The sequence below is a fragment of the Callorhinus ursinus genome, unplaced genomic scaffold, assembly GCF_003265705.2.
Source record: "Callorhinus ursinus isolate GAN/ISIS: 27379988/994484 unplaced genomic scaffold, GSC_fseal_2.0 scaffold29, whole genome shotgun sequence".
NCBI lineage: Eukaryota > Metazoa > Chordata > Mammalia > Carnivora > Otariidae > Callorhinus > Callorhinus ursinus.
In genome coordinates, this window is record NW_027397091.1 from 111,889 (window position 1) to 181,994 (window position 70,106).

The following is a 70,106-nucleotide window of genomic DNA, read 5'->3' on the forward strand; positions in this document are numbered from 1 at the left end:
GGAGTTCAGTTGGCTGGACATGCGTGATGGGAGAGATGGGACTGTTAGCAGTCAGGGCCTGAAAATCTGCCATGCTCCGAAGCTTGGGTGAGTCCCGGAGGAGGTCAAAGTACGGCGCAGTGACCTCCCTCAGAGACAGCCCATGGCTCCCAGGATCCCTGCACTAGGACTAGCCTTTTAAGCGGCCGTCCTGGGAAGCCGTGAGAGGAAGGAGATACCCAAGTGGGCATCCTGGGGCATGTGGCTGCCTGGTAACCCCCAGGCTGGGTTACTGAGCCTCCATAGCTGAGGACCTCAGAGAAGCCCCGCCCTGGCTCTCCTCTACCTGTGGGCTGTTACATCAGCTCCCGCCTGGCTGAAAACACATCCTGGGAACACAGGCGCCTTTGTCTCTGAGGGGAACGCAGTCCTAGCGGAAGGTAAGGGTAATATGAGAGCCCAGGCCATTCCGGAGACAAGTCCTTGTCAAGGAAGATTCCAGTTCAATATCCCCAAGAATGTCCTAGCTGAGTGGGCCAGCTTCTCTCCACTGCCCGGCCCAGGGCCAGGGGGTGGACAGGATGAACATTCAAGGTCATTCCTTGGCCATGGTTCTCTACAAAAAAGGCCAAAGAACAGGGAGAAAGAGAAGGTCTGTGTTTGAAGATCCTAAGATCCCAGGAGGATTAGAGTCCCTGAACATGGTTCTAAGAGTCTGGAGTTACATGACGCTGAGATTCGAGAATCCTATAGATCTAAAATTCTAGAATTCTAGAGTCCTGTGACTCTAAGACTCTAGCTTGACTAGAAGGAAAATATCATAGACATCACATGTTCATGATAGAATCCGTGCTTCTGGAGAGAACCCTCCACCCCTAATTCCAAAGCCAAGCGGGAGTGTTTTTCCCTTTCTGCCTTTAAATTGTCTTCTCGCTCCTTGGTGTCTGCTCATCTGCACACCCCCTCCACAGTCCCTCCTCCCAGCCTGGCAGCCACACATTTGCCATCTGCATATAAGCCAGTGATTAGCACAGCCTCCGAGCAGGAGAGGAGGGGTGTGGAGCCCTTGCTGCCTGCCAGTCAGACGGCCTTCAGTCGACCAGGCTGCAGGGGAGTCACTCCTGGCTCCCCAGTAGGGCTGAGTAGGGGAGGGGAGGCATACTCATGCAGACACATACACACACAGAGGCAGACACACAAAGACACAGAGAGACTTGCACATCACACATGGACATCTGCAGACAGCATACACTCACAAACATTCAAACAAATCAAAGCAGACACACGCCCCTCCGGTGACACCCCACCCAACACACATATATACAAAGACCTAGAGAAAGACATGCACAGCACACATGGATATTTGCAGTGCAACACACACACACACGTCCATGGAGACAAAGCCACACGGAGGAACACAATAGCATGCACACAAACGTATAGACAAACACATGCAAACAAACCCATAGACACATATTACATAGACTGAGACCCTCCCAGAGGGACACAGCACTGAGTTGTTAGTGTACCCTCCAAAGGAGAATTGGCAAGAACGTCATCCTTCCCATCCCCCTCTCATCCCTCTGCCACCCCACTCATTCATGGGACATTTTTGAAGGCCTACTGTGCACACAGCCTGGCTTTTGGCTCTCGGGAGGGAGATCCCAGAGCTGTGACACAGAGGAGCAGAACTCAGAAGCAGCTGAAACACATGTAGGCATTGAGTTCAGGAAATCATTCCCAGAGCTGAACAAAATGGATTGCCCAAAAAGGTAATGAGCTCCCTGTTGCTGGAGGCAATCTAGTATAACAGAGAGGTTTATACATCAGATAGGAGAAGGAGTGCTGGGGGGGGGGGACTGAAGGCCTTTAAAATACCTTCCAGCTCTAATATTCTCTGTTTCTATCAATTCCACTGGGTTTCAAAATAGTGATCTCCAACATTTTTACATTCCTTATCTGCAAAAACATTTTATTTTATTTTTCAGTAAAAACATTTTAAACATACACCCCCCATGTATGTTTATTTATAAATGTTTATATCCTTTTTGGATAATACGTTATATACTTCATAGACACACAGACACAAAAATAGAAAAACTTGAAATAATGAGATGAAAACACATAGATCTCTACCTGAAAGGACAGGTAGGGACTGGTGGGAAAGTGATAGAACATTTATTGCATGCCTCCTGTGTGCTAGACTTTTGATATATATTATTTCTTTGAATCTTCAGAATCGCCCTGTAAAGAGACTATCATGTTGTGGGGTTTTTGTTTTTTTTTCCCCCCTTTTTACAGATGAGAAACTGAAGCACAGAGAGGCAAAGTCTCTTACCCAAAGTCACGCCACCTGTAGCTGGCAGGCCTGCAATCTGGACCCAGGCAGGCTGACCCTGAAGCCTCCTGCTTCCCACGGAAGCTTGGGCATCAAGCAGTGGAGGGGCGGGACTTGTGTGGGTTGGGGAAAGATCCACTTGGTTCTTACACAAACGGTGGCAAGTGTGAGGCCCTCAGGCTGGGAGGAAGAGGCTGTAAAATGGGGCAAGGGCCTCACATGGATTTGGGCTTGAACCTGGGCAGCAGGCAGGATTCCCAGACCAGCAGAACACCTGGGCAAAACACATAGCTTTGCTACTCAAAGTGCAGTCCGCGGACCAGCCTCTTGGGCCTCACCCGGGAGTTTGTTAGAAATGGTAGAATCTCGGGCCCCACCCCGGACCTGCTGAGTCAGAATCCGCATTTAACAAGGTTAAAGTTTGAGAAGCCCTGGGTTACATTAAATTCATCTGGTCTGTGATCCCGTCTCACCTCGACGAAGGCAAGCAAGCCCAGCCTTGGTCATTCTGAGGATTTCCTCCTCTCCAGCGTTGGCTCAGTTCTGGAGTCGTAGAGAGTCCCAGAAAATCTGAGGTGGCTTCCAGGAATCTGTCTACGCTGCTTTCCCTGTCGCTCCTGGGCCCCATCTTGCTCTAAATCAAAGCCGAAAGGCTGTTCCTATTGCCCATATTCGGGTGTGATTCTCCTTCTCACTTCCTTCTGGAAACTCTATTCCCAGAGCAGAGCAAAACCCTCCCGGAGCAAGACCCTCCCGGCCACGCTTCTCCTCAGCAGCTATCACTGCCTACAGAGTCCAGGGTGTATTTCAGCCCCGCGTTTACCTTCACGCTCCCGCTCCAACGGGAATGTCCCCGGCCTGCGGTAGGTGCTCAGTCCTGCTCTGTGACTGAAGGATGGCCCAACTGCCGGCCCGCTCCAGGGGCCCCACTGGCCCAGCAGTGCTGTGCGGCCCTGGGGTCTGTGGTGAGGCCTGAGGCCTTGCAATTCAGGTCTGGCTTCCTGGGGCCACCCTGACGCTTGCCCCAAGGCCCTGGCCCTGGCCCCCAGGCCCGCTCAGCAAGGGGCAGCGTTCGCCAGGCTGGGAGCCCCCACTTCTCCACCATGTTCTTCCTCTCCCCCAACCCCGCCCCAGCCGCTCCTGATTCTCTTTGGTAATTTCTTCCGTTTGAGACTGACCAGAACACAGAGGGTCTTAAATATGGGCCACCCTTCTGCCCAAACCCTGGCAGTACCTAGTGGCTAAACCCAGTTGTTGGCTTGAAGCTGGGGAGAGGAAAGCCTAGGGACACCGACTCAGGCTAACATTGCCGAATTCGGCCTGTCTCCCTCTCTCTGCCTCAGTATTCCCTGCTCCAGAGGGATGGCTACTACTTTCTTGGCTGGACAAGGGAAGACACTCAGAGAGAGAGGAAACTCGGGAGGTGGATTTCAGGCACCTGAGAGTGGGACGGGGCAGCGGGGGGGGTGTTGGGGGTAAAGAAGACATGTAAGGGATTTGGTACCAAAGAGTCTGGTTCATGACCTCACCCCGTATCACCCAGGTGGTCTCTGCCCCTCACAGAGCCTCTGTTTGCTCAGCTGTACAAGTGGGGAGGCGTGAAAGGGACCAACTCTGGCCAGGCGAGGCCTGCTTCCAAGTCCAGCCTTCACCCTGCATGGCTGCGAGGCTCCCGTGACGTACCGAGCTCTGGGGGGCCGGGGGGCAGGGCCTCCCATCCCACCTTCATCCTTGCTCCAGAGGCAGTGGCGATGTGGAGGCTGGCATGGCCACCTGCTACCCTGAGACCACAGAAGCTGAGCAGAGAAAGTGGTGTGTGTCCCTTTGGCTTTCCCTGAGAGCCAGGCCAGTTCCTGCCCAGGGACAGATACTTCCTCTCGGGAACAGGAATGAGGCCAACTGGAGTCCTGGCCTCCCTGCCTGGGAAGGAAACCCAAGTTCAGTGAGGACATCTGTTCCTCGAGGAATCCCAGGCCAAGCAGGGCTGTCGGGGTAGAAGAGCCCACACCTCTCGGTCAAACGACCAGTGCCTCGTGGGCAGAGCCGCTGGCTGATCGGTGCCCTCCTTCACTCTGTCTACGTCATTTACTGAGGCCCTGCTCTGTGGGGGCACAGCTCCAGGCACTGGAGAAACAGACACAAAGACCCTGCATGGAGCTCAAATTTGAGATGGGGGAAAGCCAGAGCAACCAAGGAGTATATAATGTTTACATGCTATCAAGAAAAAGAAAGTAGGGCAAGGGCATAAGAAATGAGGGGACACTCGTAGAGTGATTGGGACAGGCTTCTTCGTAGCGGGGACATGGGAGTAGAGACCCAAAGGAAAAGACAGAGCAAGACAGGTAGCTAGCGGGGCAGAGAGGGTTCTGGGCCCAGGGAGCAGCAAGTGCAAAGGCCCTGAGGTGGGCACCTGCTGAGCATGTTCGAGGAATGCGGAGGAGATGAGCATGGCTGGAGTGGAGTGAGCCAGGGCAAGAGAAGGGGTAGTGGGTGAGATCATGCAGGGCCTTGGGGGCCCCACTGAGTCCAGTCCTGGGTTTTACTGCAAGTGACAGGGACAGGGAAGGCTACTGGGATGTTTGGACTGTAGGCGGGACAAGATGGGGAGGCCAGAGAGCAAGCAGGAAACCAGGGAGGAGGCAACTGCTCGAATCCAGGTGAGAGCAGGAGGTGATGGGGCCAGAGGGTGACACAGGTTGACCAGTGGTCAGATTCTGAGTCTATCTCAAAGGTAGAGCCAAAAGGATGCAACAGCAGCAACTGTGAGTGGGGAGGAAGAGAGAGGGCTTGAGGAGGACACCTGAGCAAGCGCATGAGTAGAGCTGAGATGGAGAAGTCGGGACAGAATCTGGCACCAAACACGGGTCTCCGAGGCCATTCCTCCCACTTTCTCTCTCTCTTTCTTTCAGACACACCCCTGACCTTTCTATCTATTAATCCTGCCCTCAGCCTGTTATCAGATAAGGACACTGAGGCTGGGAGGCACCCCAGATCACACAGCTGGTGCCGGCCGGAGCCTAGAGTTGAACGCACACCCCAGCCTGATCTATACTGTCCCATCACCACTGGGAAGAGTGATGCCTCTCTTCATTCATTATTTCATTCATCATTCAGATGCTCGTGTGCCAACAGGCCCGGGGCTAGGCGCCATAGAGGGGCCTGGAAACCACGGAGCCAGCCCTGCAGCGGTGAGGGAGACCCCGAGATAGCAGCACCGTGGGGCCCCAAGGCTCTCAGCAAAGTAGAAGCCAGAACATGCAGAGGTTGGGAGCAGGGCCTGGGGAATGAGAACTCCTGGATTCAGAGTCTAATGCTGTAGCTCACAAGCTTCCCCTTAACCTCCCTATGGCTCAGTTTTCTCATCTGTGAAATGGGGATAAGAATCGTGGTCATGTGAGTCAGAGTGAAGAGCATGAGAGAATCTGCTGAAGTCCTTCAAGCCTGGGGCTCAGTAGGTGCTCCTACACTTTAGCTGTATGAGTATGATTATCGGGCAGAGTCCGCACTTGAACTCAGGTCTCTCGGTGAGCGCCAAAGCAATCAGCTCTCTGTCCTGACGCCAGCCCTTGCATCACCAGCTTGCAGGGCACCCCCACCCAGAGGTGTTGGGGGAGGCTTGGCTCCACACAGCTGGGCTCAGCTCCTGGCACAGCCAGAGCCCCAGAGCCTGAGAACAGTGTTTAGGGCCTGACAGCTTGGTCCCACCCCTAAGGAGCTCAGGCGAGCTGCCTGCCTGCTTGCCTGCCAAGATACTTAGTTGCTGACTTCCCTTGGAAAGCACTAATTACAGCATGGCTCCCCCAGGCCCTGGCTCCGTGATCTGTCACAGCCCCTCAGCTCCAGGGCACTGGCTGCAATCTCTGAGCCATGCTGTTGCCCCCTCTGCTCTCCCCTGGGCAGGGAGGACAGGAAACAGAAAGGTAGGCAGGACCCACCAACGGGAAGCTGGGACTGGGCTCAGTGGTCCCCGGACCGCAGCATCAGCATCGCCTGGGACCTTGTTAGAAATGCAAATTCTCAGGCCTTACCTAAGACCCACTGAATCAGAAACTCTGGGGCTGGAGCCCTGGGATCAACGTATGAACAATCCTTCCAGATGACGACGATGCCTGCTCACCAGGAAAACCACAGTTCTGATTCCTGTGCAGCTATGGTGGAAAAGTGGGGTGCTGCGGAGAGGTGATTATAAGTGGGGCGGTTTGAAGCACAGGTTCAGAGAAACCCCCCAGATCCAGGCTCTGCCGATTTCTTACCCCACCATCTTGGGCAGGTCACTTTTTTTAACTGAATACATATTTACTGACAACCTGCTGTTTACTGTTGAAGGCCCTGGGGTTGCAGAAGGAAGAGAAAACAACAGCAATCAGCAATATCTTCTCCTATATTAACTCATCCCTTGCAAGAGACGTTTTAGGTATGCTTCTATTAATCCCCAGTCGGGGCAAGTGAGGCGCAGATGATCGAAGTAATTTGCCCCATGGCGAGTCTGAGCCACACAGGATGTGCCTCCAGAGCCAGGCACTGAGCCCACCCGGCTGGGCTGACCTGTGGCTCGTCAAGGAGATGGACTAGATGCCATAAAGACCCCCATCCCTGGCAGGTCATGCTGTGTGCCAGGAAGACAAAATAGAGCTAGGAAGGGGGTAGAGTGCTTTGGGGTTTGGAGAGGCGACTCTTTCAACAGGGTGGTCTGGCCAGGTCATCTGTGAGCAGAGACCTCTCTAAGGCAGCTTTTCTTTCTGTAAAAAGAAGGCACCATCCGAACCCCTCCTCGGTGTGGTCTGAATATGTCACAAGAACATGCCTGTAAGGCAGAGTAGCTTCTGGACAAAGGGGACCAGTTACCATCCAGAGCACTGAGTTCGAATCTTAACAGGCCCGGCCACTCACTAGCTGCAAGTCACTCCATTCCTGTGAGCTTGGTTCGGGGGCTATGAAATGGCTGCCGGGGGGGGGGGCGCCTGGGTGGCTCAGTCATCAAGCGTCTGCCTTCGGCTCAGGTCATGATCCCAGGGTCCTGGGATCGAGCCCCGCATCGGGCTACCTGCTCGGCGGGAAGTCTGCTTCTCCCTCTCCCTCTGCCTGCCGCTCCCCCTGCTTGTGTTCTCTCTCTCTCTCTCTGACAAATAAATAAATAAAATCTTTAAAAAATAAAAAAATAAAAGAAAATGGCTGCCGGGAGCCTTGCCCACAGCCCCACACAGGTCATGGAGCAGAGCCGGTGAGGTGAGGACACTCCGACTCCCTGCCCCCACCACGCTTGCTCGCCTGCTCACCCAGGAGCTCCTCTCTCCTGGGCAGTCGGTTCCGGGGGCCAGGTTGCCCCGGAGTCCTCCCTATTTTTATTTTTATTTTCCTGGCTCTCCAGCGGAGGCCTCTCTCTCCAAATGGTTCCTGTTGCTCCGAAAACAAGGTGGTTGGCAGCGCAGTCTCCTGACGGGCCCCATACAAAGGCAGCCTGGCAGGCCTGCCTGCTGATGCCAGCCCAGGGCTCCGGGAAAGAGCTGGGTCCCTGCAGTTTCTGGCATGCCCCGGCCGGTGGAGTGACCCTGTCCCGGTTGCTTTCTGCCTCTGGGGACACAGTGTTATTGCTGGGGCCTCGGTGAGATGACACATGACGCACATGGAGGGACCTGGCGCACACACGCAGGGTGTCCCGGGCACCTGCAGAGGCGAACTCCGGATTCACTCCCACCATGAGACTGTGACCCTTCATGCCAGCGTGGGCCTGGTTATTCCCATTTCACAGATGGAGAGACTGAGGCTCACCAAAAAAAAAAAAAGTTTCCCCGAGTCACACCAGTCAAATTGGCAAAGTCTTGGCTTCGAAGCCCCTGATTCCTCCCCCCCCCCCGCAACCCCACCCCATGCTCCCTGGAGTCTTCTTTCCAGTGGACCATGGACAACAAGGGTAGGATGTCACCTAACTTCCAAAAAGGATCCCTCTGGCTGCTGAGCGGAGAATGGAGGGGAGAAGGGGGGCCGAGGGTGGCAGGAAGGTGCCCAGGTGGAGGCGCTGAGAAGTGGTTTGGTTCTGGATGTGCTGGGAAGGTAGAGCCAGGGATTGCAGACAGGATGCCGGTGGGGAGTGACGGAGAAGAGCAGAGCAGGCACCACTCGCGGGTGCCTGAAATCTGCCTCCCGAGTTTCCAGAGCAGGGAGGCTGCCTCTGGCTTCCCTTCTCAAATCTTACAGTCTTCCCTCAAATATCACGTCCTCAGAGGCCTTCCCTGACCTGTCTCCTCTCATGGGCACTCCTGGGCCCCTTCCCTGCTTATTTTCCCCTGTAGCCTTACCCCCACCTTACTCGCTGAGCTGTTGGTTTGCCCCTGCTAGCAACTGTCAGCTCCTTGCAGACAGGGGTTTTTGTTTGGCTTTTTTTTCTCCCACTGCTGTATCCCCAGGGCCTAGCACAGTGCCTGGCACATGGTAGGTGCTTAATAAATATTGTTGCGTGCATGAATGAAGGGTGGTTCGATTTTAATCCAGGGCAACCCAGGACGTCTCCTCTGGAGGTTGCTGATTCACCTCAATTATCTGCCATAATCTCTCCGTGTGACCTCGGGCAAACTGTCCCCCAACCTCAGCATACCCAGCTGCCTATTGGTCTCAATGACCTCCCAGCCCTGACAGTGAAGGGCGATTTTTCTGTGGTGGCTGGACCAGGAGAACAGGGCCAGACCCCCTCCTGGGGCAGAAGGGAGGATGAAGCCCCCCCACCCCACGCCCACCCCGGGGCAGCCCTGCTGGCTGCCTTTGCCAAAGGTGCACTATATAAATAGCAGGTGGTTCAATTATTATCCTTCCTAATCCGAGGCTTTCTAATCCTGGGCAGGTCTGTGTGTGTATGTGCTGGGGAACGGTGAATGGCAGAGCCTTCTGGAAGCCCAGGCCAGGAGACGGCCTGGTCTCTGACCTTCAGCAGCAGTTCTTGCCCTCTCCTTGCACCCCAGAAGGATTCGAATGATGGATTTTCCCAGGAGCCTCAGCTGGCCACCTTCATGGTCTTGGCCAGATGTGGCCTGCAGAGTCGGAGATTCCCTACCGCCTACCTCAGATATGAGGAGGACCCCAAAACCACCTCCTCGTTGGTGTTCTGATTCCATGCTCCCCTCCCTCAAGCCCACCCTCCAGTCTCCACCAGAGTGGCCTCTTAAAACACATAAAACAGACCATGGCGCTTCCCTGCTTAATACCCTCCCATGATTTCCTAGCTGTAGGATACAGGCAGGCTTTTTACTAAGATCTGCAAGGCCCCGGGGCTGGACCAGCATCTCCCATCTTCGCTTATTCCTCTCTGGCCAGGCCTTCATGCGTGCTGCTCCCTCCTCCTGGAATGGCAAGTCTTCACCTTGTTGCCCCATCTGGCTCTCGGCTCCCAGCGTCTCAGGAAGGCCCCGTGCTTATCTGAATGAGCCCTCATTTCTCCCTGTCTACGCTCAGTCTTCTGTTGTTCACGAATTATTTCTACTTGTCTATTTACCTGTCTCCCCACTAGCATGTAAATTCCTAGCCTAGGTCACTGCTGTACCTCCCACACCCAAAGGAAAGAAAATCCCCCTGCACTTCAAATACTGCTCAGAACCTTGTGGGCTCCCAAGGACCATTGTCAAGCAGTTTACTTACTTATCAAAGTGCCGTGTAGCACTTGGTACATGCTAGGCACTTTTTGAAGTGCCGCACAAATATGAATTCATCTAATCCTCGCACCAGCCTTTTTAGGTTGATCCTCCTGTTAGCCTCATTAATGGCAGGTGAGGAAGCTGGGGCACAGAAATGGTAAGGTATTTTCTCAAGTCTATACAATCAGAAGAGATGGGTGGCAGGATTAGAACCCAGGGAGCCTGGTCCATGCTCTCAACAGGTGTACCCGGCCTGCTTCTCTGTCTTAGCACAATGCCAGGACCCGGCATTGACAGGGAGGCTGGGGTGGGGTCGCTCTGCAAAGGTCTTCAGCCTGGAAATCAGGGATTAAAATCTTTTTTTTACCCCAGGACTTGCTGTGTGGCCTTAGGCAAGTCCACTCCCTCTCTGGGCCTCAACTCCCTCTGTATTTACAGGGCTGGCCCTTCCTCCACCTTGCTTCATTCATATACTCCTATAGGCCTTGTGAAGCAAAATTGGTTATAGCTTATTTCCAAGCCCCAATCCCTCCATTTAGCAGAGGGTCTTGGACTCTTCTGCCGCCTACTGTCTGGTACCTCCCTTTGCCAGGTGACCAGGGCATCCCCACTCCCTAGCACTGATCTGGCTGCTGTTGAGGACACAGCTTTCTTTCAAGGAAAAAGAGTGACAGAGACCGAGAGGCGGGGAGAGTGGTTTCACCAGGAGGCTCTGTCCTCTGTCTCTAAGCCCCTTGCCCCTGCTCTCCTTTCCCCTCATCTTCCCCCCTGCCTGTCATTTTCTGAGAGCCCAGGCCTTCAAGCCCCACCTCTTCCCCGCACCCCTGCCTGGGCCTTCTGCACCCCCTGAATCGCCCCTGCCTGACACAGAGGCACCTGGCCAAGAGCCCACTGCCCCCAGGGGATGCCCGGACCCTTCCCCTCTGGTTTCTCGGCCACAACCCCCCCTTCTCTCTCCCTCTCCTCCCTGCTTCCCTGCGCCTCTTTTCCAGGCAGTACTGAAGTCCTTCCTACACACACGCTATTTTTGTACCATCACTCTCTCCTTCCTCTCCCCCTTCCCCCTACATTCACTTACTTCCTGCTTTTCCTTCACCTCGGCCCAGCTCTGAAAGAACCGGGCCCCTCGGGCGCGCGCGTCCACCCCCCCACCCCCGCCAGAGGGGCCTTCAGCTTTGGGGGCCAGGGGCAGGGCCACTCAGGGAGGGGCAGAAGGCAGACACCCCCGCCCCGTGCCCCCTCTCCCGTGCCGCCTCCAGCCGCTCGCCAGCCGGCGGGAAGCCGGGACTAACCGCGGCCCCGAGTCCGGAGGCGGGGGGGAAGGAGGCCGGCCGCAACTTCCCCAGTCCACCTTAAGAGGACGATGTAGCCGGCTCGCCGCGCTGACCTTAGAAAAACAAGTTTGCGCAAAGTGGAGCGGGGGCCCCGGCCTCTGGGCAGCCCCGGCGGCGCTCCCACTGCCTCCCAGCCCTCGCCGGCGGCGCAGGTCCGAACGCGGCGGGCGAGCGGAGCGGAGCTGGGGCCCGGGGCCCGGGGCCCGGGGAGCGGAGAGGGAGCGGCGCGGGCGCGCGAACTGGCACATTGTTGCAGCCGGCGGCCCGTCCGGTCCCGGGCGCTCGCGGGGCGCGCCGGCGGCGGGGATCGCGGGGCCGCTCCCCGGGCTGCAGCCGCGGGCCTCGGCTGGGGAGCTGGGCCCGCCGCGCGGGCTAGGGGGCGACGCAGCCCTCTGCCTCCCCCCTCCTTCCCCCCCCCCCCCCGGGCGCGCGGCTGGCGGGCTACAGTGGGCTGGCGGGCCCGAGCCCAGCAGCCTCCCCGGGCTGGCTGGAAGGAGGGAGGCGGGGAGGGCAGGCGGGAGGGGGGCCGGGCTACCAGGAGGGCGGGGGCAGCGGCCGGGACTGCGGGCAGGGAGAGAGCCGAGCTGAGCCGCCGGCGCCGCGAGGAGCCCGGGCGGGGCAGGTGGGCAGCGGCGGGGGCGGCGCGGCGGGGCTCGGCGGGCTGCCCCTCGCCCCTGCGCGCGCGGTCCTGCTCTCTCCCGCGCTGGCGGCCGCGATCTGCGCGCTGCCTCGCTCACTCCTCTCCCGCTCGCTCTCTCTCCCTCTTTCTCTCTTTCCCCCTCTTCCCCTCTCCCCCTCTCTCGCCTCTCGGTGTGTCTGGCTCTCCGCCTGGCTCCCTCGGGTCTGTTTCTCTCTCCTGCCGCCTCTCCCTGGCCGTTCCCTGGCTTTATCTCTCGCGCGCTCGGGGTCTCTCCCCCTCTCCGTCTCTCGATCTCTCGGGGTGGGGGGGGGGTCCCTCCGAAAATCGCGGCGGTGACGGCGGCTACTAAGCCGCTCCAGGCGCCTGTTCCGGGGAGGTGGGGGGGTAGGGAAGCCCGGCCGGGAGGGGAGGTTGGGGGGGGAGAGAAGGGGGGAGCCTTAGTCATTTCCCCGCTCCAGCCTGCGCCCGCCCGAGCGCGCACTCACCGCCGCTCTCCCTCCTCGCTCCGCAGCCGCGGCCCATGGAGCCCGCCGGCCCGGCCCCTGGCCGCCTCGGGCCGCTGCTCTGCCTGCTGCTCGCCGCGTCCTGCGCCTGGACAGGTAAGCACCCCTGTTCCCCGCCGCTGCCGTCCCCCAGCTGCGGGCCCAGACCTGTCAGAGCGCCACTGGGAGCCACTGGGCTAATGTCCAGCAGTAGTAAGGGGAGACACGTCTGTAACCGGGGTTACAGATGCAGAAACTGAGGCCCAGAGAGGGCCAGCCACTTGCCCAAGGTCACACAGCCATGGATAGGACCCACTCTCCCTCTCTCCGTTGACTCTGATTGTGTGGGCATTGTGCTGGGCACCTTGCTGGGCACTGGGACATACCCAGATGAGTTGGTCCACCCAGCCCCTGCCCAATCTGATGGGGGAGGCAGGCTGTCAGCAGGTTTCAGAGCTAGGTGCCCCTGGCTTCTCTGGAAGCTCTTTTCCTGGACTTATGCTTTTCGCTTGTCTGACTTCAGGGTTTGAGAGGAGGGGGTCGGGGCAGAGGTCCCCCAGGTACTGCCTGGAAGGGAACAGAAACAGGCTGTTGCAATTAGGGAAGAGTGAGCTCTCCCTCTGGTGCCCAAGCAACACGGTGTTGGTGTGTGTATGGGAGAGAGAGAGAGGAAGGGAGGCCGCAGTAACTCTGGGGTGAGCTGCTGTGATCAACAGATCCTGATGCGAAAGCACGAAAGCATGGGTGGATTGTCCCTGTGCTTGCCAAAGCCTCTGGCTGGATGGTCTGCTCCTTGCTGTTCTCCGGCTCCCCCACTTCCTCCTGCCTGCCTTCCCTGGGCTTCCAGGCAGCTCCCTGCAGTTCAGGTGCTCTGTGGGGCTGTTACCTGTGGCTCTGAGCATGTCTTTTTGTTGGCCTACATCAAACACCTGGCTGTCTCCAGCAGGCAGGCTCTGAAGGCTACCTTGTGTGTTCGCCAAGGGGTGAGGTCACCATTCAGGAGTCCTGCTTCTTAAGGGGTTTTGCAAAACCATGGGTCTCCTGGGAGGGCACAGGCGGCAGGGTAAGGGCTTTAAAGAAGTTGGGATGGGGGAGAAGAATGGGGAATCTTGTTTTTTGTCTCCTTGAAGCTGTGTTGTAGGCCGAGGGGTCTGCGCTATCCTCCTCAAGGAGGAAGGTAAAGATGAGCTCAGTACCCACTCCCCCCCCCCCGCCTTTTGCATTTGCCTAGAGACTGGTAACCATCTGATAGCAGTGAGGAAGGGAGAACTAGCAAAGAGTGGGTGGAGGGAGAAGTGGGGGTGGACAACAGCTTCTCTCTGCCCTGCAGTTTCCCCAGAACCCCAGGAATCTACGTAGGCATCCCCCACCCCACCCCGGGTCTTCCCATTAGGTTTGGGTCCTGGCTGGATGGAAATAAGCACTGATACATTTCATGTCTGCCTGGTGAGTGGCGTCTCCAATCTGATCTGCTCCTTCCTGCCCGAGCCAGCCATTTACACCCCGCAAAAGTCCTAGTTCCTGCCCCACATCCTTCCTGGATCTGGCCTGGAAATGCACAAGTGTCTCTCACAAGTACTTCATTTTCCTGAAACAGGGAACTGGGCCCAAGTTAATTTCGAAATGTCTATTCCAGACCCTTCTCCGACCAGGACCCTGTAGTTCAGTATCTGGCAAATGACCGGTGACGCTGACTAACAAGTATTCGGATGGGCAGCCTGCCTTTCCTGGGGCGCTGGCTGGGAACACCGACACCCTTCTTGTGAGCAAATCTCCCCTTTTTGCCTATAAAAACAATCTATAAAACGGTAAAGATTAGGCCATAAAACTTCCGTTCCAATCCATTCAGCATCAATAGCCTGAAAAAGTGGGAGCAGCAGAGGGGCCAAGATTAACTTTGAAATAAATAAATCTTAGGAGGTGAGAATACATTTCTTGGCTGAGGACGGTGGGGCAGGGGTGGGGTGTCGCCTTCATAGCTGAAGCCTGCCAGCATTCTTCACTCGGTGTCCTCTGGACTCCCGGTCACACTCTGGACCCTGGCATGGGATTCACCTGGTCTGGCTGCAGGATGGGGCTTCGGGGCCCCCCCTCCCTCGGCTGCTCCCAGCATGGAGTTGATGACAAAGCAGAAGAGAGGCAGGACAGAAGGGCAGGAAGGTAGAAGGAGGCAGTTGTCCAATTTTCCAAGAAAATAGATTTGTTCGAGTGAGAAACTCAAATGTCAGGCTTAGGAAGGCGGCGTTAGATTGAATGACTACTAACGTCTTTCTGAGACTGTCAGCCTGGGAGGTGTCACATGATTGCTGGGACTCCACATGATTGCTGTTTGCAGGGGGCTGGTCATGTGAGTTATCTGGGTTGGGGAAGGCAGGAGAAGAAGTTTCTAAAGATTGCCTTTAGCACAAATGCTGCCAAAGGGAAATTCTAAAAAGATGCCAGTGAAGTCACCAACCTGTGTTCTTGGAGCCAACGTGAGGCCTGTTTCCTAAAACAACCTCACGGAGGGAGATTCAGAGGCTGGGAGAGCAGGGCAAGGGGCCCAGGGACACCTGGGCAGCCTGACTGCGGAGTAGCCCGCAGCCCCTGCCATGGAAACTGCAGGCTCCTTGCTTGGCCCCACCGAGGTCATGGACCTCCGGGGCCCCCACTGGGCGGACCTTGGTGAGCTCCCGCTGGCTCCTCAGTCTGGCCTGGAGGAGGCCAGGCCAAGTTGGGGTTCAGGTGTTCGTGGCCAGCTGGGCTCTCTAGGGACCTTCTGACGCTTTGGTAGAGGGGGACATGCTGGTCTGTGTACTTTCCTAAATGGTGAAGTTAATCTCACTTCCTCTTTCTCAAGAAGACAAAGAGGGTGGGGGGCACTTTGGCCCCGATGCGCTCAAGCTGTTTGAAGTTTCTTTTAAAGCCATGGTGTTCTCAGGGTACTTTCTGGCCATGAAGTATTCCTTTACCAATTCCCTGGTGACCCGTGGTGTGATTCATTCCTGTATTTGTAGTCATTTGGCACATTTGAAGTCCTAATGTGAGCCACGTGTGGAGAGAAGGAGAACCCATGTCTTTGAAAGTTAACTGCACCCCAGACTGTGCACTGAGGGCCTCCCTGTGTCATCTCATTAATTAGCAAAGCAAAGCATGAGGTGGCTATTATCCCCATTTCGCAGATGAGGAAAATCGAGTCCCAAACTGGAGAAGTAACTTGTCTAAGGAATAAGTGGAAGAGGGTCGGGATTTTGAATCCAGCCTCTGAGGGAAGAACTTTCCTGACTTAGTCCAGGCTGGAGGGAGTGAGAGGAGCCCCCTCCGGGCTCAGACGGAGGTTTGTCAAGAGTTCCTTCTGGGGCAGAAGCCCTTCCCTGAGTCATGGTCGCTTCTCGGAAGGCACACTGAAGACAGAAACATCAACGGCCCCTCCCAAGTGACGGCTCACGGGAGCGATGTGGCTTCCACCAGAGCCCCCCATCTGGGCTGCCGAGCTTTGGAGGCCCCCAGAGCTGGAATATTCCTCCTTGCATCTTCCCAGTGCCCTTTGCAACAGATGGAGAGGGGGTGTGTGAGAGGAAGGGAGTCTAAAACTGTTGTACGGAGCCCACACACACTCGCTCGCTGCTTCCAATGGCTCCGTGCGACAGGTTATTTTCTTATTTGTAGAGTCTTGGACTGATGGAAGGTTCTCCCCCCCCACTCCCTCTTTATAAATGTGCTCAGATTTCTGGCCTGTCAACACAACGCAGATCATGTCACTCCCCAGCTCCAAACTGTTGAGTGGGTCCAAGTTTTCTCCAAAAACATTTAAAAAGAAAAGAAAAGTGCAGCAGCATGGGCGGGCTTCCTCCCTGACAGGGCTTACTCTCAGCCACATGTTTTCCCAAGAGCTGACCTAAGATGTTGCAAGACGCACGGGCTTCCTCCCTGTAGACCAGAGCTTGCCTAGCCCCTCGGCTGCGTGAGCACCTAAGACCTGAGAAGCCCCGGAGTTGTAGAATCCCACATTGGACCCTGTTTACTCCAGCGTTCCCCAAACATATGAACACGAGGCGTTTGGCTTGTGTAACGCTTGTGAACATGCGGCCTGACCCAGTTTGGTGAACGCTTTTGTACCCATCCGTGCCCTCAGCTCAACTTTTTCATCTCTCTGCCTTTGCTTATGCTGTTCCCGCCAGCAGAGCCGCCCTTCCCTGTACCTCCTTATCTTCATATGCCCAAACCTATTCCTCCTTCAGTTTAATCTGAGGGAGCTCCTCCTTCTCTGAACTGTCCCCACCCCCAGGATTGTCTCCGCCCCTGACTGAGGCTACCTGTTGCTCTCTCCTTGTTTTCTCACCATATGCATACGTGGTTGGCACCTGGTGGGTGTGGTGGTTCTGGATCCCCCGCGCTAAGTCACAGGCAGGCTTAGGGTGGTGGGGCGGGGGGATTGTGAATCCCAGCTCCACTGCGTATGGTGGGGGCGGGGGGGATTGTGAATCCATTGTGAATCTCCTGTCCTTGGTGTGTGTCTCAGCTCCCTCCTCTGTAGGACAGAGATGACGTCAGCAACTGTTTCAAGGATCAAGTCCACTAATACACGTGTGATGCTTGCGGCTGTACCTGGCGTGGAGTGAGCCCTCGGCACGTGCCAGCCAGCCTCGCAGCCACCTTAGCTTTGTTCTCTTTGGATTTCCTCCTCTACCAAAGTGGGGCTGCCTTTTGTAAAGTACCTGGCACAGCCTCTTGCACACAGTGGGCACAAAATAGCAAAAGCTACCAGATGGGAGTGCGTGCTATTCCGTTTGGGGTTTTTCCCTGTAGCTTTGGGGCCCTTGGGGGCTGGACAACTCGAGCAGAACCCCAGGCTAGTGGGATTTAATTCTGTTCCTGGGACTGAGGCTGTGGGCGCAGGCTGCCTCTAGGTGTCTCTGTCCAGATCCACAGGTTTGGAATTGTGCGCTCCCAGACCCAGAAAGCCAGAGAGGAAGCCTGGGAGAGCTGTTGGGGGTCTCACTGAGCGCCTCGCTGTGCCCCACTGTGAGAGAGAGCCTGGCACTCTTGGGCTCACACAGCAGATCCACTGCAAGGCCGGGGTGGGACGCCAAGCACCCTCTCTTCCAGGCCAAGGCTTTTGAAAACTGAGCTCTGCTGGAAGTTTCCATCGTTAAAGCCAGAAATCTGACAGGATCCCGAATTCCATGGAAAAATACTAAAGTAATAATAATGGGAATGATTGTTTCCAGCCACTTACTGGGCTGAGCACTTGGCCTGTAGGACCCCGGTGGTACTCACCGTTAGGTGGTGTGCACAGTGGGACCCCAGTGGTACTCACCGTTGGGTGGTGTGCACAGTTATCCGATCCAGTGGGCCAATGACGAGACTGGGCTCAGAGAGGTGGAGCAACTTACCCAAGGCCGCAATAAGTGGCAGAGTTGGGATGACAGCCCAGATCAGCCTGACTGCGGAGTGCAGGCTGTTAGGTAGACATGGCTTAACCTTGTTTGACAGGTGGGGAAACCGAGGCCCAGGGGAGGGGGGACTGGCATCCTGCTCTCTTGGTGCTCCTCTCATATTTCTGTCAATCAATGTATCCTCCCAGGAGGCAGAGGTGGCCGGTGTTTCCAAGATGGGTTTCCGTCCCATACTGGCGAAGGAAACATCTATTTTCACAGCTGAAACTGCTTTCCTGTTCCTTTGGGCGTTGCTGGGGCAGGTCTTCGGACGGAGCCCTCCGCAAGGTGGATTTTCCCCGCCAGGTGTCTGGCCAGGCCGTCCGTCCAGAGGGATGCAAAACAGCTGAGGTGGAAGTCAGGCCGTGATACAGATGGTCACTTTGTGTCTGTGAGGTTTCCTGGCACATCCATTTGGGGTCGCAGGGGGTGAGATGGCCGCAGATTGGCGCCAGGAGCCCAGGGCATCAGGGGAGCCAGGAGTGAGCACACGGGGAGTCTCCGCCTGGAGAGCCAGCCAGAGGGGTGGGCTCCCAGGCCCGGCTCCATTGCCGACTGACCGTGTCCCCCAGAAATGGAAGCCTCCGTGGAAGGAAAGAGTGTGCTGTGGGCTACGGATGAGCTGAGCCTCGAATCCGTGCTCTCCTTCCTTACCTTTTTATTTTGGAAGATTTCAAACATACACAAAAATGAGCAGGAATGGTGGGGCAACCCCTGGCTTCCACACTGATCTGCCGCTCTTGCTTTGCCTGCCCCCCACTTTACTGGGAGTGGAGGGGTTGGGAGAGTTTTGGAAAACAAATGCTAGACATCAGGTGTCACTTCAGCCATTACTAGTCTGACATGCATCCCTCGATGTGCTCTGCAGTCTGACGCTCACAATGTGCCAACAAGCATGGGCGTCCTCCATCCGCCACAGATAAGGAAACTGAGGCTTCTGAAAGCCAAGTCGGGGTCCTCCCACGGCCATGTAGCCAGTGAGAGGTAAAGCCAGATCCCAGCCTCGGTTTACTCTTAACCACTTTGCTATTCTTGTTATTATCATTTTAATTATAAATATTGGTCCAACAAATACTTTTGAGCATCTACTATGTGCCAGGGTGGTTCTAGTTGCTGGGGATACGACCATGGATAGATAAAAACACCTGTTCTCATGGAGCTGACGTTCTAGTGAGGAAGACAAACAGACCCAAGTAAATATTGCATCAGGTGGAGACAGGTGCTATAAAGAAACTAAAGCAGGATGAGGGAATAGAAGGTCGAGTGGGAATAGAGGGAGGGCCTCCGTGAGGAGTGGAGGCCTGAATAACACCGAAGGAGCAGCCATGGGAATATCAGGAGAGCGAGCCACATAGAAGGAATAGCAAGTGCAAAGGCCCTGAGGCTGGAATGAGTTTTCTTTGCTCCAGGAATAGCAAGGAGGCCAGTGAGCCTGGAGTGAAGGGAGATGGGTAGTGTGACAACAGGGAGAGGTCAGGGCCAGACAAAATACGATCTGGCTCACTGAGCACCTTGACATTGAACATGTTGGACCTTGTGATAGAATCATTACTCTGTGCATCGCCTCATTAAATTCTCACCACCGTTCTGTGATATGGGAACTAGTGGTATACCTATTGGATGGATGAAGAAATTGAGATTCGGAGAGGTGCAGTGACTTGCCCAAGGTCACACAGCTTGTAAGTGCAGAGCTAGGATTTGAGCCCAGGCCCTAAGGGCTGCAGCATCCTCGTCACTGCTTTCCAGCACCTCCTCCCATCTCGTCATCCAGAGCAGCCCGCTGAATCAAATCCTCTTTGTTCCTGCTCCAAACTTCTTAGTGGTTCCCACTGCCCTTAGAATAAAATCAAACTTCTTACTGTGATCCACGGGGCATGGCATTTTCTGGACCACGTCTCTCTGTCTGACCTCATCTCATACCACCCTCTCCTTCCTCTGTGGGCTTTGGCCACAACAGCCTTCTTTCTGGCCCTCTTATGCACTAGCCTCTTTCCTGCCTCAGGGCCTTTGCACGTGCTCTTCTCTCCTGCTGGAACACCTTCCCTGGCTCTTGCTTCCTTCAGGTTTCATCTCGCCTCATCAGCAGGGCCTTTCCCAGCCACACCATTCTGAAAGCAGGTCCCCCTTGTTATTCTCAATCATGACAACACATTTGCTTCTGAGCACTCCTAGCCATTTCTTATATTTGTGTCATTCTTTCGGTCTTGTGTCTACAGCCTACATGAGGGTAGGGACTGTGTCTGTCTTACTCACTGCTGGGCCTCCTGGGGCCTGAGCACAAGGGCTGGCGGCCGTAGGCGGGCTGAATGAAGGAACAGCTGGTGGGTAGTAAGAGCTCCATTTTCAGGAGAAGGCTCAGAGCCCTCAGGTCCCATGGGCAGTAACCCTGGCCTGAAGCACAGTCCTGCCCTCGCTACTACACAGCCCCACTTCTGTGGCTGGGGCCATGGCCACGGCACAAATCCCCGCCCATCTTGCTGTCATAGTGATCCCTAAAACGTCAAGAAGTACACAGATATCAGGGCCAGCCCGGGTGGAGGGAGGTAGCCAAGAGACCCCAGAATTGGTACTGAAAATTCTGGCTATCCGAAGCGGCTTGCCCCAGTGTAGACACCGTGATGAACGAGCTGGCAAACCATGAAACGTGATGCAATTAATGCTCCAGTCTCTCAGCGGGGTTTGGTTTGGAGGGCCCAGCCCGAGGTCAGCCGCTCCCGAAGATTCATTCATTGTGCGAAGCCGCCCGGCGCAGCGGCTGACAGTGCAGGTGGAGTCCGGTTGCTCCGCGGCCCCATGACCCTGAGCTTCGGTCTTGTCCTCTGGGAAACGGGAGCCCCGTCTTGCTGGGTCCCTGTGGCAGTTCAGCGAGGCCCGCAGTACTCCTGGTACTGGCGGGGCGTGATGCCGTCCAGCCGAGGTTACTATTACTCTTATGGTTGCATGGTCATCGTGTCCTGGTTTGAGGCTGGAAATAGCAGGTGGGACCCCCATTCCAGCCTTCACCGGCAGGAAACCCAGCCTCAACTGCTCTTTCTGTGAAGCGGAGGCTCACCTTGGTTGCCGTCCCGCCGGCCCCTACCAGCTCCGATGCTCCAACCCAGATGCCCTCCCCACCCTTTGTCTTGCTGACACCCCAGGCCCCCTTCTCCAGCAGGGGTGGCAGTGGAATGGGTGCCCGCTCTGGGGCCCATTCCTGAGTTCGAATCCAGCATGTGCCTCTTAGTCCAGAAGCATGTGCTCCGGAGCAAGTGCCTTTCCCTGTTCTCGGCCTCACTTTCTCCATCTGCAAAATGGAACCTCTGCCCGTTTCCTCTTGCGCAGGGACTGTTGAGGGTTAAAGGGAATGAGGAGCTGTGGAAAGTGTTTTGTGAGCTGCAAGGAGCGCTATAAAAGGCATCAGTGAATGGTGTCAGCTTGGGGGAAAATCTCATCCAGAGACTGTCTGCTGTCGGCAGCAGAGTGTGCTGGAGCCTTGGCAAATGCCGTTAAATAAATGCGGGTCGCTTTTAAGGGGGCCTTTATCTCGGCTGGGAAAATGTGTGCACGTCCTTGGCAGCCTGAGAATCCAGAAGCCTGAGCTGGAGGGGACCCCATCGTCACAGGGAGAAGTGATCACGCACCAGCTCCCGGAACAGATGTCTGTTTGAGCCCTGCCTCTGCCCCACTCTGCCTCTCAGCGTTACAGCTTCCTCACCTGGAGGAGGGGGACGGCGACAACAGCGCTCCCCCCTCTGGGCTGTCATCATGACAGTTAAGTGACGGCTCCCCGTTGTGTGACCTCATGCACACGTGGGACCCATGGGAGCACCCAGGCCTGTCCCTAGAGGAACAATGGGGCCTGCAGTCGAAGAACGCCCCTGGGTTCTCAGCTTGTCCAGCCCCCACCTTTGGGCCTCAGTTTCTCCGTCTGCAAAATGGGAAGGTGAGAAGAAGGTCCTTAGGTCGTCGAGGCACCAACTACAGTGGATGGTGGGGTGGTGTCCCCTATCTGCTCTCCCGACCTCAGCGGGGCCTCCTAGGCCTGCTAGACACAGAGCGTGTTTACAGTACACGTACTGATAGTTCCTTCCCTGCTGCTTTGCAAACAGGGCCACATTGCAGGCATGGCTTCATCACCTCCAGGTCCCTCCTACACCCCGCAAACGCTCACTAGGGCCTTTAAGCCGCCCCACCTCCGGGCCTCCTAGCAAGCAGTCGGCTCAGCCTGCTCACAGGTGCCGCAGTGAGTGGTCTCGTGCATATGTCGGGCAGAGCTGGTTCTGCTTCGGAGAGAATCCTTAGCTTCTCAGTCCTAAAACTGGGATCATCCGTCACCCCCTCCATCCTTAAATGTCTGCTGCACGGTCACGGCTGTCCAGCTTTACGTGCTTCCTCTCTGCCAGGCACCGGACTGAGCTCTTCACGCTCGTTAACCTGTTTCATTCTAAATAGTCCTAGTGTTATTATCATCCTCCCCATTCTACAGATGGGAAACCACAAGTCTGGAGGTGTTAAGACATTTCCTGGAGTCTCATAAGTGGCAGAGTTAAGAGCTAAACCTGAACATACACTCAGTGAATACCAGGCACCGACATAAAGCTGGAGGATCCTGCAGGGAACAGAACTAAGTGTCTGCTCTCAAAGGGCTTGGAGGTAAATCTAGGGTAGGCAGATGGCGCTAATGAAACTGACAAATACCTGTGTGATATGTCGCTTGGTGGGTGATATGTAGGAAAATAAAACAGCAAGGGCCATGAAGGGGGTAGTGTTTTATACAGAGTGGCCAGGGAAGGCCTTTCAGATAGGCCTGAAGGAGGTGAAGGAGCCAGAGGGTAGATATCTAGGGGATGAGACTACGAGGCAGAGGCAGTGGCAAGTGCAAAGGGCCTGAGGTGCTTAAAGACTCTGGCATGATTTCGAGCAAGCTGTGGTGCTCTGGCAGCCACCAGAAGGATTCTGGGTCTCACTCAGAGTGCAGTGAAGGCTACAGGAGGTTTTGAGCAAAGGAAGATGTTATCTGGCTTAGGTTTTAGAGGCACCTCTGGCTGCAAGGAGAGCATGTATTGTAGAGAAACGAGGCGGAGGCAAGGAGGCCAGCTTGGAAGCCGAGGTGAAGATGCAGGTCAGGGACTGTGGTGCGGTCAGGTGGCTAGAAGAGATCAGAGTCTGGCCAGATCCTGGCAGTAGGGCTGGCAAGATCTGCTCGTCGATGGGCTGTGGGACAGGGCGGGGAGGAGGACAGTCCTCAGTCCAGTTCTTCTGACCACTCACATCTGACCTTGGGGAGAGAGATAGTTGGACCCCCTTGTTTACAGGTTCGAGAAAGTGGAGGCTCAGAAAAGAGTGACTTTGCCAAGTCTCCCCGCTGGGGGTGAGACATAGGGGTCTTCTGGCCCAAGAGCCAAAGCTCTGGACTGTTGACCCCTCAGGAGTTTCCCTGCTGCGTGGAGGGGGCTGCCGGGGTCTGCCCGCTCCCTGCAAGGATATGGCACAGTGCCCAGTTCCCAGAGTTGCCTGGAGTGGGGGTGGAGGAGAGAGTACCCCTGTTTTATTTACAAGGCCATGTGCATCCCCATTTGCGCCGGTTCCGATACAGCTGGTAGTTTCTACTGCAGCACGATGGGTCTGTCCGGCAGCACCAGTGCCAGCCTCCTGTGCAGATGGTCCCCGAAGCCCAGTCCCAGGCTAGCCCCATCCCAGCTTGCTCGTGGCCCACAAGCATGTCCCAAGGACTCCGCCCTGGTGCCTGGATTGTGCAGAGCCCTTTCCTCCTCTGCACCTTTGCTCCTGTGGTCCCCCTTTCCTGGGATGCCTTCCCATCTCCCCAGCCTCTGTCAGCCTTCATGACCCAGCTCAGGGGCCACCACCGCCAGTAGGTCTTCCCACATCCCACCCCTCTCCCAGGGCCCGGTCCCCAAGCCCCTCTTCACTCACTGATCTCCCTCCAGGTGGTCAGTGCCTTGTGTCAGGGACTCGGCCCCACAAGAGCTGGGACCCGTCGTACTCAGCTTCATGTCCTGTAGCTTCGAGGACATGGGCCTGGCATTGGCGTGGGGCTCGAGAGGGCACGAATGCACCAGACCCCCCTGCAGAGAAAGTCAGTGCCTCGCTGTGGTTGTCAGAGCCACCACACACTTGCGTCGAGCCCTGAGCCCCCCTCTTGGGAACCGTAGGATCCACAAGCCCTCCACCCAGGCAGCCCCCCATGGATCGGCCCCAGGGGCTGTGTGCTCCCTGCCTTGGGGTGTGGGGTCCAGAGTTTGGAGCTGGCCTCTTGAACCCTAAGCACGTAGGAAGCAGGTGCCCTGGGCCTCGCCCACCAGCAGCTGATGGCAGAGGCAGTGTCCTGCCCCTTCTCTCACCACCCTTGTGTGTAGAAACCCGTGCGTGCCCGACACCGTCACAGCTGGGCGCGTGGACACACAGGTGTTATGCCGACAGTGGTCCCCACACACACTCGCAGTCCTCTGCCAGTGCACACACTCACATTCACACTCGCGTGTACACCATCACCCCCGCACACTATACACATGCACGCACACGCCCGTGCACAGCCCACTCCTGAGCTCGCCTGCACATGTGTGCACACTGCTGTGTCTGCTCCTTCGCTCCTGTGTGCACACTTATCCACACTCCTGCATTGCACGCTGTCAAACACAACCCTTAAATCATAACCCAGAAGACGCCAAAGGCAGCCCCTGACAAGGTGTGGGGGGGGGGTCATAAACCAGCAACCCCCCTCAAGGAGGGCCAGGAGCGACAGTGGTCTGGGAAGGGGCCACTGAGCGCCCCTGCTGCGGGGCCCGGGTGTGGGCTGCGCCTTCACGTGGTCCTGAGGCCCCGGCACGGCCAGAGCTCTGGCCATGGCCTCCCAGGCCCCTGGGCTCCTTGAGTTTGTGGAAATCTGAGGGTGGCCTCCAGGCTGTCTCACAACAGATCCAGGGGGCCGTCACCACCCACTGCGCTGACTGCTTCTGTTAGGGAACTTACTCGCAGGTTTTATTTCACGACTTTAATTTTGTTCCAAAAGGAGTAAATGTTCACTGAAGACATAAGATTTTAATATATTGTTTACTCTAGAGTGAAAAAGAAAATGGGCCAACCCCTGGCCTCATTTCCCGGACATGGCGCTCCTCAGCATCATGGTGTTTGTCATGCTAGATCGTTTTCTCGAGACATTCCAGTGATCAGTCAGTATCTGCAGACAGTTTCTCGAGCGTCGAGTCCGTGCCGAGCACCGTGTCAGGAGCTGGGGGAAAGCAGCAGTGAACAAAACAGACAAGGTTCCTGGAGGGGAGGCCTATTTAAACAGTAAACATAATATATAACATAGGTATTAGATGTAGAGATTTTTCTTATTATGAAATAGAATACTATAAATATTCAATACTCATCCAGTTTAGGAAATCTGAAAAATACCCAAAATAGAAGGAAAAACCCCTCAGTTTTAGTTAGATTCATGATCCAGAGACAGTTGGCGTTTTATAGCCTTGTATATGTAGTACCTTGCTGTTGTTTATTTAAATATAGTTTTATTTTATTTTACAAAGTCATAATCATACCGAAAGCACAGTTTTTCTTATTTTTTTATTGTACAAGTCATGCAAACGGAAAACCTAAAAACAAAATCCCTTGCAAATCTATTACAGAATTAACCACTGCTAATCTTTAATATGCACTTTTTTTTTTAATTTAGCAGTCTGAGATCACACTGAATGTGCCACTCGGTAACTGATCTCATAATACATTTTTGCGTTGATAATTGTCATTCTACACCATCATTTTTAATGGCTGTAGACTCAGTCCTCGTGTGGCGTCACCATCACGGAATCAATCAGTCTCCTTCTCTTGGACATTAGGACATTTCCAACTTGTTATTTTTTAAGAACACCTGAGTGAACAAAGCAAAATGTTTGCTCATATTCTTAGTTATCTGAGTATGATTTTACATTGTTTTTACTCACTCATATTTTAACGACATCAAAATGTGGATTGCAGTTACCTTTGATGGTAATCTAGGAGATTATTGTTGTGTTTTTATACTTCTTCATTTTCTCTAAATGCTTTGCAATGAACAGGTTTTATTTGCACAATCACAATATCATTTATAATTATGCCCTGCAAAAAATGTCCAGATTACCAGTTTTCATGGTGGTGCCTCTTTAGGCCTCCGTGTAAGTCCACGTAGGGGATAGGCCGTAATTCACTTAGCCATCGCCTCTCACGGGCCGCCCGGGTTTTTTCCCCAGCTTTTTCAAGATCATCATGTGGGAACCCCATGCCCAGTTTAGGGTTATGTCCTTGCGGAACAGCCCTGCAAAGGCTGGTGAACAGCTTTCACACCTTTGGTACATCCTGCCAAACTGCCTTCCCAAGAGGATGTTCCAATTTCCACTCCCACCAGCAGCATGCAAGAATGCCTGCCCAGCCGCCCTACTCTCCCGGAGATGGTTCAAGCTCCTGGACCGCGGCTCTCCCTTGCCAGGGAGGGCAGGGAGAGAGCAGGAAATGGTTTTGTCCACAATGCCAGCATGATGACCCCAGGCCCAGAACCGCAGCAGTGGTTTTTAACAAGCCCGGTTCCCAGAACAGAACCTGCCGAGAAAAAGAGAAGCAAAGCAAGCAAGGGAAAAAAAAAACCTCTCTGCTGGAAAAAACACACATATACACAGATTAAAATAATATTTGGCACTTACGTCGCACTTTTAAAATTCTTCAAACGCTTTATAAACACTAGCTAATTAATTAAGCCACCTAAATCTGGCTGCAGTGGTGGAGAGAGCTCAAGAGGAGCTAAAAAAAGGGGGGGGGCAGCCCTCCCCAACTCCAGATTTTATTGTCGCCTGCCTGGGGTGTGATTACAGGCCTCCGGCTGCACCCCAAGAATAGCCCTGCTCCAACACGTTGCACGCCTGGTTCTGCAACCATCTCCTGCTCACGCCGCTCCCCTCACCAGCTGCTGACTCACGGCCCTGCACCACGTTATTGATAAGGATAATAATAACTGGCATCTATTCCGTATGCCTGGGGGGGCTGTGCCAGGCGCAGTCCCGGGCTCCCAGCTCATACCATCTCCTGGATATGCCTGTGGCAGCTCCATTCGACAGATGAGCAAAGACTCAGAGAGGGGCTTTGCCCGGGAGCAAATGCAGTCCCTCCTTCATTCATGAGTGCGTTCATTGAGCACGTAGTTATTGAGGGCCCGGAGTGTGCCAGACACAGTTCCAGGCAGGGGGTTGGAAACAGTTCCTTGTGGATGCTACATCCTGGTTGGGGGGAAACATGACAATCAAGTATATAAATGTATCTGTGATAATAACGGGAACAGAAACTAAAATTTACCCAGCCCCTACAAGGCAAGCGCTTATGTCCCACTGTGTCCTAGTGCTCAGGACAGTCCTGGGGGGTAGACACCGGTACCCCCACTTTGCGGATGATGGGATGGAGGCCCAGGGAGGGCGGGTGTTGAGCGTGTGCGAGTGATGTTCTTGGCCCAAGTGATGGCCGGCTAAGAGGGGAACCAGCGCCTGTGCTCTCCCCAAGCAGCATTTCCAGTTCCTCCAGTGGCCGGTGCTGGAAAGCAGACCCGTTGGGGGTGTTCTTGGCTGCATGCTGCTGGTAGCGACTTGTGGTGTCTTGGGGTGGCCGGCTGCCTCTGGGGGCCTCCTCCGTGTGCTTGTCACACACCTGGCCACCAGCTCCACCCTGAGCCCCTGCCCTCTCTGGGCTCTGGATTCCTCCCTGCACAGGGAGGGTCAGGCCGCCGTCTGGCTGAAGCTCTGCCTCTCGGGCACTTGCCAGGAGAACCGGGTGACCCCCAGCCCGGGAGTCAGGCCTGGGACAATGGGCACAGGGGTAGAGAGGCCTGTTCTGAGGCCCTGGGCTTGCCAGCAGCGAGGGCAGACTGCAGTCTGTGGGCTTCCCAGCCTTTGGGCGCCCTGCCCCTGCCAGCAGGTGGTGCCAGGCCACGGGCCGGTGGCAGATTCCCAGCTCTCTCCTGCCCAGCTGGAGCCAGAGGGCATCGGCGGCCCCCTGTCTGGTGTACAAGGCAAAGGTGGCCTAGGACAAGGTGTCAGGGTAGGACAAGGTCACACTGCGGGTCAGTGAGTGACCAGGAGGAGACAGATTGACCGTCAGTACCTGCACCGGTTGCCACGACCCCAGGTCTGTCTCTTATTCTCTCTTCCCATACTCCGTCCCCCTGCCTGTCCGCCTCTCCCTCAACCTGTGTCTGTAGTCCCCTCTCTCTGTCTCCCGGCCTCTGTGTTTCTCCAAGGGCTTTATGATCTCTCCTCTCTCCCCCACCCCGACCTGGGTCAGAATCGGGCCCTGGGTGCACTGTGACCTGAGTATCTCGGCGGCTTCTCTCGGCAGCTTCCCACTGCCTGGTCACCTTCCTGGCTGTGTCCCTCTGATCCCCCACCACCACGTCCTCTGTCCGGAGTCCCTGCTCACATGCCCCACTGCTCTCCACTTTGGGGCTCAGGCCCCTCCCTTTCACCATGCCTAGGAAGCCTTCCAGCTACCCAGCCCAGAGCCCTTGAGGCCTGACATGCGTCCAGCCCCTGTGTGTCCCCAGCATCCAGGATGGCCTGGCCTGCAGGTGCATTAGCAAGGGTGGGAGGGAAGTTCGCACAACAGAGCCCCCCCCCATTTTTTTGTTGTGTGATGACAGTAGCTTCCCTGTGCCCCCACGTGGTGCTAAGCAACTTCTATGTGTCATTGCATTTTCTTCTCAGAACAAAGCAGAGGGCTAGGGGATGCTCTACCCATCTTGTAGATAAGGAAACCGAGTCTTAAAACCAAGGGATAAACTCGGGTCATGTGTGAATAAAAGGCGAGCCAGATTTCAGTCCGGCTCAGATGGCTCCAAAGACCAGATGCTTCTTTTTGACGCTGTCCCTGGCCAGGGTTGTTGTTTGGTCCCGCCAGAGATCCATCGAGATGGGGTCACAGTAACTGGCTGACAGATGAGGAAACTGAGGCTCGAGAGCCATGGAGGGACCTGCTCGGACTAAGGGTAGCACTCCCATCCACATCTACATCCTGTTGGATGTTCTTGGCCAAGTGATGGCCATAGTCATGGAGCAATAAGGCCTGAGCCAGGACTCAAATCCAAGTCCTCCTGCCTCATGACTCCACAGCCTGGACAAGTCCCAGTTGCTGGGTGTGGCTTCCCTGCTCAGGGCCTGCTTCCTGGGCCAGGCCCAAAGGAACCTAAGCTCCCCATAGAGCCCCACGCACACCGTGCTGCCCCCCACCTCTGAGCCCCTGCCCTGCTGTGCCCTCTGTCAGGAACACTGTGCCCCTTACATCCTGGGAAGTTCAGAGCTCAGCTCAGACATGACTCTTCCGGAGAGGACTCAGGACCTCCAGCCTGCTCCCTGGCACGTCATGAACCTCAGTTTCCTCAGTTGTGATGGGGTCTCACGTTACAGGCTCGTGGTGAGGGCTGCGTGCCACGTACATGCAACGTGCCGAGCTCAAGGCCCGCTCACAGTGCGCAGTCAGTGAGCAGTGGATACACACGTGAGGAGACATCCAGGATCACGTCTGGATGATCTTGTTTTCCCTCCAGGTGTGGCAGGTGAGCCGGAGCTGCAGGTGATCCAGCCTGAGAAGTCAGTGTCTGTCGCAGCCGGACAGACAGCCACTCTGCGCTGCACCCTGACCTCCCTGCTCCCCAGTGGGCCGGTTGAGTGGTTCAGGGGAACAGGGCCAGCCCGGGAGTTAATCTTCAGTTTCAGAGGAGGCTCCTACCCCCGAGTGACAAATGTTGCAGACACCACAAAGAGAAACACCACGGACTTTTCCATCCGCATCAGTAACATCACCCCAGCAGACACCGGAACCTACTACTGTGTGAAGTTCCAGAAAGGGACCCCTGATGTGGAGTTTAAGTCTGGACCAGGCACCCAACTCATAGTGAGCGGTGAGTATGGCCTGGGCCTCTTTGTCTCCTGGTTGTGACAAGTGAATAGGAATGCCCTCCATTGTCTGAGTAACAGCTAAGAATCAGGTGTTGTGGTGGGTGCTCCTGACTTCAGCCCCTTCCACAGATCAGGGAAGTTGAGGCCTGGAGAGGTCATGCTATTTGCTCGAGGCCCCACAGCTGATAAATGGTGAGAAAATCTAGAACCCCAGTCTGAGGGCTCCACAACTCTCACCTTTTCCGGTCCTGACCAGCCCTCTGGTTCCAGGGATGAGGGACTAATAGTCTGAGTGACTTGCCCAGTCAGAGGGTCCCACCTCCCTCTTACCTCCAGAGAGCACCCCCTCCATGTGGGTGACTCTTCTCTTTACTCAGCACTTACTGAGCACCTGCTGTGTGCAGGCTCTGTGCTGAGTGCTAGGGAAGCAGCAGGGAACAAAACAGGCAAGGGCTCCTCTCTCATGAAGCTTACGTTCCCTTCTGTTCCAACGAGGACAGACCCATCCAGGGCAGAGAGAAGGAAGAACGCGTTTCTTTATTTCATCTTCAGAAACATCACACAGAAAAGACATGCCTGAGAGGTACAGACGCACTGTTTACTCTGACAGCCCAGGTTGGAAGAGATGCCAGAGATTGGGCCTTTGCTGTGGGTCTGTCCAGAAACAATGGAGCCTGGTTCAGGGACCGACTCACACAGTCGCTGCAGGCTCCGAGCAGACCTGGGGCATCCAGAATGTCCTCACCCAGGGAAGATGGGCCTGTGTGGGTGAATAGGGTTGTCCCGTTGGCGCAAAGATGATCATTTAGGGTTTTCTGCCAGGGGCCCACGATCTGGAACCCTGGGCTGTCAGCACGCAAAGACCCCATCCAGCCCAGCCCCCGTGTACACATTCAGGGCCTGTCACGAGATGACAGGGTCTTGCTCATGTTCATGTATCCAGTGAGTGAGGAGATTGTTCCAGAACCCATCTGATTCCTGGCAGGTTTCTTCCTGCCCCAGCTTTGGATACTGTTTCCATGGAAGAGCCTGGTACATAGTAGGTGCTGAATAAAACTAAGTTACACTGACCCTTTGAACAGGGAGCCAGTATTTCTCCTTTTCATCATTTTTCCAGAGGTTCAGAATGGTATAGCCCTCTCCTTTAAAATACTGTATTCTGTTCTTCAACAATACGCGTTAAAAAGAAGAGTCCTTGGGGGAGGTGGGTTAGCTTTGCACCCCCAGATCAGACAGATATGCAAACATCTGATGAAGTGTTGAGCCTGTTCCTGGAGGCCATGGTTCCACATACATAAGAACATCAGGAGTCTTTCCCCGTTGTGTGATGTTGCTCCTTCACTGAACAGCCTGGGGCAGTGGCCTGGCTAGAGCAGAGGGGCCCCCGCAATCCCAGCAACACCAGGCACCCCATTTCTGGCTCTGCACACTGAGGATGATGGGGAGGCACTTCCCGGTGAGTGTCTGGAGCCCTGTGAGCAAGGGTTCATATTCTAGACTCAGCTGTTGGGACCCCACATCTTCCCTCAGTTGCTACAGGGTCAGCAGCTCTGGGCACCCAGAGGGACCCCTCCCCATAAGTGCTTGCAGTGGAGAATGTCAGAGGGACAAGGAAGGTGGTGGTCACTGTTGGGCTAAGGAAGGTGCTCTGTTGTGAATGTGAAGGCTAGGGGCCACAGGAAATCCCCCCCGGGGTTACAGTGGGGAGTGAGGAGGAGCCCCTTGGTTTCCCTCAGCCTCAGCCTCCTCACCTGTAAAATGGTGATATCATGGACTCCTTTTCGGAGATCTGGAAGGATCTGAGGCACTCTGCATCACCGGCACAGAGGAGGTGGCCCCAAATGTAGGTGTGCCTTCAGGGTTGTGACCCGGCTCCCCTTGCTGGGCTCTGTTGCCTCACCTGTAGAAAGTGGGTCATCACGCCAGCCTCGGTAGGACGTTAGGAGACCACAGAGAGCCGGGTGAGGGGACAGACCCTCAGTGAGCTCTGGGTGCTCCTCCCAGAACTGTACGATCCTGGGCTAGTCTCCGCTTCCCTAGGGGCCTCCGTGTCCCATCCGTGGCCTGGGAATAATCAGGCTGCTGGTCAGGGGGCTGACGATTGGAGAGGAGATCCAGGAGGCCCCGGATGTGGGGGTTAGGCGATTCTTGGGCGTCCGTACACAGCGGCCGAGAGCATGGCCAAGCCCCACTGCCCGGGCTCCCACCCAGCTCTGCCTCCCCTGCTCTGTGACCTCTGACAAGTCAGCCACACGTTGGGCCCGGTGTCCTTGTCTGTCTGCGACCACCTGACCCCACAGAGCTGCTGCAGGGACTGAATGAGTGAATGCCTTAAAGCACAGACAGCAGGGCCTGGCACGTGGTCAGTGTCCCAGGAGTGTAGCTAGAATATGCCCGAGCCACAGGACCTTGGCCGGGTCACTCTTGCTCCCAGACCTTGAATGTAAGCGGGGTTTGGGGGGTGACGTTGGGTGCCTTGCAATCTGGGCTGCTCATTTAGAATCACCTGGGAAAAAAAGATCCCCAGCCCCTGGCTCCCCCCTAGATATTCTGACTTATTTTGTCAGACATGAGCCCGGGCAGGTGAATTTTTTAACCACTCTGCCCGGGCTGAAGAGCCCTAAGCTGGATGTTCCCCGAGGTCACAGAGGAAACCCTGAATTGTTTTCCTCCTTGTGCTCCTGGGGCTGGGAGAGGAGATTTGTGGTGGGTGGATGTTTCAGGAGAGCCCGTGCCTGCGACAGCTGTTTGGGAAATGAGCCCGAATGGAGTGGCCAGGACACCCTCCCAAGGAGCATGCCTGGAGCCGAGCTGCTCCCTGCCCTCCGGCCCAGGGAGGGGCAGCCGACACCCTGCTCAGATCCGAGCTTCACAGCTAGGGGACCTTCCCATCTTTCAGCATGCGTGCATCTGAACACGGGCCCAAGTCCCCGCAAAGACTTGCTGCTCAGCCCCAGAGCCCTCCCTGCCTCAACACACCCCAAATGTCACCGCCAAAATCTGTCCTCCCTCTTTCGAAATGCTCCCAGCTTTCTGTAAATAGCTAATCTGCAGGAATACGCCTGTGATCTCCTTCGTGTTTTGAAAGCCAGTTCGCCAAACTTATTTCCTGAGGGGATTATTAAAAGAAGAGGGAGAGAATCATACTTTGCTGGTTTCTGCTGCTTTTCTCATTCGGGGTTTTGCATGGCAGGCCTTGGGACTCTTCTTGTGTTCCCGCTAAGCTTTGGTTTTTGCCTTCTTACGGCCTAAAGGACAAATAGGTAGTATCAGAAGTAGTCACGAACAGATCTTAAGATAATGATCATCGGTGTTGTTTATTAAGCACCTACTGTATGCCAGGTTCTGCGTTTTATTTTTTTTTATTTTTTTTTAAGATTTTATGTATTTATTTGACAGAGAGAGACACAGTGAGAGAAGGAACACAAGCAGGGGGAGTGGGAGAGGGAGAAGCAGGCTTCCCACTGAGCAGGGAGCCCGGTGCGGGGCTCGATCCCAGGACCCTGGGATCATGACCTGAGCCGAAGGCAGACGCTTAACAACTGAGCCATCCAGGTGCCCCGCCAGGTTCTGCGTTTTATTACATACATCCTCACATGTCACCGAGGTGGTGTTTTGACCCGCTTTGTACCAAAACAGACACGGAGGTGCAGGAAGGAAAAACAGAGCAGCTAAAATGAATCAGACTTGTGTGGGGTGGGGGGAGCTCTGCCCTTTATTCACTGCATACCCTTGGCCAGGGCTGGCTGAAGGATGAAGGAACTGAGGGGCGAGGAGTAATCAGCCCAGTGTCAGGTCCCCAAGACACTGCCCATGAGTGGTAACTGAGCCCAGCACCTTGTCCCTCTAGGGGCATCCAGGCTGCTGGTGATTTTATGACTTCACTTATTGACGTGACCTCAATATGTTTGATGTGTTTTAGGAAGCAAGTTAAATATTTACAAATGTGAATATTTGTAATATTTTCTATGTTTGTTGTGGAAGGTTTTGGGTAATAATTAACAATTTGGAGACACCCCATTCTATTGGTGAAGGGCATCCCTCCCTTTTTGATTCACTGATGTGTGTGCTTTCAGGACGCAGGACGGCTTCTCCCTGCTTGTAGTCCCGTGTCTCTGTCCTTGAAAGTAATTCACGATTAAGAAATTAACCAACTTGGGCTTTCTCAGCACTCAGCGATCTTGGTTTTCAACCCAAAACGGACCCAAGAGAAGAACGCAGTTTCAGAGAAACATCCCGTCATTCCCTCCCTCTTGGATTCAGGGATGGCACAGATTAGACCCTATGGAATATTTGTGGAGAGAGTGAAAACTAAAGTAAATTCATAAATACCTGAGCGGAGGGCTCTGGGTGTGAATTAGGTTTGGGATAAAGATAGATCTGTGTTTGTTTGGTTCTGAGAAGCATTGTCAGTGTTTTACTCAAAGTAAAACTGCTTGCATTCCCTTACTTGCCCCTCCCTGCAACCCCAGGAAGGAGAAAGGCATGCTGTCCCACGTCACAGAGGAAGAGCCACGCGGTGCCACGGCGTGGCACCCTTCCCTTGAGCTGGCCAGCCTGGTCCCGGCTTCCATGGGGGTCCCGCCCCACCCCTGCTTCCCCTGCAGGGACTGCTGCACAGGGTCTCTGAACTCAGTGAGGTTTGCAGGGAGGCGGCTAGGATGGTTGATACCAAGAGTGAGACCCATCAGAAATGTCGTTCCTGTGGCCAGATCGGTGGGAAGTCACCTGGCAGAGACCAGAAGGGGGACTTGAACTCCGGCCTGGAACTGCACCTGGGCCCAGCTCCCCGACTCAGAGTTCAGCTCTGGAGCCTCGGGTCCTCCTCTGTGGGAGAGGAGATGACACGGCCCTCCCCACACGATCAGAAGGGCGGAGGGTTCTCCACAGTGTCACACACGTACCCTTAGTGCTGATGACCACAGTCATGCTTACTGTTCATAAATGCTCCTCTTGTAGCCAAACCCTCTCCCCCCGTGGTGTCGGGTCCCACGGCCAGGGCCTTGCCTGAGCAGACCGTCAACTTCACCTGCAAGTCCCACGGCTTCTCCCCCAAAAACATCACCCTGAGATGGTTCAAAAACGGGAATGAGCTGGCAGCCCTCCAGACCACCGTGGACCCGGAGGGAAACAGCACTTCCTACAGCATCTCCAGCACAACCAGACTGGTGCTGGCCCCGGGGGACGTTCGCTCCCAAGTCATCTGCGAGGTGACCCACGTGACCCTGCAGGGGGGCCCTCCTCTTCGTGGGACTGCCAACTTGTCTGAGGTCCTCCGAGGTAGATGCCCCTCACCCCCAGCCCAAGCCGGGGTCTGGCCCCCAAGTCTTCGAGCCTGCCCCTCCCCCCACTCTCTGCCCCAGGCCTTCCATTGCCTGGAGTCTGACTCCTGACAGACCCTCCCAGTCACCCTGCACCTAGATGTATGGTCCCCTCCTATGGTTTTTGATGGCAGCTGGGGGATGAACACCTATCATGTGCCAAGCACTGTGCTGGGTAGGTCATTTACTTTACCAAAGCAATTCCAATTATTGAGCACCTGCTGTAATCCTCGCCACCGTGTGCTTGGTGATGTCATTTATTTTGCTAATTATTCTATTCCGGCTGCATGCCACCGGCTGAGTATTCTTGATTTCACTCATTCTTACCCTAATAGGAGCTGCCAGTCCTTGAGCACCTACTGTGTGCTGGGCACTGTGCTTAGGGATTTCAATCATATGCGAAGACTACCCTCAGTGTTTGAGCACCAGCTGCATGCCTAGCCCTGTTCTGGGTGATTCCCTTGCTGTGTGGGGGGAGCTGAGTTCTCGAGCCCCTCCCCCGTGATCGATCTGTTCCATGAGGTCAGAGCTTCTGCTCTGTGCTCTTTCAGTTCCGCCCACCTTGGAGGTTTCCCAGGAACCCGTGGCAGGGGACCAGGTGAAGGTCACTTGCCAAGTGAAGAAGTTCTACCCCCAGCGCCTACAGCTGACCTGGTTGGAGAACGGAAACGTGTCCCGAACAGAAATGGCCTCGACGGCCTCGAACCTCATAGAGAACAAGGATGGGACCTTTAACTGGACGAGCTGGCTCCCGGTGAACTCATCCGCCCACAGGGAAGATGTGGTGTTCACCTGCCAGGTGCAGCATGACGGGCAGCCCGCGGTCACCAAAAACCATACCCTCATGGCCTCTGCCCACCAGAAGGACCAGGAAACCCATAAAACCCAGGGTGAGGCCTCAATGCCGACTGTCCTGGCACTTTAAATTTTATCCTTTTTTTAACACTAAAAGTAGTAATTCCTGTTTATTATGGAATAATCTAGACGTCTGTAGATATAAAGTCGAATTTTACAGTGAGTGCCCCGCCCCCAAAGCCCACACCTTAGCAGTGACCACCGGTAAGAGTTTGGTACATATCTTTGTAGATCTTTTGACAGAAGCATGCATTCGAGAGAGACGCGGTGGGGTGGGGGAGTGGGGGGGGACATTGGCCTCTTCCTAGCTTCCTGCCTCCTGTTCCTGCACCTGACAGAGACTGTCACCTCCCAGGCCAGCCACCCCCTCCTGCTGTTCTTTCTCACCTCGGCTTTGTCGCCCTGGCTGCCTTCGCAGGCCTGCGCCCCCGGATTGGGATGGGGGCCTCAGAATCTTTGCACCTTATCTCAAGTAGAATCACTGCTGTGATGAATGACCTTGCACAGACTGTTACTTGTGCAGCTCTTTTGGGGGTACGATTTCCCAAAGAGCATTTCTGGGCCAAAGCGCATGCCCAGTTAAGATGGCGACAGCCCTGGCACTCCCCCGTTCAAGGGAGAGGTGTCGGGTGTGATTTTCTCAGCCCCTCTCAGCCTGTTGTCGACATCTCTATCTTCTCTCTTCAGAGTAGCAGCTCCTCGTTGGCATTTTGGTGCCACTATGGAACGTTCCATCACTCGTCATCAGCATGGCTCTGCCTTGCATCTGGCTGAGGGTTACAATAGAGACCAATTCTTTCCCCAGTGCATCCTGGGAAGGAATAGGGGAGCTCTGGGAGCCTTGGGGCCCGCAAGGTGTCCCTTTGATGTCACTGATGCCTGGTTTTCATAGGATGAGGCCTATACTAGGAGACAGGACGTGTGGATTTCAACTCTGGCTCTGTCACAGACGTGCTGGGTGACCTTGGACAAGTCAGTGCCTCTCTCTGGGCCCCTTCACTTGCTCATGGCAGTGTTGGCGCTTGACCCTTCAGCTCTGAGACTCAGCTGCCAGGGGCCATGGCTGTCTTGTTCAGCATTGTAGCTTCAGGACCTGGCACATAGTACACTCAGGAAATGCTTTTAAAAAGAATGAGAGAGTGAGTGAGTGAGTTGGTTGATTGTTTAGTTAGTAGGTTAATCATCAGAGCTATCCAATGAGGTAGAGATTATTATTGGCCTCAGTAACACGAGAGGAGGGCAGTATGTAGAGGGAGGTTTGAATGACTGGCTCAAGGTCACCCGACCAGCCACACTGATATGAACCCACGTTTCTGCAGCTCAGAGCCCTGCTCCTGACTACCCACACTGCTCTAGTACAGGATCCCCCACCTGTGCCTGGCACCAGCCCTACCCACACAGTCTCCATTACAACTGACCTGGGTTCCGAGCTCTTCTGCCCCAGTCCCCGGCACAGATGAGTAGACAACTCCTGAGAACTCTGTAGAGTCCAGTAACCAGCTGCACACGTCTGCCATTGGTCCCCATCCCTTGACACCCCCCCTCCCAGTGTGTGACAGCCAGTTGCGACTCAGAGTTTCAGACAGACCTGGGCCGCCATGGTGGCCACTCTGGTTCATTCCAGGTGAAAAGGAACATGTTTCCGTTCCTTGGGTGTGAGATTTCTGCCCATGTCCTGAGGTCAGGCTTCCTCCATCGCCGTCAGCAGCGAACATTTTCCCTCCTGGCACCTCGGCATGGTTTTTGCACGGCCCACGGGTGACCCACGTGGGGAAGTGTGTGCCTACCCACGAACGTGCCTGTGTGGCTCAAAATACGTATGGCCAGAGGTCCTCAGTTAATGATGCCTACCTAGCAGTCAAAAGGGGTGGTGGGTATTAAGTTTCACTGTTTTTAATTTGCATACGTGAAGCCTCTATTCCCTGTGGTCCCTAGACGCGAATGACAGCCGGAGTATCTTCATTGTGGTGGGCGTGGTTTGTGCCTTGCTGGTGGCTCTGCTGATCGCAGCCCTCTACCTCCTCCGAATCCGACAGAAGAAAGGTGCGTGCGTTCTCCTCTTCCTCCCTAGGAGTTGGGCCCTGGCTGTCCTTCCCCGAGAGAGAGGCCGTGAGCGTGCTTTGGGCTAACGTAGCTGAAGCCGCGAGGAAGTCCAGTTGCTTCCACAAGAAGCCCAGCGGTAACAGTGTCGAGGCTGACAGAGACCTTCGGCAGGCTGGAATGTGGATGGTATCCCCTCCCGCCCCCCCCCCCGCCCCGGGTGGGTTTTTCCCTCAGCCTCACCTTGTGGTTGCAAGATAGCGGTCACTGCTCCAGGCCTCACATCCTCCCGGGACACCTACCAAATTGGGAAGCAGGGAGATGCCGGGGCGCGAAGGGGGTCTCAGGAAGGAAACAGTATTTGCCAGGAACCCCGGCAAACACCTGCTTTCCTCTTACCCATCCAGGTACATGCCCAGCCCCTAGGCGGGGGGCGGGAGGAGGTGCGATCTTACGAGCACCTCCTCCAAGACTGCTGGGAAAGACTAAGTGGGCGATGTCATGTAAAATGTTCGAGAGTGCCTGGCACACGGCAGGGTGCTCAGTAAACGTTAGCTCCTGTTGTCAGCATTGTACACGAGCCCAGAAACAGGCGCCGCCTTCCCGGAAAGCTGTCGTCATGGCGGCAAGGCACACAGCCTTGGACTCCGCAGCAGGAGAGTCCAAGCGCAAATCTAGGACATCATACCCTCGTTTTGTGCACGCCTGTGTGTGGAGTTGTTGCTTTGCCAAGGCTTCTGACTTCGGAATCAGACAAACCAGGGTTCCACAGCCTTGTTATATGTTCTAAACAATCAGTTTGGCCTCTGTGAACCTCAGTTTCCACATCTGTAAAATGGGTATAGCTGTGCCTCCCTTGGAGGAGAGTCACGAAACACAAATAAGCTCACAAGTAAAATAACGTTCTCAGACCTCAGAAAATATATGTTCTCTTTGCCACTCATGGAGGAGACAATTTTAAGCCAGTGTTTCTGAAACTTATTTGACTACGAGTTATAGAAACACATGTCATGTCACCACTCAAGGCACACCACACTCCTGTAGATAAAATTGGAACTCTGATATTTTCTTTTCTGTCATATTCTATACTAAATTCTCTTTAAAATGCTGGTTGTGACCCACCATATGCCACAGACCGCAAAGCGCTGTCCTGAGCTGCATTTCTGCACCCAGACCCCTGGGCTGGGCTCAGATGGGCGCGTTGTTCATCAGTCACACATCTCTGTACCCCTCCCCTCTGCTCCCCAAGCTTCCCTCCCCCCTGAACTGGCTGGCAGGACTCAGCTGTGAGTACTGGCCAAGGCTTAGCCCTCCATCCAGAAGGGCTGGCATCCGGCCCCACCTCTCTGGAATCTGGAAGAGTTTCTGCCAGGTGATCTACCTGGTGGTTTTTCCCTAAAGTCCAAGCCTTCACATCATAGGGGAAGGGCAGAGAAGCAGGCTCCACTGCCCACTGAGGGTGACAGGCCAGCCCATCAGATGGCATTCATGGTGGCCATGAGTGAAATCCCAGCCCCTCTATAGCAGGCTCATCCCTGGGCGCCTTGTCAGGCTCTGGCACATGCGCACTCATTACTGTGGGCTTGGGTGTTAGGAACCGGGTGTTCCAGAAGACGAACGGGGCTTAGAGAGCTGCAGACGCTGGCGAAGGCCGCCCAACCCCTGCGTGACGGGTCTAGCTGTGTGCAGAGCCCAGCTCTCACACATAGGCTCTGGTGACAGTGACAACTAGCGCTCACTCCGTTCTTCTGACGTGCCACGCACTTTTCTCACCACAGACATCTGCGGTGGTTTTACTAACCCGCTTTTACAGAGGAGCAAACTGAGGCATGGCAAAGTTACAAAATTTGCCCAGGGCCTCAGCTGCTAAGCGGTGGGGCCAAGATTCAAACGTGGTCCAAGGGACTCTGTCTGGGACCGCTCTGCACATCATCTCTGCCTTAATGAGATGACTCTTCTCTCCTCGGTGGTCCCTGGTGGGGTCTGCCCATCCTCTACATCAATACTTGCAATGAAATGTCCTGATTTCAGCTCTACTGCTTACCAGCTGGGTGGCCCGAGGCAGCCCCCCAGTCTCTCTGGTATAAAATGAGGGTGATTGGTGTCCCATGATTGGGCTCCCTGAGAGAGCTCGTGTTCCAGCACTTTGCAGCCCATCAGCTTCCATTCAGACATTGGATGCTGAGCTGCAGCCTTCCCAACTGGTACCAAGTCACCTAAAAAAATCCACCACCTGCCCAGGCACCAGGCGTTCACCTGGCAGGGAGAATTCTTGCGTTGTGGCAGCCTCTCGCCTGGTAGAATGCAGTGCAGAGCACATTTGGTGTGCAGGTTGCTTTTTAATTACAATTTTACGGTGGGATGGGAGTCAAATAGTGGCCAAACCCCAGCAGCTTCTCTGTGGTGTGCCCCATATCATAGGCTTAAAATCTCTGAACCAGATGGACCCTTTCTTCCCACCTAAGATCCTTTTTTAGAAAGTGGTGACATGAAAATAAATAGATGTCCAGCCCAACTCTGTGAGCTGGAGAGCTGAAATCCAAGCTCAGAGAGGGGAAGTGACCAACCAGGGTCACACAGCGAGTGAGCTGGGGGCAGACGTGGGATTTGCACCTGCTCTCCCAACTCTAGCCCTGCTAGAATCTGTTCCTCAGCTGTGAAGGGCCCTGACTGGGACCCAGGCTCCCATAGGGTCTCAGATAAGGTATCTGGTGAGTGGAAGTGAGGCCAGACAGAGGCAGGGCAGATGGCCTCTCCTGGGCTAAAGGCTGCTGCGGGATCTGACCTTGGCAACCCCCAGAGGTGGGAAAGGGGGAAAGCCCAGCCCACTGGTCCTCCTGTTGGAAGATACTAGACCACCCCACTGGAGTGGGCATGGCGGATTCCTGTGGTTCAGAGGAGGTGATTTCAACAATTCCTCACAACCTCCCTGGAGGCAAACTTTTGCCCCACCCCCCACCCCGCAAAAAATTATGTAAGAACAGTGTGTTTCTAGGTTAAATAACTGGTTTGGGTTTCTTTTCTCTTTCAGCCAAGGGCTCCACTTCTTCTACAAGGTAAGTGTGCCACTGGGCGAGGATCCTCAGTAGTGGGTGGTTGGTTGGTTGACAGCCCCCCAAAATTGTGAAGCGCCATCCACACCCACTGACCCTCACTCCCGTGCCGGGCAGCCTATTTCTCTCCTTTGTGTCCGTGTTTGATAATTGTCTCAAGTGAGGGGATTTGAGGGGATTTCTTTGGCACAGAGGCTCTGATTTCCTGCCTGCCGTCCGCAGACAGCGAGACCCTCCCCCAGTCCCGTTTGGATGGTGGCGGAAACCTGCCGCCCCCACACGCAGCCCCCAGATCCGAGCTGTATACTTTGCTCTTTCCTTCCTTCGTTCAGTGTGTGTTGAGTACCTTGGCAAGGGCGGCCCCCGGAATGCCGGGACAAGTAGGGTAGAAACGGTCTGCCGACCGGCAGCCAAAAGCCTGCTCAGAGCCTAAGGCCATGACGTTATAGCACAGACCATACGTTAGATTGTTACTTTTCAGTGGCTTTCTCGGAGTCCCTACTGTGCATCAGCTCTGTCCCGGGTGCTGGGGAAACAGCGGTGAGCAAGCATCCAAGCCTTCCTGGCGCTCAGGGCCCAGGGAGAGAAGCAGACAGTTAGCACAGAGGCAAAATGACGTGTACTGTCGTATCAGGTGGTGACAAATCAGGCCCAGCAGGGGATGGAAACTGATGTCGGGGGCTAGCTTAGGCAGGGAAGGGGGCCGCCACTGAAGAGGGGATGTGACCAGGGACCTGAGCCAAGGAGCTGTGAAGGGGGATGTGTCTGCTGGGCGAGAGAGCGGGAGTGGCCAAGGTGGGAGGTTGGGAGGAGGCCTGTGTGCTGGGGCAGAAGGAACGGGAAGGGCAGGAGAGGAGGCCGGGGAGATGCAGGCCCACAGTCTCAGCCCAAGGCCATGCAACCAGGTTTGTTACTAATTCAGACTTTCCAGCTTTTAAATGAAAGCCCCCGATATTCGCCCCCAGTGGAGAGATCCAGAACCCCATAATCTACCACTTGAATGTACCTGCCTGGAAACAACAAATATATTGCACGGGCACGCCCCGCATGGACCATAAATAAAAGCCATAAATAGCTTCATGTTGGTTCAGGTCAGATTTTGCTAACAAATGGGTTGCGCAGATCTTTCTTTCTTTCTTCTTTTTTTTTTTTTTTTTTTTAGAGCTTTGTGGATTTCAGAATTGCAGAGCAGGAACTAAGGTTCTGGAGTGGAGGCCAGCGGTCTAGGGTTTGAGTCCCAGTGGAACGAGGAGCCATAGGAGGGAGATGATCTGACTTGTGTTTTGAAAGTACCACCCTGAGTGGCGTGTGGGGAACAAGCTGTAGGAGGTGAGGATGGAGGCAGAGAGGCCCAGGAGAAGGCCGCTGCAGTGGTCAAAGCCCATGCTGGTAGCCTGGACCGGGGTGAAGGGATGGCTGAGAAAGGGGCAGATTCTGGATATGTTTTGGAGGTAGAGTCCAGAGGACTTGCTGATGGATTATAGAGTCAAGGACAGTCCCAAGGTTGGGGGCAATGGGAGTGGGGGGTGTGTGTGTATGCACCAAGTACACTCTTTTCAAGGGCAAGACTTCACTTTTTTTTTTTTAAGATTTTATTTATATATTTGAGGGAGAGGGAGAGAGAGAATGAGCAGTGGGGGTGGGGGGCAGAGGGAGAGGGAGAAGCAGGCTCCCCACTGAGCAGGGAGCCCGACAGGGGGCTTGATCCCAGGACCCCGAGATCATGACCTGAGCCAAAGGCAGGCGCTTAACTGACAGCCCCCCCAAAGCGCCCCCAGACTTGACTTATGTTCTTCTCTTGAAAACCTTCAGTGGCTCGCCACGGCCCTCAACAGAGTCCAGCAGTGCCACTGAGGCCCTCAAGCCGCTCGTAGTCCGGCCCCCACTGACTTGGACAGTTTCACTTCCGGCCACTCCTCAGCCCTCACACTCCGTGACTCAGCCACGCTGTATTCCCTCCGCAGCCTCCCACACGCTGTGTCCCCACTCTCCTCCCAGCCCTCTCCCTGAGATGCGCTCCCGCACCACCCAGGGTTTCCACCACGCCCGGGGGGGCAGCCGTCACCATGGGCTCTACAAACAGCGCCCCCTGGAGTTGTGCAACATAGGAGCTCGAGTGGGCACCCCTCCTTTCACCTGCTTACCTCCTTCCCTCCCCCCAGGGACAGGGGCCTGTCCTGGGACCTCTCCTGGTGCCCCTGCATTGACACCACAGTGTATTCAAGCTGTCTCTGCACCTGCCCCACACTATAATCCACCCCCCACCCCTGGTTGAGGGCAGGGATCCTTTCCCTCAGGTTCTCCTGAACCTGGCACCATGCCTGGAATGGAATAGGTGCTCAGTTCAGGTTTGCAGAATGAACCAAATGCATGAGGAATGAATGAATGCCATCCCAGACCACCGCCCCAATCCGCAATCTCCTCCCCTTCCGAATCCCTAAAACTCTCCTCGGTGCCTTCACGGCCTCAGATACAGGAGGATTGCTCTTTTTTATTTTGTTTTTATTGTTGTCATTATTTTTTGCTTGTCTCAAACTCCCCAATTAGACAATAAGTTCCCAAAAGAAAAGGACAGCGTCAATAATAGTAACGACAGCATCGGCAGCTAACATCCATCAGGCACTTACTGCGTCCCGGGAACCGATCTATGTCTTTTCCTCGAGTGGCCCAACGGTAATTTTAATTATAGGAAAAAACCCTCTGATTTACTATCACCCCATGTTAATTGAACAGAGCTTCTCAAACTCGAGCGTGTGGCAGAATCTCCTGGACGGCTTGTTAAAACCCAGATTACTGGGTGCCTTCTCCCCCCGAGTTTCTGATGCGGGGCTTGCATTTCTAACAAGTTCCCAGGTGGTGCTGATGCTGCTGCTTCCAACCCAGACTTTGAGAACCCCTGTTCTAGAAGGTTATTCTTGTCCCTGTGTATGCAGAGGAAACCGAGGTTCAGAGAAGTCGTGTGACATTCCCAAGGCCCCACAGCCGGCAAGTACCAGAACTCCGGCTCCAGCCCAGATTTCCCTGCCGCGGCAGCTGGTGCTGCTCATCACTGCTTTCATGCCTCCCGCTGCCTATTTTTTCTTCCCCAGAGAAGCCAACCATTTTCTGCCTGTGTTTCATTTTTCCAGCATGAACCTACCAAGGGAGCCGTGAGATTGCTTGCTCCCTTTCATCTCCCTAAACCAAAGCGCTAGCTGCTGAGTGGGGATGGTGTTTCCCATGCAGCGGCCACCTTCAGTCAGCCGGCTGGGATCACTTTCCAGAAGTTGCGGGTGTGGAAAACAACTGAGCACCCTGGAGAGGGTGCCGGGGAGGGTAGAGGGAGGCTTGCCGCTGCTTTGAGCTCAGAGAGCCCTTCAGGTGCAGGGCTGGTGGAGGGACTGGGTATCGCTAACTCCCTGGGTTAGGGACGTACCAGTAGAACATTGTCTGTAATCCTCCCCAGCTCAGACGAGAGAAAAATAGCTCTCTGCTCCCTTAATTGGGCACTGGGGTTCATTCAGTCAGCCATTTGTCCACTTGTCAGGCATTCACTGCGTTTATTCCTGGAATATTTAGGGCTTCTCTGATTCTTTCATTTATTCATCTGAACTGAGCCCAGCTCAGTGCCCGGTCTTAAGCTGGGGCATTGCAAAGGAGAGCAAAAAAGACACCAGCCCTGGTCTTGTGGCCCTTTTGATTCAATGTCCATTCATTCATTCATTCATTCATTCAGCAAATACTTAGGGCGTACTGACAGTGCAGCAGCCTGTTACCGGGTGTTGGGACTCTAGTGTGGAGCCCACGATCCATCAGGAGGCGGGTCACCAAACAAGCTGGGTGGGAGGTTAATACACGATGTGGTACAGGTGCTGGCTAGATAAAATAGAGCTAGGCAGGGAGCAGAGCAGGGGGTGGGGTGCAGTGGGCCGTCAGGGAAAGCTGGTGTACAGAGGTGACATTCAGAAGGTAGCTGAAGGATGGGAAGGTTCCTGCCATAGGAATATCTGGGGCAAGAATGGGCCAGGCGGAGGGGACAGCCAGTGCCAAGACCCCGAGGCAGGAGCAGTTGGACATGTTCATGGAACACGGAGGAGGCTGGGGCAGCTGGGCTGGAACAGGCAAGGGGAAGAGATGGGAGACTAGAGCATTCAGCGGGGGCCGACCGCGCAGGTGCGCCATTCTGGATATGGAGATGGATCTCGCTGTGTGCTGACAAGGGGTTGGGGGTTTTGAGCCGAAAATGACATGACCTCACCTATGCCTTTTCCATGTGGAGAATGGCACACTGAGGGGTGGGAACAGAAGCAGGGACACAAGGGGGGAGGCTCTTCAGGAATCTAGGGAGCTAGGATGGTGGAGGAGACCTGAGTAGCTGAGTTTGATATGGATTTTGGAAGCAGGGTCAACAAGAGTTGTGACGGGTTAACATGGGTTGTTAAGGAGGACAGAGGAGAATCAGGGATGTTTCCCATTTCTTTAGCCTGAGCACACGGATGGGTAATAGCAGGGCCATTCTGTGATGAGAGACAGACACAACAAAACGGGTAATTGCGTCTCATCCGCAATATTGCTCTGAAAGGGAGGAACCCAGTGTTCTGAGAATGGAATGTGAAGTTCAGCGAAGGTGTCCCAAAGAAAGGGACTATTTGAAATAGAATCCAAAGAAAGAGAAGCAGTGAAGCAAATGAAGAGGCAAGGAGGGCTGCCCGTGCAAAGGCCCTGGGGCACTCTGAATGTCTTCATTCCAAGTCACTTTTACACACCTGTACCCATGGCCTGAGGAAGCAAGACAGGTAGGCAGCAGACGGACACATCTGCCAGACAGGAAAATAGGCAAGGAGGCTTGAAGGTATCCTGGAGGGGCGGCCCGGCCAGCCCAGCTCCGTCAGAGAAGCTTTCCCAAGGAGGTGACGCCATAGTTAAGTCTTGAAGAATGCACAAAAGTTAACCAAGAGGAAAAGTGATTGAGGGTGGCTTTCCAGGCCATTGTTGACACAAAGTATATCTCATCGAGTAGCCATTGTGAAATATTTGGTGGGTGGATATGTGGGTAAGTAAGGTCAGGCAGTGAAAGGGCCTGGGGCAGTCCACAGGGGCCAGACCACACGGGGCTTATGATGGGTTGATGAGTGATGACTAGAACCAGAGGCCGTGGGGAGCCTTGGAAGCGTTGGAAGCAGTAGGGGTGTGGATAGATCTTCGTGATCTTCCTTAGCAGCCGGTGTCCCTGCCCCCAGAGGTCTGTTTCTGTGGCCATGTGGGCCTAGTCATGCCCCAGAACTGCTTTCTGAGCCAAGATCTCGTGCCAAATCCATTAATAACCCTGCTGCCAAGCCCCATTGCTCATTTCTGACATTATCCAGGCTCACATCCCCAGAGTTGCCAGCCTGAGAATTTACACAACTCCTACAGAACCGTGGCTCTGGTGTGCTCACCACCTTGACCATGACCCAGCAGTGAGCCAAGCCACAGCCTCCAATTACAGAATCAAGTGCATGAACAGCTTCTTTGATTAACCAGGACACTGTGCCTTCTCTTTTCTTTTCTTTTCTTTTTTTTTTTTTAATGCTAAGACCTAGATGTGTAGAATATAGAACATGTGGAAAATATGGGAACTAAAAGGAAGAAAAAAAAAAAAACCTTCCAAAGACCACTGCTGTTAGCATTTTACTATATTTCCTTCCCGTGTTATCCATACATTTTTAGAATTGAGATCATTCCATAGAGAATGTTGCCTTCTCGCTTATCATCTTAATGTAATCATTTCTAATAAAAAAAAAACTCTCATAAACCTTTTAAATCTTTATCTATGAACCTATCCTAATTTCCTTAACCAGTCCCAATTGGCAGAGCTGTAACATATAAACCTTCCTCCCTATCGTGCTCTGTGACAAATGCCTCTGTGCCTAACGCTTTTTCTATATTTTGAATTCCCCCCAAAATGCGCACTTATGAGTCAAAAGATGAGGACACCTTCCAAGCTCTTGATTTTGCCAAGCTGCCTCCCAAAAGGCTTATACGGGTTTGCCCTTCCCGCCAGCAATGTATGAATGCGTCTGTTTCACCATACCTTCCCCAGCACCCAGTATTTTCACTTTTAAAGATCCTTGCTGAAAACTTAGGTTAGGAAAAAAAAAAAAAACAAACAAAGAGTGCACTGCTTAAAATTCCTTCTCATTGAGATTGACCCTTTGATCCAAACATTTGATAAACAGTCGTGTTTCTGTTGTGACTTGCTCCACCCGTATAGGAAATGGAACGAAATGTTATTCTTACCAATTTGCATGAGCACTGGAGCTAGTGAGGATGTTTTTGTCTGTGCGTCTCTTTCCTTTTTAGGTTGCATGAGCCCGAGAAGAACACCAGAGAAATAACCCAGGTACAGTCTTCGGTGAGATGCCCTTCCTGGGAATCCTGGTTGTGTGATTTCCTTGCCTCAAGCAGAGTTGCAGATCTTGCTCCAAATTAAGACTCCTGCCCCAGAGCGGGGGAGGGGGCATGGGATGGGGAGAGTGGGGGAGCCTGGCATTATTGATGTCCTCTTCGTCCTCCGCGCACTCTCTCCCTCTGCCCCAGCCAGGAGAGTGTCACAGTCTCCTTGACCCAGCACACCCACTGTACAACTCCAGGGGGCACTGTCCACAGTTCGCTCACTCGTTGCCTCGTGCAAGGGCATACTCCCTTTCTAGCGCCTTCTCTTCAACACTGCCGATGCAGTTGGGCAGGCAACGTGGCTGGCCTGATTCCGAGAAACCCAGCCCTGCTTCTCTCCCTGGCTGATGCTGTCAGACCTTGGAGGCAGAGGGCTGCCTCTTGTAATGAGACAGGCCCTGCCCGGGAACCCGAGAGCTGTCCTTGACATTTCCCGGGCTGTTGTCATCGTTTTAGACACACTCTGTTGCAGAGAGTCGGGGCTGGTAAAAGGCACAGCGTTCGTAGGCCTAAACACCGCGGCCTACTCTCCTGACCCGGTCAGCCCCCAGTGGCCCTGGGCTCGAGCTCGAGGGGTAATTCGAAAACAAGGCCTTGTCCCCCAGTCATTTTACCTCTGGATTTCTTTCTGGGACTTTCAGGGGTCATTGAACTGGTCATTGAAACCTGCCCAGAATTTACAGCCAGCCAAGACTTCCTGAGCACCTACTGTGTGCCAGGCCCTGGGTGGTGAGCAAGACAGTCACAACCCAGCCATTGTGGACTCGCAGCCTTGTGTTTAGAATCCCCAGGGCCAGGTGCAAGCCTCTGCCAGGGAGGGAATTTAATGCTGTTGCTGTAGTTTTCCCAGAGGGAAGTGAGGGAGTGTGCAGGGTTCGAGACTGAGGGGCTGTGTGGTGAGACCACCGCTAGAGTCCAACAGACTTTGGATCCTTTCCAGCTGTGTGACTTTGACCCAAGTACTTAACCTCTCTGGGTCTCAGTTTCTTCACTTGTAAAATGGGGTAAGTAATTCCAACAACAGGCTGAGTTGGGCCTAGAGAAGGTGCTCCGTGTGATGGCATGGAGCCTCCAAGCCCTCGGGAGCCAAGCTCTGTGGGGATCACTGTGCACCAACCAGGAGGAGTGGTTGCTGTCGCCCCCCCCCACCCCGCTTTTATGGTCTAGGTGCAGGGCACAGAGGGAGCAGAGTTTGTAATTCGTGATGAGTAATTTTAAGGCGGTCATTGTGCGTGATATGTTGAGCATGTGGGAGACCTTTAGGTTGGCTAGATGGCGGATAATGGCTAACATTTTATCGAACATATATGTTCACTCAATATGTGCCCGGCTCTGTTCTGAGAGCTTTACCTGGGTGATCATATCTGATCCTCACAGGGACCCTGGAAATAGACACTATTATATTCCTGCTCTATAGATGGGGAAACCGAGACCCAGAGAGGTTAAGTGAATTGCCCAAAGTCCCTTAGGTAGAGAGAGCCCAACCGAGTCTCACTGCATCTGCTCCCTGGGGACTCATTCTCACACGCTCCTCTCTTCTGTCTCCCGGACCCCAGCCTCACCCTGAATGAGGCTGAAATGCTATCCATCCATTCATCCATCCATCCATCCATCCATCCATCCATCCATCCATCCATCCATTCAACACTGATCGGGCTTCTTCAATGCTGGCCTTGGTTCCTGCATTCTAACAAATACCTAGTGAATATGTATTGAAGAAACCAGTAAGTGAATGACTATCTCCACCCACTATGGGTCGGCATCTACTTGGACCCCCAGACAGAGTCAGTCCTGGGTCGTGGAGAAGCATGGGTTGAGGAAGCACAGCGTGGGAGCCCTGGAGCCGGCCAAGGGCAGGGTCTTAGGATGAAGCGGTGCTTGAGCTGGAATGTACGGGGTGAATTGGGTTTCATGACGAGGAGAAGGGGGTCGGACACCAGGCACAGGGAAGAACGCTGAAAAGGCAGGATAGAGCTTCGGGAGGAGGGACACTGAGGCAGCTCCGTGAAGTGACCAGGCTGGCTGAGTTCAGGAAGCTTCCTCAGGCTATGTGGGGATTGGAAGGGTAAGGCTGGAGGCAGGTAACCTGGGCCAGAGACGAGCGGGTCGTGACTTAGGGCTCAACCAGTGGGGCCCAAGGACAGACAGAAGCATCCAGCCTTGGTGCCAGTGGGTGGATGAGTGGCTGGGGGCTCCAGAGTGAACGTCTCTCCACCACGTTTAGATCCAGGACAACAATGACATCACCTATGCAGACTTGAACCTGCCCAAGGGGGAGAAGTCTGCGCCTCGGGCCGCCGAGCCCAACAACCACAGAGAGTATGCCAGCATTCAGACCGGCCCACCGCCCGCATCCGAGGACAACCTCACCTACGCGGACCTGGACATGGTCCACCTCAGCCGGGCCCCCAAGCAGCCGGCCCCCAAGCCCGAGCCATCCTACTCGGAGTATGCCAGCGTTCAGGTCCAGAGGAAGTGAATGGGACCGTGGTCGTCTCTAGGGTCTGTCCTTACGAGCCTTCCTGTCCCACGCGGGACAGCCGTGATGGGGACAGCCAGCCCAGTTCCCAGAGGGCCGGGATGGCGCAGGCCCAGGGACTCCAGGGTGAGGCTGGCTCTCGTTTCCCCAACCCACTTGGCTCTCCAGCATTTCCAGGGCAGCCACCGTCCCCCCACATCGCCACACATGGAGGCCGATGGTGCCAGACCACCCGGGGGACTGACCTGGGAACTGGCCAGAGTTGCTGGGGGTCCAAGAACCCTCATGCCTGTCTCCATCGACATGTGGGTCTTGGTCATGGTCTTGGAGACCCTGACTGTCCCCTTAATGCTCTGCAGCCTGATCTTCCAGGGTGAGGAGGGAGACAACCCCATCTCCTTTCACCACCACCGAGCTGGGGCTTGGGGAAAATGTTCCCTTTAGATTGAACTGCCCCATCCATGGAGAAGCTGGGGAAAAAACAAACAAACAAAAAAACCTCTGGGACACGCATCCCAAGACTTGGTGAGATTGCTGCCGACGGTCCCAGCCTCCCCATCCCCGGACTGATGAGGCCCAAGCCCTTGGGGAGGGGAGGATCCTCCAAGGAACTCCCGCACAACCACCACCACCGCCACCATCGAGGACTGAGTAACAAAACCCTTCTGGTGGCCCGCTGGGACTCCTTGAGGACCCATCCTCCCAACCGCGACGCTCCACGTGGCCCCTCCTCTCCTTTCTAGACCTGAGCTTGCTTCCTCCAGCTAGCACTAACTCAGCAACATCTCGCTGTGGACGCCTGTAAATTATTGAGAAATGTGAAATGTGCAATCTTGAAACTGAGGTGTTAGAAAATTTGATCTGTGGTGTTTTGTTCTGTTTTTTCTTAAAACGACAGCAACGTTATTTTGGCTCTTTGTCGTGTGTTGAAGTCCCTGGTTGGGTCTTGTGCGGTCTAAGGTTTACCAGTTGGTGGTCCTGGAGGGATCCTCTTACAGCAGAAACGGAGTTCCTTCACGTCCCAGACCCTGAGGATGGGGAGGAAGGTTGCCGTGTGGCTGCTCCATGGAGACGCTTAGCCTTAGTCTCTCTCCCAGACGAAAGTGGTCATGCCCTCAGCCGAGCCACGTGGCTGGTACTGCTGCCATCCGCGCCCCCAGCGTGCGTGCGAAGCCCAAACCTGCCCCTTCACAGTGCAGTCTTGTGGAGACCTGCGGCCTCAGTCTTCTCATCCAGAAAGAGGAGAGAGGAAAGATGCCCCCCCCCGCCTTAGCGACTGCCCCACTTCCAGCTCTCTGAGCTGAGCCCTGCAAGAGGAATCTTCTATTTCTGCTCTCAAACCCTTCTGGGATCAAACTGGAATAAATCCAAGACAGCCAGGAGGTTGGGCAGATGCTGTGACCTATTACCCCTGGCCCTCCCCCACCACCCTTCTGATGGGGAGTGGGGGCCTGGCTGGGCCCAGGGCCAGCATGTGTAGCAAGCCCTGTTTATTTAGCCTCCATGTATAACCGACCGACTCTTCGAGCTGAGGGGTTCCTCCGAATGCCTCTTCGGTCCAGCCATTTGATCCCCCAGGGATTCCAGGCCATCCGAACGAGAAGCTGAGCCATCTTGCCTATCAGCAGGTCCTACACGTGGAACACTGAGCTCAGCTCAGACCCAGTTCTCTGGGGACAGTGATTTGGCATTTTACATGGTGGCATCCAGGAAGCAGCTGAGCCAACAGGCCATGTGGGCAGCTTTGGCCCGATGAGCCAGAGTTTCTCTGTGGCATGTGGGAGCACAGTGGCCCAGCCACCTGGCTCGGGCCGTTTCCAAATTCCAAAAGGTTGGCTTGTAAACCTTAGTCTCCCTCGCTTCTGCCCAGAGAAGGCACATGTGTCAAGCGGGCACACGTATGCACATACACACAGAATTTTAAGAGAATGTTTTCTTGGTGCCATTTTAATTTTACTTTATTTTGAATTTTGGAAGGGGAGTAAGGGAACGAGGCCAAGGAAGTTGTGCAGCTTTAGCTCGGCCTGGCAGCCTGGAGATTCCCATACCTTGTGTATCGAAGCCCAGGAAAGGGAAGAGGTTGAAACAACACTGCGGAAGGAGCGTGGTTTCGGGAGTTTATTTTAAGACTGCTAGGAAGGAAACAGGCCCCATTTTGTATATAGTTGCAACTTAAACTTTTTGGCTTGCAAAATATTTTTGTAATAAAGATTTCTGGGTAACAACGACCACTCTGGATGTTGAGTGTCTTTATCTCTGCGCGCATGACCCCCTGTCCCCAAGAGCCTGGGAGAGGGTGCTGTGTGGCCCCAGAGCTTGGAGACCACAGGGCTTGGGTTTTCTAGACACAAAGACTTTGTTTCCCCTGGCTCAGAGCGGTGGAAGGTTGTGCCCCAGACACCTGCGTAAACCAAATTCCAACAGACAATCACGTTTGAATCCCGGCTCTGCCACTTTGCAGAGTTCACACAGCTCACCTCCTCCTGGAGACTCAGACTCATCATGTCATCGACACAATGGGGACAGTCGTACCCCCAGCCAGGGTTCCTGTGCAGATCGAAGGAGGCCAGGGGGTGCCGAGCCCCATGCTTGGTGCGTGGCAGGCCTTCACTAAGTGTTGGTCCTTCCTCCCTGCCCTAGATGTTGCACAGCTGGGACTGATGGCCCCTCCCCACCTATGGGATCTTGGACAAGTGGGTCACCCTCTGGGAACCTCACTTCCCCCTCGACTGGCTGCGGAAATCCGGTGCTCGGTCTAGAATATCCTCGCCAGATGGTTCATGTCAAGTGCTCGCATATAAAAGGTGCTCAATGAATGTTCGCTTCCTTACATCTCCTCCATTGGAATATTAATAATAGTAATGACAATTAGATAATGAGGGTCATATGATATTAACAGCAAGTGGTGCTTACTGTGTGTCAGCACTTGACCTTGATGAGCTCCTACAATCCTCACAACTGAGGTAGGAAATATTGCCGACCTCATGAATAGGTAAGGCACAAGGAAGAGGTAGAATCTATGTAGGGTCACACAGCTGACGAGTGCTGTCACTGAGTCTCAGGCTCCAGCTGTCCGACCTCAGTGCGCAGCTTCTGACCCCCGAGTCAACAGTTGAGACCTCGCGTATGGGCACTGACCGGGCCCTATGGGAAGTAATGCGCCGGCGCCTCACAGTCCTTACCTCATTTAATCCCCCCAACCACTGGACGAGGCGGGAACTCTTGTCATCCCTATTTTATGGATGAATAAACTGAAGCCCAGAGAAGGCAAGTCTATTCCCCAGTGTTCCATGGCAGAGCGAGGCTTTGAACCCAGAGAGTCTGGCTCTTCCTCATCACATCCTACCGCCTCGTTCGCTTATAGCAGCCAGATAGCAGTGGCTGTGCCCATTTGGCAGGGAAGGAAGGTGGAGGCGCAGGAGACGCAGGTCACCTGGCAGAGCTCACGCAATGAACCCATGGTCGAGTTGGGACTCGCACTTGGGTCCACAAGCCCACGTTGGGATCATCCCCGAGCCCTTGGCCTGATCCCGTGTTCAGGGATCTAAGGCACCTAAGGCAAAGGAGCCTCCCGCGAGGCTCAGGGCAGTCACCTGCCTCGCAGGCCGGGCCAGAGAACTGTGACAGAGAGCTCAGCTTCCCTCGGGGCCCAACCTGGGAAATCTGTGTGCTGCTTGAGGGGTGTTCAAGGCAAGCATCCAGGCTGAATGGGCCGGGAAGTGCCTTGCGTTTTCTGGGAAGGTCGGGGGATGACGGACGGACGGACGGCGGGTCCTGGCAAGGAGACTTGGGGGATGTATTTCCTGCAGCACCTGGGCCCGCCTTCTCCTCGGCCCAGATCTCCAGGGCTGCGGGTTGGCAGACAAAATGAAAGTTGATAGAGCCAAGTGACCCTCTACCTGCCCGCCAGGAAATCAGTCAAGCAGTTGGCATTTATCGGGTACCTCCTCTGGTTCTGCGTTGTGCAAAGGAGAACCACAGAACCCCACCGCACCCCCCACCCCCCCATATGAGGACCCAGAGGTCATTTGCAGTGCCCCACCGGCCCTTTTTACATGATCATCAGGAAAATCTCTGCCTTCTCCACAAGATTCTAACGCCCAACTGTGAAAAACCCTGCGTGTTCTAGCAAATTCCCACCAGCCAAAATTTGACCGAGGTTTGTTTATTTAAGTTTTACATAAGTACTTTTTACGTATCAGATAGTCTCCTAAACTCTGTACAAATATTAACTTATTTAAAATCAATTCAATTCACTCCATCCTCTTAACAAACCTAGAAGGTAGGTAGTATGATTATGCTCTGTTTAATCAAGACATGGAATCACAGAGAGATTGCGTGTCTTGTTCAGGGCCACCGTCCAGGAAGTGGTGTGTCACTGTGGGTGTGGGTGGGCACTGGACGGACATGGGGGTGGGGTTGCTGGAGACACAGCAGGGGGCACAGACAGTGGGAGCCATGAAATGCCATGTGGTCTCAACCACCAAAACATCAGAGGATGAGGGCGGCCCCAGTCGCCTGCCTGGTCACCGGTCACCCAACATATCCTCGAACTTCCTTGGGGCTCAGCCTGGCACCATCAACATCTCTACTGCCCGCCCCCGCCCTTAACCATGGCACTGTGTTTGCAGGGGTCTGGGTTTGTTTTATGCACACAGGATTTTGAAATGGAAAATACTTTCCAAAAAGACATGTGCCCCAGATGTTTGAAAACAGGCAAAACCTTGGTGACAGATCGGGGGATGGAGGCTGTCCTTGTAGGGAGGCAGCGATAGGGAGGAGTCTGAGGGGCCCTCCTAGGCGACAGGATGTTCTGTATCTCCATCTGAGTGGGGTTACCTGGGGGCTTGCGGTTGTAAAACTCCATCCAGTGCACATTTAACATGTCTGCATTTTCCCATGTATAAGTTACACCTCAAAAAAGACAGGTTGTCCCCCTGGGGCTTCAACCCCCACCCTCAACATAGGATGCCTGCCCCAACCTAACAGTCCTGGAGCCCAGCCCCAGGTGAGGGCTCTGGGAATACTGTTGAGCAACTCGGAGAGATGGCCTCCCCATGACCAAAAGAGAACATGATAGAGTGAAACAAAAAGTACAACATGGGGAAGGCCAAGGCTACAGGACAAGCCATTTATCTGGCATCATCTGTCCACTGAGGCTGCCTTACCAACTCGCCCCACATCCACACCTCTCCTCCCGCCACCCAGCCACGCAGGCTGCTGCCCGGTCTTCACCCTGTGGCCTTGGGCAAGTGGCTTCACGTCTGAGCCTCAGTTTGTGCTCCTGGGAAATGCGATGGACTCTTCATCTTCAGGCTCTAGGGAGGGTTCCATAGAGAATAAACTTAAGACCCTTTGCAACAGCGTGTGTGGGACAGACAGCCGTCCACACACTCCCCATTCATGCTCACACACAGACATGCTCACACGTTCACAACCCCACACCTGCAGGCATTCACACACACACACACACACACTCTCATATTCAGACCCATGCAATTCACACCTACACACACCACTGCATTTACACACACGCATCCACACTCATACATTCACACTCATAAACTCACACGCATCCATACACAATCACACTCACCCCCCTACACACTCACTCACACACACACATTCACACCCATACACCAAGGCCAGGTTCTTAGAGGAGCTCAACGGTGGTGGATCTCCCTTTCTGGCTGAAGCAATATTCCCAGCTCCCTCCTCCCTCATTAGCCTGGGGTGGCTCCCTCTTACCAACTTTGGGGAATCCCACACCCAGCCTGGCCTTGAGGCTCCTCTTCCTTACCCCCCACCTGACCTCTTTAAGGACACTTCCTTTTCCTCCCACGCCTGGACTGGACTGGACTCTCTGGCCAGCCTAGTCTGGCCAGGTACCAGGTGGAGCTACTTTTGACTGCCCTGGCCCCACGGTGAGTCACCCTCCCTCCTGCCTGGCCCCCAACCAGACCACGAGCTCCCCAACACCAGAACGTCACTTCCTGCCTTTGGGACCCAGCCCCTGGGAGAAGGGGGACTGAAGCCCACCATGTGCCAGACGGGGTCCTGGGCACTTGAATTCTTTATTCCTCTGAAGCTGGGCACTGTGTTGTCCATTTCACAGATAAGAAAACTAAGGTTCAGGGAGACGAAGAGACAAGATCACTCATTCAGCCAGTCATTATTTCTCCAGCTCCTGTTGTGTGCCTGGCCCTGCAAACCTCTGGGGAAAACACGCTGAGTAAAGCTAGGCACACCCTTATGAGGTCATGGGGTGCGAGGGAGCCAGAGCATGTGGACGAGGGGATGTCCATGTGTAATTCTCAGGAAGTTACAAAACGGGATAGATACAAATACAGAATGGCAAAGCCAAACTCAGCCACACTCCTTGTAGAACTAACCAGGCCTCCAGTGGGCCTTCTTAAACAATGCCCCAGGAGGCATTGAAAGGAAGTTCCACCTTCTTTGCCTTTATTTCCAAGTATCGGATACTTTTTCTTATTACGAGAAAGTACACAGGCCTCACTTAGAGTGCACAGGCCAATCGAGGCCTTCTGAAGAGGAAACCCTGAGCTGAGGCCTAAAGAATGAGTAAGAATGAGCCAGATAAAGAGGGTGAGGTGAAGCCAGCGCTTCGCAGAAGCGATCCTTCCAGCCCCTGCCAAGCTCTGCCGCCTCGTCTTGCATCACTCCCCCCATCACTCCTTGCACTGGCGACACAATTCCTGGAATGAACCACAGGGCCTTTGCCCTGGCTACTCCCTCTGCTTGGAACACCTGCTGGGGACTCCTTCCTGCTTCTCCTCCAGTGCAAAGACTGGGCTGAGTTCCCCTGTTAAACACCACCATAACAACCCTATCCAGAACCTCTCTTGGTACCCCTGGTGACTCTTTGTAGCTTGATACTGACCTTGTGGTTCCTTGATTAACATCCCCCTCCTCCACTGCCCTGGGAGCTGCCTCAGGGCATGGAGGGTGTTGGCTTTGCTCACCAGTAACACTCCTGCGCCTAGCGCATGGGATGCATCCAATAAATATTTTTGGGATGGATGTGAGGAGGGAGAGAAGGATGGGAGGGAGGGAGGACGACTGGGTGGATGGAGGATGGGTGTGTGGGTGGGAAGGAAGGAAAGAAGGAAGCGGGGAGGGAGGAAAGGTGAGTAAGGAGAGCATGTGGAAAAGCCCAGAAGCTGGAGACTGCAGGGCCTCTTAGGAGAACAGAAAGTGCCCCAGCTGGTAGGTCTGGAACTAGGATTCAAACCCCAAGCCATCTGACTTTCCCCACTGAGTCACTCTGCCTTTCATCATGATCCTAGGTTCAGAGCAATCACTTTTTTAAAAAATGGATGTGTGCCCCCCAACAGGCAGAGGGGCCAGTGACCCTTGTCTGAGACTTTGATGCCTCCTCTGGGGAGACTGGGGCCATACTTAGAAAACATGATGAGAGATCCCAAAGATCTTCCTCTACCCTGAGATGGCACAACCCCGCGGCGGCCGGCCCAGCTTCCAAGCTGGTGGGGCTCAGCCGCCTGCCCGGCACACACGTCCTCCTGGCCCCGCATCAAGGAAAAGCAGCCAAGCCCTCACGGGGGAAGGTGCCGTTCCCAGCCACCCGGGCCATCTGCCCCCACGGGCCACTCTGGGCAGGGTCCGCTGGTGTGGCTGCCGGTCGCGGTCGCATGGCTCTGGGCCACAGACCTGTCTCCAGAAGGAGGAGGGGTGAGGGCTTAACGGCGAACGGGCTGGGGCCCCACAGAGGCTGTCGCCTCCATCCCGCCCCAGCTCCCGGGTGCCAGCAAATGGGCCCCGCGCACGTGCGATGAACGCATTACCGCCAAGATCATGTGCGGAAGGCAGAGCCGCTGTGGCGGTCGGGCCCGGACCTGCCATTACCCCAGGACCTTTCGCTGGAAAATTTTTCTTGGGGCAATTAAATCTTCAGCTGTCTCCTCGCAGGGAGTGCCTGCTTGCATTTTAATTATCCTTAAAAGAGAGAAGTAGGGGAAAGGACACAAGGCAAAGAATTAAAAAATAACAAATCTGCTTTATAAACACAGCCATCATCTCGCCGCTGTGCATCTATTCAGAGGGCTGCTCCTCAAAGCCCTTGACCCTTTGCGCTCCCGGCTCCCTGGGGCGGTGGAGGGGGCCCCTCCTGGGGGGACAGACGGGGGGGGGGGGGGGGGGGGGGGGGGCGTGGGAGAGAGCACTGCTCGGGTGTGGCTGCGGGTCTTCCCTGCGGGGCCGCAGCGCAGCTCAGGGTCCTGCTGGGTCCTCACCACCCGCCCTGAAGTGGAAGTTACTGCCCTAGTTTTCCAGATGAGAAAATAATCGGTAATAGGATGAGCTACAGCAATAAAAAGGAACAAAGTACTCATGCATGCAACAACACGGATGGGTCTCCAAAAACGTTATGCTGGGCGCCTGGTGGCTCAGTCATTAAGCGTCTGCCTTCTGCTCAGGTCATGATCCCAGAGTCAGGTTCCCTGCTCAGCGGGGAGTCGGCTTCTCCCTCTCCCTCTCCCTCTGTGCGTGCTCTCTCTCTCTCTCTCCCTCTCTCCCTCTCTCTTGCTCTCTCTCTCTCTCAAACAAATAAATAAAATCTTAAAAAAACAAAACAAAACGTTATGCTGAGCAGAAGGAGCCAGACCCTAAAGGGTGCACACTGTGTGATCTCATTGATATCAAGTTCTAGAACCAGCAAAACTGATCTACCATGCCAGAGAGAGAGAAATGGGGGCTGGGGAAGAGGAGGGGTTTGGCCGAAGGGGCAGAGGGCACTTCTGGGGAGATGCAAATGTCCTTTAGGTTGATTGAGGTGGTGCTTACGTGGGTGCATGTAGCCATCAATACTCATCGAACAGTACACCTAAAACGAGTGCATTTTATTATTTGTTATATCTCAATAAAGTAGATTCAATAATAATAAAACAATGTCAGTTAATGTTTATCTAGACTTCCTCCGTGCCAGTCCTTATAGTCAGCGCTTCCCATGTGCAAAGCTACTGGGCCCCCACGCCAAACTGCGACACAGGCATTGTGAGGGCCCCCGTTTCCCAAATGAAGAAACTGAGGCACAAGGAAAGTTACGGAATTTTCCCAAGGTGATGAGGCTAGAAAGAGGCAGAGCATGGGTTCAAATCCAGACAGGCTGACGACAGGGCCTTATAGTTTTGAAAGCAAAGTTCAAAGTCACCCAACTAATTAGTCCTAGAGGCAGGATTCAATCCCAGGGCCTTTCCAACATGGCACAGCTGTCGGAAGCGGAAAACTCATTCATTCAAGAAAGATTTACCCAGCGTCTAACTGTAGGTTATAGTGTGGACACATGGGGAGCAAGAGAAAAGTCCCAGGCCCTTGGGGCGTCTGTGGGGGGAGGGCATCACCAGATAATCACAAAAGAGTTGCAGTCAGCGAGGTGCGCTCGGAAGGGGAGGTTACAGGGCACCCAAACGAACAGGGAGTGAGCCCAAGACCACAACCTCTTGTCTCCTCTCGTATTTGTGTGACAACGGTACTGCTCGGGCTTGCACCACATTCCTGAGCCACCCGCTCCTCACTTGGGTTCCCTTCCAAGCTGTGTATTCTGCTGATGCGGAACAAGTTCTAAGGTCTTGTCTTTCAAGAGATGTGGAAAGGCCCTTTGAAATCTCCGCCTGCTCTGAGCACCTTGGGCCTGCAGCTCAGCTATTTTAGGAATGGCCCCTGCGCATTCCCCTGGCCCGGCAGCCCGGGGTCACATTCCAGCCTGCTGGGAATAGAACGTGGGGCAGGGGCGACAGCTGGGAGCGCCCGGGCCCCAAAGGGAAGACCTTTGCCTTGAGCCAAGCACCCAAGTCCCTGGGAGACCCACGTTGCCTTGCCTCCAGGAAATCGAACATGGCTTTCAGCCCGTTCCCTGAACATTTACAACTTTGCTGGTAGCTACCATGTGTTGAGGGCCTGGGCTGGGCACTTTGGTTACGTGATACGACTTACTCCTCTCAGGAGCCCTAGACCACCACCCAGGGTTCCCAGGTGAGCACAGAGAAGGGAGGTGACTTGCCGGAGATCACACGGTGCTGGCGCCTGGGCCCCTCTCCTGCCGTCCAGCACCTCCCGAATCTCACCTTGGCCCCTCTCCTCCTGTCGAGATCATCACTCTACTCCACTGAGTGTATATGTTTTTGGAAGTCAGACGCTCTGGATTCATTTTCTGGGCCCCCCCCACACACACACTTTCCATCCAGCTGTGTGACCTTGGGCAACTTTCTCCACCCCTCTGTGTCAGGGTCCTCCTCTGTAGAAAGGCCCCTAAAACTCTCCCTACAACAGAGGATTGTCATGAAGCTCAAATGAGACGGGAAATGTAAACATGGTTACAGCCAGGCCCAGATGATTGCGAGTCCTCCACACCCGGTAGTTCTTCCTATTATTGACATAAATGGGCTCCTACCCAATGACTTTATGTATCTGTGGCACCTTTCCAAGTAACACACAGAGACCGACCTCACGCTTTTAAACAGCTTCATAGTATTCTTATTTAGTTGTTCATCCATGTGTTTATTTGCCGAACAATGGCAGCTTCTAGACGCCAGGCCAGGACACGCAACACATAAAGCGGCTCTCGGTTCTAGTGGGGGAGACAATCCACAAGTACACAAACAAATACTCGAGATCAATTCACCTTGTGCGGAGGGCTTGGAAGAAAATAAGAGGGGGCAGAGAGATGGAGAGGTACTGATAGGAAGGAAAAACTATTGGATACAGGGCTCTGATTCCCTGAGGACATGACGGGGCACGTTCCTACTGCCACCCGCCGAAAGAGAAGGGGGAGGCAGAGGAGGAACCTGGGCTCGGAGACTCCAGGCAGAAGGAACAGCAAGGGCAAAGGCCTTGCGGCTGGACTGAGCATCGTGTGGTTTGACTGGAGGCAGAGAATGAGCATCTTTGAAATGGTGGTGGAGGGGCAGGCTGGGGCCACGGTGAGGAGCTGGGGGCTTATCTTGAGATACTGAAATAAGAAGCCGCTAGACCATGGGAGCAGTCTGCTCTAACACGGCTTTTTGCAAACTGCCCTGGTTGCTGGGCAGGAACGGATCACAGGAGTGGTCATGGAACAAGGAGGACTCTCACGAAGTCCCCATTGACGGAGGTCTGGGCTCCTGCTATTTTTTTCCCCTACTTGCAAACAATTTTGCAGTAAACATCACAGCACAGCACTTCCTAGAATTGGGATGGTCGGCTTTAACACGCCAACAGTTTTTATCCTGGTGTCCAGATTGCCACACCGCAATGCGTGGCACCTCCCACCCCACGTGCAGGCGTTCCAGCTGCCGCCCCCAACCGGCTCCACCTGCTTTGCTCCAGGCTACACACTCCCCCCAGCCTTTCCAGCCCTGGCACAAACCCAGTCCTGAATGCATTTGTAGTTCTTGAGGCAATCTGGAAGTATACGGCGTGGAGAAGAAAATCTCAGAATCAGGCTAAGTGGCTAAAAAGACTGCCCAGGGGACGCCTTTTCTAGTAGGAGTCAGAGACAGGCCTCCAACACTCCCAGAATGGCCAATTCGCCCCTATTCTTTCAACCACGGAGCAGTTGCTTTTTTTTTTTTTTTTTTTTCCTCCTTCTGTTCAGCCGTGAAAATCAGGCACGGCACAGAGATGACATTGAAAACAGGCCCTGGGTTTTTATACATGACGGAGGGACTAGTTGGAAAACCCTCCTCTCGACCACTCTCTGAGCACCAGGTCTGGAGAGAGCAGCTGTCCCCTGAGCCCTCTGCCTCCCCCCTCGGGGGCCCCCGTCTGTATCCCCCGGCTGCGGCCACCACCTGCCCGCGGGTCTCCCGGCTTCCATTCCAGGCCTGCTCCGCTGCCGATTTCCTTTCCATAAGTGGCCTTTTAAAAGAAAGCATTCCCTATTCATCAGCAGTGTGGAAGCACAATTTTACTATTTTTCTCACCATTTCGGGCTTGTTTCTGTTGTTTATTTTCGGGAAGGGGAAGGAGTGCTGAGATCTCAGTCACTCACAACCGGTGTGCATGATTTTAATCTTGGCCTTGGGAGATGCTTTTGAAGATGTTATCTTTCCAAGACTGACCTGGTGAGTTACTTGAGAGAAGATATTGCAACAGACTGTTCTTAATATTTTATCTTTTAAGACAAGGGACTTTTGTGGTTTGTTCTTTTTTTTTTTTTTCCCATAGCAAAATAGCTGGATGGCAAAGTCTTTGACACAGAGAGGAATTATTATTCATTACCTGCTTAAGAGATGTCAGCGGCCAGATGGGACGCATTGTCTCATTTTGTCTTCTCAGCAACTCTGTAAGGGAGGTGTGAGTTTTGTACACATTTTACAGGTGAGAAACTGAGCCATCGAGGAGCTGACTTACTCAAGAGCCAGTCAAGGGCGGAACTGGGAAGCACATGGGGTGCTCCCAGGGCCCTCCCTTTGTGATCACGGTTTTCACCAGCCACGGGGCCTTGAACTGTGTCAGCCTAGCTGACTTGGAACTGCGTGCCCCAGAATTCCTTTCCCGTATGGTTTGGGGTGATAGTGGTCCCGTGCCACATTTTGCTCCAGGTTTCGAAGACATGGGTGAGGAAGCCACCATCGTTTTAGGCTCTGGAGGTCGGTGCAGGGCTCACGCGTGTTGTCGCTGACTTGCTTGTTCATCTAGTTGGCAGGGGGTGGGGGTGAGGGGTTGAGAGGTGCGGGGTAAGGGATGGGAGGCTCAGCGCTCAGATTGCCAGGACCCCGCAGCTCCCACCCAGATCTTCAGCTCCTCCAAGTCCTGGGCCAGGGGCTCCGGCCCTCCCCTGTGACAGATCTGTAGACACAGCTGGTGCACTGTGGGTGTGGAGGTGACAACTCCCACATGGTGTGAGGTCACAGCCCTGTGATGAATTCCTCCCTCCAGATCACTCATAAAGGCTCTGCTTCTCCAGTGGGACCCTGACTGATCCACAGGACGAGTTCTGATTTTATTTGGAAAGTGGCCCGCTCCCCTCCGCCTAGATTCGACAGGTTTAGCAAATAAAAATACAGAACAGCCAATTAAATTTGAATTTCAGACACACAAAAATGAAGACTTTTTTAGTGTGAGTGTATCTCAGGCAATATTTGGGGGCATACTTACACTAAAAATGATTTGTTGTTTGAGATTCAAATGTCACTGGGCGTGGGCAGCCTGTATTTTATCTGGACACCCTCTCTCCATCCCCCCAATAGATGCCCTTCCAGGGAGACCCCCATAATGGAGCCTCTTCCAATTTGACAGACAGGACAAGAACATTTGAGTAAGCACTCGGTCAGCATGTGAGAGGATGTAGGACAGGCTGCATTTGGTCCTAACAGGGTCTCAGTTTCTCCCTCAGGCTACATTGTGAAGCTATGAAGTCCCCAGGGAACCCCGACTCCACATGTTGATCATCATCACCTTCAGGACAACGTCCTGGTTCCTTACTGAGGCATCCGAGGGCCCAGCCTGCCACCAGACCTCACCTGGTGCCCAGCTCACACAACCACCTTGAAAGACTTGATATTTCCCCAAAGACAATCTTCTCACCCCTAGGGCTTTACCTTGACTCTTCATGCCTTGAATGCCTGTCTCTCCCTTGAATGCTATTTAAACTCCTATTCACCCTTTACACCGCTAATGCCACTTCCTCCCAGAAGTCTTCCCTGACCACTGCAGGCAGAGAGACACCAGCTTTCACCTCTCTGTCCCTTTGGGCTTCTTTCAAGCTTACATTACCATGGAATCACAGCTTATGCATGTTTAATATCCTCTTAAGAGAAAAGAAAGATGAATAATTAAAACACCAGTGGCCCAAGGGGCACGGGTATGTTCTGACCGGATGTGAGATACAGGTGAGAATCTGTTCTCTGGGGCTCAGTCCCCTGGGGTCGCTCATCCTAGAACTACCTGGCCTAAGTTCAGATTCCACCCCTACTATTTACTACCTGTATAACCTGAAACAAGCTGCTACCTCTCTGTGCCTCAGTCTCCCTATCTGTACAGTGGGTGTAAGAACACCAGCTTCATAAGGTTGGGAGGGTTTACAACACATCAGGTGCTCACAGTGGTGCCTAACGCCCACTAACATCATACCAGGCCCATGAGCTCAGGGGCGGAAGAGCAGCCTGGTCCAGCCCTGCAGAAAAACCTGGCCGTGCCAGACTCACCAGGAGACATCCCCAACCCGGTGTCTCCGAAGGCTACATCAAGTGCAATTTTTATTCTACTTGATTTTTGCTTTCCAAGCTGACTCTATCAAATAGCACCTTCCGAGGAATATAACCAGCAGACAGTTCTGAGCTAAAACCTCCATCCTGCCAGTTCTAGTGGTGTGAACTTGGGCAAATCATTTCAGCCCTGCTCATTTCCACAGCCAAGTGGAGATGGTGTCCCCACCTTGCAGGGCTGGGAGGAGTTACCTACCACCTGCGCTAATACATTTGCAACCTGGCGGCTTCTAGTATTTTACTCTTCATGCAGCTGGTATCACACCGTGTCGCATTTTCAGTTCACGTGGGTTCCCCCGACAACCGGGGGGAGGATGGGCATTAGCTGCAATTAGTCTGGGCTGCCAAGGCCAATTCTGTTCTTGGAATCAAGGAGGCATCCATATATGTGGAAGGAGGGAAGGAAGGAAGGAAGGAAAGAAGGAAGGAAGGAAGGAAGGAAGGAAGGAAGGAAGGAAGGAAGGAAGGAAGGAAGGAGGAAGGGAGGGATGGAGGGAAGGAAGGAAGGAAGAGGAAAGGGAGGGAGGGAGGGAGGGAGGATCGACCACTTTCTCCCCAGGCTTGTCTGACAACAATATGATAATCAGAGGAATGGATCAACAGCCCCTGTTCATTCTCATATCTCTTTTCTGGAATCACAACCTAGGTTTGTAGCTGTCTAATTTATTATTATATGGTGCAGTGTGGGGTAATTATATGCTGTGGTATAATTTGTTATAACTTGGACTGAGGCCTATAACCGTATAATTTATTATTATACAGTACAGTGTTGAATAATACGAAGAGTATATAATTTATTTCAGGCTTACGAGCCTAACCTGTAATCCAAATGCAGCACGCAGTCTATGTGGATGAGTTCATGTTTCCACAGAAGCCTCAACTTAGGGATTTCTTCGTTGCCAAGTTCTTTCCTTGGGCTTCTCGGAACTCCTAGCCAAGACTTGCAGAGTTCCTGATACTGTGTGAGTGAAGCTAGAATCTCAGGCAGCCCCAGCGCATGCTGAGTGGGGCTTAGGTGTCACCCTGCCCAGCCGGGCAGCAGGTGCAGAACCATGATCAAAACCCAGTTCCCTGAATCCCCAGCAGGACCTCCTGGATGGCAGCATCTCCATGCATTTATTCGATAGCTACTTTTGTTCTGTTCTCAGCCCTGGGGATACATCGCCTTGAACCAGAAAAGGTTTCCGCTCGCACAGCTTGCATTCTGACGGCTGAGCGCTCGTTTCTCTCCGGTCCCTGTTTCTCCAAGTATGGTTCCTGGGCCTGCATCATCTGGGGGCCAGTTAGAAACACAGACTCTCAACCACCTTGATCTCCTGAATCAGAGTAACATTTTAACAGAACCCCTGGCGATTCATACACACTTGAGAAGCTCGGCTTGAGCTTCTACACAAATCAGGAAAACTGTTTCCTTCTGTACATGCCCCTGCCCTCCAAATATATACCCACTCACCGAGCTTTAAACAGCAAAGTTCCTTCTCTCCCTGGGGCTTTTTTTCTAAAGAACATCTTTTTTTTTTTTTTTTTTTTTTTTTGGGTCAAAAATTTTTCTTTTTTAAATTTTTTAAAAGTCACCAAAAAAAAAAAAACACTCACAAAGGAGAAAATCGAAATTACCCAGGATCCCACTACCCAGAGATAACACTGTTCATATTTTAATGGCTAATTCATCAGACATTTCTCATACATGCATAGACATATTTTTTAACGAAACTTCAAGAACAGGTGGAACGGGGCGCCTGGGTGGCTCTGTTGGTTAAGCATCTGCCTTCGGCTCAGGTCATGATCCCAGGGTCCTGGGATCGAGCCCCACACCGGGCTCCCTGCTCAGTGGGGAGCCTGCTTCTCCCTCTACCTGCCACCCCACTTGTGCTCTCTCTCGCTAGCTCTCTCTCTCAAAAAAAAAAAAAATCTTAAAAAGGGAAAGAGCAAATGGAACAATATAGAGCAATGGTTCTCCAAATTCAGCATGCATCTGCCTAGAAAGCTTGCTCGAACACACATCGCTGGACCCCCTGCCCGCTTGCCAGAGCTTCTGGTCAGAAGGCCCTGAGTGGGCCTGGGGCTTCGCATTTCTAACAGGTTCCGGGTGACTCAGAGCTGCTGGTCCAGAGACCACGTTTTCGGATCTGCTGGCAGGGCTGTTAAGGTCTTGGCCTCTGGGGTTTAGCATTAGGGGCTGGAGTCCTGGCTCTACCCCCGACTACCTGCCCGCAGGGAAGTCATTGGGCTTGGCGCTCTGGCTTCTGCATCCGCAAGGACGCCAGCTGCCTCATAACATTATGGGAAGGACTAAATGAGTTAATTACATAAGTGAAGCACACAGGAAATATTAATTATGATTAATGTGACTATAACTTTATAATTGAGTTTCCTCAACTCAACCATTGTTCATAAACATGTTTCGAGTCAATATTTTTCCACATATTTGTTTTGAAAGGCAGCAGAGTTGTCTTTCAAATTGATGCATTTTTCAAGTCCCTGTGTTTTGACTAATATAATATCAACAGGGCTGCAATGAGCATTTTCATGGATAAATCATGGTGCACCTGTCGATTATCTCCTTTGGCTAGAATGTTCTAGATGTGAAATTGCTGAGTCAAATAGTAGGAACATACTTAAGGTTTTTGATAAGCTTTGCTAAATGGCCTTCCAGAAAAATAATACTGATTTATAATGCCATCAGCAGCATCTGAGTGCATCTTTTTCCTTCTATTTTTTTATACCCGTGTTGGGTTTTTTTAATTATGCTAATAGTTTATTTGTTAGTTTGAATTCTTTTGATGACTACTGAAGTTGAATATCCTCTTCCAATACCCTAGGACTTATATTAAAAAAAAAAAACAAAAAGTCCCTCAGGGGCGCCTGGGTGGTTCCATTGGTTAAGTGTCTGCCTTCGGCTCAGGTCATGATCTCAGGGTCCTGGGCTCGAGCCCAGTGTCGGGCTCTGTGTTCAGTGGGGAGTCTGCTTCTCCCTCTGTCTCTGCAACCCCACCCCTGCTCGTGCTCTTTCTCTCTCTCTCTCTCTCTCAAATAAATAAATAAAAAATCTTTTTAAAAAATCCCTCAAAAGTTGTGTTTAAATGAAGTCAACCAGGGGCACCTGGGTGGCTCAGTCTTTAAGCGTCTGCTTTCGGCTCAGGTCATGATCCCAGGGTCCTGGGATCGAGCCCCACAATGGGCTCGCTGCTCAGCGGGAAGCCTGCTTCTCCCTCTCCTTCACTTGTGTTCCCTCTCTCGCTGTGTCTCCTCTGTCAAATAAATAAATAAAATCTTTAAAAAAAAATGAAGTCAACCAGGCCTTTTGCCCTCTAATGAACCAACTATCTTGGCATGGCTCCTCAGCCTCAGCCCTGTGGCACCTCTCACGGGTAACAGCTGCCTGATTAAATCCCACCTGTGCTGCTGGTAACATTCCTCCCACTTAATATACAGGTGTGGACTCAAGAAGGCATGAAACATGAATAGGGCAAACAGAGGGAGAGAAGGCCTTTGTTCAGCAAAAATTCCCTCATCATCTCCCACAGGTCAGGCCCTCCGCAAAACACGGAGGGGTGGGAACACGAAGACCAGGAAGTCTCAACATTTGGGGGTGAGGTGGGTGGAAAGGAAAACACAGTAAATACACACCAAACAATGTGTAATGAGGGTGCAGATGAGGACCGAAAGGTAGGAATTTCTTAGTAAGAAATGGCATGACTTTGAAGTCAGAGCGGACCTGGGTTCAAACCCTGTGTCTTCTGTCTCCTAACATCAGGCAGGTTGCCTGATTTCTCTGAGTCTTAATTTCTGCACCTGTAAAATGTGAAGACTATTTGGGGGCTTAAATTAGTTAAAATAAATAAAGAATACCTATATTTATAGAATACAGGTAGGCCATGAATCTCAAAATGGTGACCCAAGGGCCAAATATGGCCTAGAGAAGGTCTTGTTTGGTCTATCCAGTGTTTTTGAGAAAAAACCTTAGAGAGGAATTAGGATGGCTTGGGCCAATAGTCGTCCATCCTAGCTGACCAACAGAAACATCTGGAAATGTGTAGGCTCCTTGAGAAGGTATCTGGGCTTGTCCACTGACCTTGCTTCTGGCTAAGTAACACGGAATAACATGGACTGAGTTTATCCTCAAACAAAAAGCTGTGCAAAATATACAAAACAACAGTTTTCAAGACACTGGGCATCAGACAACAAGGGAGTGATCCCTGAGAGATAAAAAACGAAAGAGGGGAGCCCGACAATTGCCCCCCAGCTTACTATCTAGAGAGAGTTTTCAAGCCACAGTGCAGGAGGGGGAACCTCGGCGGAGCCCAGTGGTCTTCCTGAGGTGAGGAGATGCAACTGGGAGGCCAAAGCAGCCAGGGTTCACAGGGTAGAGTCACTCAGGAGAGAGAAAGATAGAAAGGGAGGGAGGAAGGAGGAAGGAGGAAGGAAGGAAGGAGGAGAGAGGGAGGGGGAAAGGGGAGTGAGAGAAAGAAAGGAAAGAGGGATTGATCTTGAGAGAGAGAAAGAGAGAGCATGCAAAAGTTCTGGAGATCTGCAGAGAACCCCTGGAGTCTTCTTCTGAGTACTGATGAGCACATCCATATTAGCCAGAGTTTTCCAGAGAAACAGAACCAGTAGGATAGATATACCCAATAGATAAAAGCCCAAGAGAACCAGGAGTGCCAAGGCTGTGAGTGTGAAGCAGGAGAGCGAGGTTCTTGTCTCACGGAGTGGAAGAATGCATCTCGTGGACAGGGAGGGAGCAAAGCAGTAGAGTTTTATTAAGCAAGAATACAGTGAAAGCTCTCCGGAGTGAGAGGGGTCCCAACTGGGTTGCCTATGAGGACTTTTCATCTCTGACCTTGTATTAGGACTTTACCAGGAAGCTTGCCGGTGGTTCTGTCAGTGGTCTGGGACTAGACCTTGTGTGAGAGTCTTTGTTTCTTGGGACATCTGTGATTTATAGGTATGGGTTGCTTGGTTTGGTTCATCTTTAGAGCTAACCTCTCCTTTGAGGCCTGATCATTTTTTGCGGTTATTTGTTATTTTCTGTGGTCACAATGTAATTATTAGAAAAATATTTTTAACCCTAGTAGTTGGGACAGGGTGGTCTGGTTTTTCTTCCTCATCTTTCTTTTTGTTCTTAGTGTCTGCACACCTAAAATACCCTCAGAGCCTGGCCAGGGGCCTCCTATCTCTCCCTGCTTAAAGTCCCATCCTTTCCCTATTCAAGTCCCAATCCAAGTCCAAAAGCCCAGGAGCCAGGGGCATGGATATCTGGTGTCTGAGGGCAAGAGCAGAGAGGTGGGCCAAATCAAGCAGAGAGAATTCATCCTTCTTCCATCTTTTTGTTCTAGTCAGGCCCTCGAGGGATTGGATGAGGCCCACCCACATTGGTGAGGGCCTTCTTCCTTACTCAGTCTACCAGTTCAAATACTAATCTCTTCCAAAAAAATGATCTCACAGACACACTCAAAAATAATGTCTTACCAGCTCTCTGGGCATTCCTTAGTCCGGTAAAGCTGACACATAAAATTAATCATCACAGCATGCATGGAACCTGAGGTCATGGCCATCATAAACCTACCCCTTGTCAACTTGGTGCACATATATATTTCCTCAAGCCATACTTAATCTCCAAATAAAAGCAATAAAAAGTCATAATTCCATCTAACATAACAAAATTACCCTGTGTACAACCAAAAATGCACCAATCCCTTCCCCAAAAGAAGAGACAAAGTTCTTGAATGATGTTTACTCTCCTGACAGCCCATAACTGAAATTCAGTAGTTCTCCTTATCTGCAGATCATTCCAAGACCACCAGTGGATGCCTGAGAACGTGGATAGTACTGAACCCTATGTATACTATGCTTTTTCTTATCCATATATAGCAATGATAAAGTTTAGTTTATAATTAGGCACAGAACTAGATAAACAGCAATAACTAATAATAAAATGGAATAATTATAACAATATCCTGTAATAAAAGCTATGTAGATGTAGTCTCTCTCTCTCAAAATA

The 70,106-nt window shown here is 53.6% G+C and overlaps 1 protein-coding gene across 5 annotated transcripts; it reads left to right on the forward strand.

Moving 5' to 3' along the window:
• The first annotated feature begins 11,276 nt into the window (after positions 1 to 11,276).
• Positions 11,277 to 52,698, forward strand: LOC112827621 (tyrosine-protein phosphatase non-receptor type substrate 1-like). Of its 5 annotated transcripts, XR_003209284.2 has the most exons (10): positions 11,746 to 11,895; positions 12,425 to 12,512; positions 29,370 to 29,723; positions 34,681 to 35,001; positions 35,594 to 35,932; positions 37,833 to 37,940; positions 40,969 to 40,993; positions 47,312 to 47,351; positions 48,961 to 49,128; positions 49,629 to 49,766. XR_003209284.2 is itself a non-coding variant. In XM_025876258.2 (9 exons), the coding sequence occupies exons 2-9, from the start codon at positions 12,434 to 12,436 to the stop codon at positions 49,881 to 49,883; spliced, it is 1,533 nt and encodes a 510-aa protein (XP_025732043.2). In that variant the 5' UTR covers positions 11,277 to 11,425; positions 12,425 to 12,433; the 3' UTR covers positions 49,884 to 52,111. The 5 variants fall into 5 exon arrangements, 4 of the variants coding, with proteins under 4 accessions (XP_025732043.2, XP_025732045.2, XP_025732042.2 ...); XM_025876258.2 differs by lacking the exons at positions 11,746 to 11,895; positions 48,961 to 49,128 and adding an exon at positions 11,277 to 11,425 and having other exon boundaries at positions 47,312 to 47,363; positions 49,629 to 52,111; XM_025876260.2 differs by lacking the exons at positions 48,961 to 49,128; positions 49,629 to 49,766 and adding an exon at positions 52,524 to 52,698.
• The last annotated feature ends 17,408 nt before the right edge of the window (positions 52,699 to 70,106 follow it).

Coding starts and splice junctions, on each gene's coding strand:
- LOC112827621 (XM_025876258.2), top strand. CDS start 12,434: ATGGAGCCCGCCGGCCCGGCCCCTGGCCGCCTCGGGCCGCTGCTCTGC. Junction 29,724..34,680: donor CACCCAACTCATAGTGAGCG/GTGAGTATGGCC, acceptor CTCCTCTTGTAG/CCAAACCCTCTCCCCCCGTG. Junction 35,933..37,832: donor GGAAACCCATAAAACCCAGG/GTGAGGCCTCAA, acceptor TGTGGTCCCTAG/ACGCGAATGACAGCCGGAGT.